The following is a 72,089-nucleotide window of genomic DNA, read 5'->3' on the forward strand; positions in this document are numbered from 1 at the left end:
AATTAAAATAAAAATCTGAATTATTTTCGATATACAAAAAAAAATTTTTGGAAAAAAAATTTTTAAAAAAAATTTTGAAGCAAAATTTTTTTTCCCCAAAATCAATTATTTTGTTAAAACAAGCAGAAAGTTTTTAGAATCATTCAGATCGGACGCTTAGTTTTTTCAAAAACTGCCATTTTTTTGCACATTTAGCTCTCTATCTCCAAAACCGCTGGACCTGCCTTTGCCAAAAACTAATCACCCCTTCTCCCCGTCATTACAAATTGAATGTTTTTGGGATCATTCAAATCGAATGCTCCGATCTCTTAAAAACTCGAATAAACTAAAAAATTCTTATAAAATTAAGTTCGATAAATTATTGCAGTCTAAACTCAATTTTTCAAAACTAGTTTTAAGTAGTACACTATTTATCAAGTGGCTAAAAAATCTTTCTAGAGTCACAATTCCAAATAGATTACTTTACATTTTTGCACTGGGTCCTAACTTTGATATCCCCAATAAATGCCACAATTTAAATTTTATTAAAATTTTAAGCAGATTGGAAGCTGGCCTTCTTAACATCAAAAATCCTGAAGTAAAATCCAACATTTGTTCCTATTTTTGAAAAAAAATTATCTCCTACATCAAGTCCTTCATCTCTAAAAAAATAGTTGATTACAAAAATATTTTAAGAGACATAAAGCTTTGTAAAAACTTTCTAAAAGATAATCCGAATATTTTAGTAACCAGATCAGATAAAAGAAATGTCACAGTAGTTTTCGACAAAACTACCTATTTAGAAAAAATCACTAACCTAGTTAATGACACTAACGTTTACTGTCCTATCAACAGCGACCCTACAGATCAAATCAACCTCACGTTCCACAAATTTAATAATAATTTAGTATCCACCAAACAAATTCCTCAAGACTTGTCGTTGTCGTTAAAAAACCTACATCCCAACAATCTAAAATTATACGATCTCCCCAATAACCATAAAACCAATGTTCCCTTTAGACCTATAGTTGGAGATTTGAATTCTCCCCTAAATAAATTCTACAAATTTCTCAGCAAACCCCTCGCCATAGTTGCTGCTAACTCGCCATTCTCCATTAAAAATTCCTTCGAATTTGTCAATAAAATTCGTAATACACAATTGCCCAACAACCCCCTCATAATAAGCCTAGATAAAGTTTCTCTTTTTACAAATGTCCCACTAGAACTAATTTCAGAGTTAATCACAGACAGATGGGATGAGATTTCTTGTCACACTACCCTTTCTCTCCATTGGTTCCGAGAGTTCATTAAATTCATAGTCGCGAATACCTATTCTGAATTCAATTCACAAATTTTTCGTACACCCATGGGATCGCTATCTCACTGCTCTTGCTGAACTCTCTTTACAACACCTCAGCAGCTTTTCGGCAATAATAATGTAGACATTACATTTTCCTTATTTATGATCATGTATGTATTATATTTTAATATTGTCTTAGCCTATAAGTGAATAGAAATATTTGGCAAATGACAGTCTTCATTTGTTTTTAATGTCAAACTATGCCTTAAATATTATCAAGGTCAAACAATGATATGCTGTTTTTCGTAATTTTTTCTATTTTTTTCTACAATCTAACTATATTTCTTTTAATCAAAAAATCCTAGAAAATTTCTTTAACAATCTTCACAAGGATTTATAAAAATCCGAATAATAGTTTAAGAAGATTAACCAGTCATACATTGTTACAGAAGAATATATATATATATATATATATATATATATATATATATATACTAGCTGACCCGACAGACGTTGTTCTGTACCCACATCTACAATTTTTCAATATTTTATACTAATATTTACTGCTTAGTTAAAAATAATAATTACTGTTTTTTTAATTACTATTTACACCAATATATGAGTGATGTTGGATGGAGCACTGTTTCAAATAAAATGATTGTTCTCAATTCCCACAGTTAACATTTTAATTATTCATTTAACAAATATTAAAAAGTGTTCAATAAAATTGTATATTAAAAATTATACACTGCGATTTATAGAACAAATTTATTTCCAATAGCTCAATTTATTTTATTGCATTTAAGGGTTATATAGTATTTTTAGTCATACCTGTAGATGTGGATGTATAAATGGATGATTTTTTGTTTATTCACGACTAAAACATTGATTTTCCAAATTTATCACACTAAAACTGATCGTCTGCCTTTGTGATTTATAGCCATAGCATATACAAGATACACGTGTTGAAAATTGAAATCTTTTAAAAAGTACAACAAATTCAGAAAGAATTATTATATAGCATTCGCGGCAAAGGTGCAATATCACCTTTTATTTTTCTACCCAAAATAATTGCATCAATAATGTTGCCTATAATTTTTATAATTTCGTACCATATTTTAACTGGCTTTTAGTAATTTTAATATCTAAATTACACTTTTTTCTCCAAAAAATCAATATACATTATTGCTTAAGTTTATATTTGAAGTAAATTAATTTGTCAAATCCTGTTCACATGTGCTCTATTCAACTTACGATCAATAAAATTATTGCTCTGTGAATTTTTTTACTGTGCTCCAATTTACTTGATATTTTGGAAATAATCTTTATCTTGTTCAATGTTTTTAACAATTTGCACTCCGTCACCATCCACAGCAATAATTAGATTATTACTCTTTTAATTCTGATTTTATCAGAACTTGTAATACACTATTTCAAAGGTGATTAAATGAGCTACAACTTTCTCTATCATAAATTTTACAGTAACTTCTCTTATTGTGAAACGGCGAAGGGTTAAAGGGCTCGAAAGAACTCTGGTTGGACAGCCGCGCACTCCTTAATTAATACCTCTATCAATATTTGTGTAATGGAAAAATGATAAACAACAAAAATTAGTCAGAAAAATACCTCGAATTTTCATATATATATATATATATATATATATATATATATATATATATATATATACATTTATACGTATTCTTTCATAGATATTATAATGAGAAAATCGTATGTACTAAAGTTGTGGTATTTTCTAGAATCCATCAAGATCTCTTAAACCAAGTTAATTCTAGATGGAATACGATTATTTTTAAATTTGGTGGAAATGGCACTGCAAAACTATTTGATTTAAATGAAAAAATATTATATGCGTCTTTTATTTGCATGATAGTTTACTCATTTTACACGCAGAAGTACTCATTTTAAAGCTTATTTTGAGCACTATAAAAACCCATTTTCATATCTAGCATAATAATGTTCCTAAAACACTATAAAATAACGATTTATTAAGATTTTAATTGATATAATTCTGTTCATTACATGATTTTCGTTAAAATGTATATTTTTGAAGATATTAGCAAAAAATGATGATGAACGCAAAAAAGAAACAAATATTCAGTAGGCAGTAACTTGAAAAGTATTTGCTTTTTTGAAAAACAATATTAAACATTTTTCTCTTATAATAAGTTCTTTTATCGATACCCAACGTTATTTTGAAAAAAAAAAATTACACCAATGAAAAAAAATGACATCCATCCGAGAAGTGGTAAAGGAGTCTAAATTGTTTTCACTTCTGAAGAGTAAGAGTAAGAGTAAGATGAACCTAGTTCCAAAATTCCAAAATTCTAAACGAATCGAAAAACAGTAAAAAAAGTTCAGACCGAAAGCACTCCATTGAGTAAATATTCCGTACCCAATGACAAACATATGAATTTTTGACACAATGAAACTTCTAAATAATTTTTTTTGTATTGTGACTTAGTATAGTAAGGCAAAACGACTGCAAATTGAATATTTTTGAGCGCAATCACTTATGGCTTGTCTCCTTTGCACGAATTCGTGCGGCGAATCTGTTCGCAAAGTGCGCAAACAAAATTATTGCAAGCAAAAGCAAACCACGCGCACGTTGAGAACACGATTCGCCGTGCGCGTCAGACGCATGCGCACACTGTCAGATGCTTGTTATATTATTTGCATCTTATATTTGTTTAATTTTTGGCACATCTCAGCTGCTTTTCGGCATCAATAATGTAGACATTACATTTTCCTTATTCATAATCATGAATTTATTATATTTTAATATTGCCTTAGCCTATAAGCGAATAGAAATGTTTGGCAAATGACAGTCTTCAATTGTTTTTAATGTCAAACTAAGCTTCAAATATTTTCAAGGGCAAACAATGATAAGCGGTTTTTTGTAATTTTTTCTATTTAATTCTACAATCTAACTATATTTCTATGAATCAAAACATTCTAGAAAATTTCCCGAACAAACTTCAGGAAGATTCATGTAAATCCGAATTATAGTTTAGGAGGATTGATGAAACTTACATTGTTACAGAAGAATTTTATATATAAGATATATATATATATATATATATATATATATATATATGGCGCTAGTGGGCCATTTATTACTAATTAATTATATCTTGAAATGAAACCGCAATTAACTGATGTAGACTCGTTGATAATGTAAGTTTATTGATAACTCAATTTACAATAAATATATAAATTTAGATATGAATTTTTAGTCCGACAATATATCGTTGATCAAAAACCGATACTATTTTTCGATCATAAAAAAACAATAATCTACTATAGCTTCCTAGATGCGAGATTCGCATCAGCGTAGCCCAAAGTATGCTGTGTGTTTAGTCGTCACATTAGCGTCATTCAACTGACATCTGTCATGAAACATAATTCATTCCGCCATATCACTCCCCTTCAAAAGAAAATGAAGTATCCGTAATAAATAAATACATTCATAATTTGAAAGAGACTTTTTTAGTCTTAATCTTTCTTGGAGGATCCATAGTTAACTCCAAGTGATGTGGTTTGCATTCTTGTGATGTGCTTGGTTGACTATTATCTGTTTTAACTGTATATGCTGGTTTCAATCTGTCAACCGATATGTTCTTATTAGTACCATCCATAGAAATTTTGTGCACTTTGTCTGAAATTCTTTCTATGATATTATATGGTCCACTATATGGAGGGTCAAGTGGTTTTCGAATATGATCTGACCTGACAAATACATGAGTGCATGTATCCATGTCCTTGAGTACAAACATATTGGCTTTATTATGATGAGGTGTGGCTGAAGGCTTTATATCGCGCATTATTTTTTTATGACAGTCCACAAATGCTTGTGGATCGGATGACAGTTCTTCAGATGTAAAAAATCGCCTGGTAGTCTTAAAGTGGTTCCATAAACCATCTCAGCAGGAGATGCTTTAAGATCTGCTTTGTATGAAGCACGTAAACCTAGTAAGACTACAGGTAATACTTTGATCCAGGGCTCAGGAGAGCACATTAAAGCTGCTTTTAGGGTTCTATGCCAGCGTTCAACCAGACCATTGGACTGAGGGTGATATGCCGTTGTCCGTATTTTTTTAGCACCTATTGCATCAATTAATGATTTGAATATAGCTGATTCAAACTGGCATCCTTGGTCTTGATATCCAGTTTGAAAATAGGGCTTGAACAATAGTGTCTGAAGAAATGTCCTTTAGAAGAATAGCTTCTGGCCACCTTGTGAATCTGTCAATGATTGTAAGGCAAGAAGGATATCCATTAATATATTAACTAATAATGTCGATTTAATTATGTCGATGTGAATATGGGAAAATCTGTTTTCAGGAATAGGAATATGGATATGAGTGAGGTGGTTATGTTTGTGTATTTTGGATTTTTGGCAAGGAATGCATTGCCCACATGGTGACGCCTTTACCAATCCCAGGCCACACATACCTTCTTCGCAACTCCCTTGAAGTAATCCTGATGCTTGGGTGTGCATTTCCATGTACAATGTCAAAAGCAATTTTGCGAAGACTTTGCGGAAGGTAGGGCTTCACAAAATTATCTTGCGTGTTGCGGATAGCTGTCTAATGTTAATTTTTGTAGATTCAGAGAAGTATTGCCACTTAATAAAGTCTGCATTTCAACGTCCTTGATCTGCTCTTTCAAAATTTCCTCAGCAGTTAACTTTGAAGGCATTTGAATTGATTTAATCCTGGACAAGGCATCAGCAACCATGTTCTGTTCACCCTTCACATAAATGATATCAGTGGAAAACTGTGAAATGTATTCAAGCTGCCGTCGCTGACGATCTGATGCTTTCTCAAATCTCTGTTGAAATGCATGTGTGATTGGCTTGTGGTCTGTCTTGATTACAAAGTGTCTTCCTTTTAGCAGATATTCAAAATACTTTAAAGCCGCAAAGATGGCTAGTAGCTCGCGATCATAAGTTGAATATCGCTGTTCAGTAGATGTGAGCTTTCTGGAATAGAAACCTATAGGGTGACATGCACCATCTTCTTTCTGCTCCAGAGTTGCTCCAATGGCTGTTGTAGATGCGTCAGTTACTAAGCAGATGTTTGTTGAAACAGCTGGGTAGGGGAGTAATGCAGCGTTTGCAAGTGCTTTCTTTATGTCATCAAAAGCCTTAAGAGATTCTGGGTTCCAAAAAATTGGAATTTTGTCATTTTTTACTGAACTTCGTAAGTAATTGCTTAAGGGTGATTGTATATTTGCTGCCTTGGGTATTGACTTACGATAATAATTTGCCATGCCCGAAAATCTTTGGAGTTCAATCACTGTCGAAGGTTTTGGATAATTAACGATTTTCTCAACTCGGTCAGGTGAAGAAGAATATCCTGCTGCACACAGTTTGTAACCGAGGAAGTTTACTTTATCTTTACCAAAGACGCATTTCTTTAAGTTGATTGTAAGTGAATATTCCTGTAGCCTCTTAAAAACCATTTGAAGATGACGACGGTGCTCATTCATACCAGTCGACATTACCAGGATGTCGTCTATATAAATAAAAACAAAATTAAAATCTTGGAAGATGTGATTGATAAACCTCTGGAATGTCTGTGCGGCGTTTTTGAGACCAAATGGCATACGTAGATATTCGAAGAGTCCCCATGGTGTAATAATTGCAGTCTTTTTGGTATCCTCTTCATGCATGGGTACTTGGTGGTAGGCTTTTTCTAGATCTATTGTAGAGCATACCGCTTTCTGATGCAAAGTATTAAACACATCTTGTATTAAGGGTGGAGGATACCTGTCGGGCAGCGTGTTTGCGTTCAGCCTCCTATAATCTCCACACATTCTGAATGTGCCATTCTTTTTGGGAACCATGTGAATAGGGCTTGCCCATGGACTGTTGGAAGGCCTCAAAGTGCCCCTATTCAGGAGATGTTGTATCTTGGACCTGGCTGCAACAGCCTTTTCTCCGAAGATCTTCCTGAATCTGGAACCTAATGGTGAACCTGTTGTGGTTATCCTGTGGGAAAAATGAGACGATTTAATATTGGTAGTTACCTGCGGCTTTGTTATTGCAATGTATTGTGCCAGTAATTCCTTGAAAGGCTCTGCCGGGTTGACAGTGGAGATGTTGAATTGCTGTGCCTTGGGTACCTTTCCATCAGAGGTAAGGCCTGTGGTCGAATCAATCAATCTTCTGCCCTTCAAGTCTATTAATAGATTGTAGTTGCTTAGGAAATCGGCTCCTATAATGGCTGTGGCTACATCGGCAACAACAAACTGCCAGTTAAAGCTTCTGCGTAGTGATAGATCCAGCTCCAAAGTTCTCTTGCCATACGTGGATATTCTGCTAGAGTTTGCTGCAAACAAAACTAGCTCTTCCTTGGCATGACCATTGGCGAATTTATGGGCATCTTGAATGAGGAGCAGTGTTTCAAAGTCTAGGGCTTTAAGTACTGTCGCGTACTTAATATCGTCGCTCAGCATAACTATCATGTTCAGAAACACGCGGACTGCTCGTGTTAAAGATCACTTCGTGATCCAGATCGATCAGAGATCTGTTGAGCGCTGTTTCATCATTGATGAAAGTAGATCGAGTCGACATCTTTGAAAAAATTGGTATAATTTACCTTTGTTAATTTATTTGTAGCTGACACGTGCTTTTCTTTCACCGTCCGACGTCACCAATTATGGATACTAGGGCGTTGTGTATGTCTCTTGCTTAACAATTTCACTTCTCACGTACGGAGTCACCAGTTATGGCGCTAGTGGGACATTTAGTATTAATTAATTATATCTTGAAATGAAACCGCAATTAATTGATGTAGACTCGTTGATAATGTGAGTTTATTGATAACTCAATTTATAAAGGAACTGATATTATATAAATTTTAATATCAATTTTTATCCCGACAATTTATCGATCATTAAAACCGCGAGACATCATTTTTCGATCATGAAAAAACAATAATCTACTATAGCTTGCTAGATGCGATATTCGCATCAACGGAGCCCAAAGTATGCTGTGTGTTTAGTCATCACATTGGCGTCATTCAACTGACATAATTCATTCCGCCATATATATATATATATATATATATATATATATATATATATATATATATATATATTATATATATATATATATATATATATATTGTTTGATTCTGAATTTGATGTTGACATATGTATTAAAAAAGTCTAGTAATCGGGCATGACATCAATAAAAAACATGAATTTCTTTCAAAAATTTATTTTAAATCCATACGTTTCGGCTATAATTTTAGCCTTCATTCAGTGGAAACTAAATATAAACTTGAATACTAAAACAACTGAATTGGAGCAAAAAGAAAAAATAAAAAGAGTAAATAGTACTTACAATTAGTTAATCTTAGTGCTAAATAGAAAGATTTTAATAATCCATGGTATTAAACACTACACTATGTATTATAAACCTTAAACTTGTAATTACACAAGATAGTGTGTTGTTCGTAGACTGGTTGAAGATGTAATGGAGAAAAGACTTTGCAAATCCTTTGTCCGACGGTTTTATTGTTTTGTGCGAAATTTGGAAATACTATCTAAATAAAAAGAGATTTATGTCGCACAGAGTGTTAAGTTGATTCCGTTTATTTATTGTTTCATTGTTATAAATAGTTAAAAAAGATCCTTCTATAATTCTTCGTTCGAATAAATTTTGTTTGAATAGTAGTACAGTCGGGTTAGAAAAGTCCATATTGTATTTTAAAGTGTAAATATGCTCAGCAAACATTGTTTTAAATTGTCTCGGATTTTTTAATTGTTTTTATGTTGCTGTAAACGTTTAATTAGGTTCTGGCTTGTTTCTCCTATGTGAATTAAATTACAATCTTAAAAGGAGTTTTTGTTTTGGTAAAAATAGTACTAGTCGTTGTACTAAAATTGTTTACAAGTCGAAGTCCAGATTTATAAAAAAGTTTTTTCCAAGGAACATACAATTCTTTAATATATGGCAAACATATTACACCAGAATGAGTTTCTGAGTCAGTTAAATCGTTATGTACTGTGGAATTGTCCATTTTAATCAGAAGGGTCTTTCGTCTGTTACTGGTTACGAGGTTTATAAGTTTTAAAGGATAGGAGTTATCTATTAGAATGTTTGTAATTAAATTGATGCTGTTGTCTCAAAATGTTTTGTCCAATAGAAGTATTGCGTGGTCAGTTAGATTTATTATAATACATATTTTCATTTTGAGTGGATGATAAGAAAATAATCAAGGTAGCGTCCAGAGTTAGTTAGTTTTTGGTACCAATTTGTTATTAGTTTGTTATCAGTGGTACGTATAAGTTTTAAGTCTAAGAAATTTATCGAGTTCATTGTCTCCAATTCAACTGTAAATTTTAATTTTTTATTGACGTTATTAAATTGACCAATTATCATAGTGACATGATCACTAGGGATGCAAGTGATAATGTCCTCTACATAACGGTAATAAAAAATATGTTTAGTTATATTATTAAATCAATAATTTTTTTTCAGCCCAGGAATGATATTTTTGAATAGCTTAGAATTTAATGTTGATATATATGTTTAATTTGAGTTGAATAGTCGGGCGTTACATCAATAAAAATAGTATGAGAGTTTTTTAAAAGTTTATTTAAGACACTAGTTATCATGTAATTTTCTTAAAAACCTACAATATACTCTACGAATCATGGATCCACATCGTCATATCAAACCATTAGTCCCTCAAATACAAACACAGACAAGAAACCTTTAATACACTTGATGACCAATCGTTTTATGAATTGATCAGGCGCAACTACGGAGTCTATATACCCTCAAAATTTAAAAGAGATTCTAAATTAAATTCCAAAATCATTGTAATCACTAATAAACATGTCTTCTTATTAAGATGTCGAAAATAATACCAAACTTTTACAAATTCAATGTAACAAAATTCAAACCTATTTCTAATAAGTGACAGTAGAAAAACTTAGCTTAAAATTTCTTTCTTTAACGATAGTAAGTCGCATTAAAAATATACATAACTTCAGGAATACCATCGCAAAAATTACCAATTGGTTGTTTCGTACAGTTGAGTCCGAAATTGTTAACAATTTTCTGCACGTCGAAAATATTAAAAACAATAAGCATTCTATAAACCTAAAACAATTTTACAAAAATAAATTTAACAAATTATTACAAAATAGAACATAGTAAAATAACTTTAGATGAAAACGTCATCAGCAAATGGCTGAGAAACTTCTCATCCCTTGAGATCCAAGATAGACTTTGATACATTTTTGCATTAGGCCCAAATTTTGCCGTTCCCAATTCTCCTAACAATTTTAATTTTATTAAATAACTCTCTAACTTATAAAATGGTTTACGACCAATTAAAGACCCTAAACTGAAATCAAATACCAGAACTCTTTTTTGCAAAAAAAATTTTTCGTATATCAATTCTTTCAATATGAAAAATTCGAATAATACCGATATTCTTAGAGATCTCAAAAGCTGTAAATCATTTTTAAAAAACAATCCTGAAATCATTGTGACCAGAGCAGATGAAGGAAACTTTACAGTTATACTTGACAAAGAGGACTATTTACAAAAAAGTACAGAATCACTTTCGGACACCAGTATCTATACGATCATAAATAACGGCCCAACCGAACACATTAACTGCTCCTGTCATAAACTTGTAGACAAATTAGTTACTAATAAACAAATCACAAAAGATACAGCGACAAACCTAAAAAAATTACAATCATATTTTCCAAGATTATACGGCCTTCCTAAAATACACAAAACAAACCTATCTTATAGACCGATCGTTTCAGACATAAACTCCACACTATACAAATTATACAAGTACATTAGTAACATCAAGACAACAATCACAAAACAGTCCCCATATTACATAAAAAATTAATTCGATTAGCTTTCTAGACTTTAGACTAATACGTACAAATGGTTCCGATAAAAATAACTAACTGGTACCAGAAACCAACAAGCTTCGGACGATACATAAATTACCACTCATACCATCTTCTTAAAATTAAAATAGCAACAATAATAAATTTAGCAGATCACGCCATACTATTATCTGATAAAAATTTCTGGGACACTAACATTGACCTGGTAATAAGCACACTAAAAAATAACTCGTATCCTACAAACATAATTAACTTAGTCATGAATAACAGACGCAAGTACATTTTCTACAAACAAAATGACCTCACCGACCATAAAAACCGTTTAGGCATATGTTGGTGTCATTTGCCTACCGTACGTAAAAGATTTATATTTTTTGTGAAATACACAGTTTTAACAATGTGGCATTTTGCTGGTATGTAATTGCGAAACAACCATTAGTTCAATCTTTACACAAATTTAATCTAAGTTTAAATCTGACCGCCTCAGAAACCTGGTATATCCGATTAATTGCTCTAATTACGAACTTTTTTATATCGGAGAAACTAGCCAAAACCTGAGTAAATGCCTTTATTAACATAAAAATAACTCAAAAAATCCTAAGCATTATAAAACGATGTTAACTGATCATATTAAATTAAACCATAATATAGATTTTTTCAACTCTAGAATTTTACATTTTAAAAAGAACCTAATTAAAAAAAGATTTGTTGAGGCGTTGTTTTTACAATTACAAAACGACAAAGTCATAAACAAACGTTTTGACAATACGGCCCTGAACAAAACTAACACATGGTTCCTTAATAGCGTGTCAAATATTCTTGACAAATACAAGATCCCATCGCTTTTTAAATTTCCCGTAAAATTTGAACACATGCTAAAAACTGCTTTAAGGAAAAATGTGACATTTCTATCTCAAACTTCGAACAGTAAATACATAGTTTCGACAACTTGTTAAGTTATCATGTTTATCAGTGTTTTTTACCATTTGTGATGTTAAACTAGTTGGTATTGGTATTTAGCTTTGAGGCAAGTTACATGAACTTCCCCATATGTGTAAATAATCGACTTAATCATTAAGAAGTAAATTAGTTTATGAGTGATTAAAAGTATTAACTTCCCGAAGGAGAAGTTTATGTTTTCATCAAAAAATCCGATTCGCTAATTTTATGTTTTCTCGGCGTTTCAAGCCATTCTGAATCGAAAGAGGCCAAATTTGGAAAAAGTATGTGTGTGTGTGTGTGCGTGTGCACGCACAGATTTTTTGCCGTAAATCGACGTTTTCTCAAAAACTGCTGGACCGATTTCAAAAATTTAAAAACCATTCGATATATCTCAATAAGGACTAGCGTTAATCAATTTTACGCGACATCAGCCAAGCCGTTTCTTTGAAAATAGCAGAAAAGTGACACTCATAAAATTATTTTATTTAAATGAAAAAAGTAACAGATCCTTGACAGTACTCATTTTGAAGCTTATTTTGAGCACTATAAAACCCCATGTATGAATATATAAAATGTAACACATCGCCGCTAGACGGCTTCTAATACAACAATTAACTTTCAAACAAAATAAAAAACGACAATGCTTTCTCATGTTTATCTTAACATTGTTTCTAGGACACGTAAAACCCCGATTTATTAAAATTTTAATTGTTATAATTTTGTTCATTACATGATTTTCGCTAAAATGTACATTTTTGGAAATATTTGCATAATCGATAAAAAACGCAAAATAAAACTAGTTGGTTTGGTATTTAGCCTTGAGGCAAGTTACATGAACTTCCCGATATGTGTAAATAATCGACTTAATCAATAAAAAATAAATTAATTCCGAGTGGATTTATTACACATCATTGCAAACGAACGAACGAACACGTTAACTCGGAGTATTTTCTAAAAGCAAATTTTCAAAAATCAATAATTTTAATTAATCAATAATTATAATTGAACCAATTTCCGTAGGACTTTAGTGGTTTACTATGTTCAAGACCAAGTACACTATCGTTATATCAACTAAATCATCTAATTTTATTTTTAACAAACGTCAAAAAAACTACTCATATTCCCAAACTTTGATGAATTTTTAAAATTAAACTACTTGTCGTAAGGCCGTAATTATTCAGTAAGTTCTATAAGACCATGATATATATCGCCAAAAAAAGTTCCCAAGTTTTTAATTAGTCAATATCATTCCCAACTAATATCTTTCGAACAGTTTTTGATTTTTTAAAATCGGTTCAGTAGTATGAGCTTAAATGTGGACGAAAGGTTTAACACTTTTTTCCAAATTACAAAGAAACGGCTCGGCTGATTGTCACGCAAAACTGAGAAACGATAATCGGTCCAGCCGTTTTTCGAGAAAACGTCGATTTACGGCAAAAAATCTGTTCACATACACGCACACACACACACACATACTTTTTCCAAATTTGGTTTCATTCGATTCAGAATGGCTTGAAACGTCGAGAAAACATAAAATTAGCAATTCGGATTTTTTGATGAAAACATATACTTCTCCTTCGGGAAGTTAACAAGTTTTCAGTAGCCAGTAACTTGAAAAGTATTTGCTTTTTGAAAAATTATTATGAAACATTTTCCTCTTATAATTAGTTCTTTTAGCGATATCCGACGTTATTTTGAAAAAGATACAATTACAATTACACCATTGAAAAGGAATGTCATTCCGCCGGGAAATAACAAAGGAATCTAAATAATTTTCGATTTTGAGCTTAAGAGTAAGATGAACTTAATTCCAAAATTTCATACAAATTGGAAAACAGTAAAAAAATTCAGACCCAAACGGCTCCACTGACTTGAGTAAATATTCCGTATCCAATGCCAAACATAAATTTTTGACACAATTAAACTTGAAAATATTTTTTTGAATAAGTAATTTTTTTGTATTGTGATATAGTAATGTAAATCAAAACACGACTACATTACTTAAAAAAATAATAATCTGTCAAATTGAATCACTGACAGTCTACAATCGTCACACGCATGCGCAGACTGCATCACTTGTCAGGCGCATGTTGACTCTATGTTATATTATTTAAATTTTCGGCTGCTTTTTAGCAATAATAATGTTGACATTATATTTTTTTAATCATAAGTATATTATATTTCAATAATGTCTTAGCTCATAAATAAATTAAAATATTTGGCAAATGACAGCCTTTATTTGTTTTCAATGCCAAACAACGCCTTAAATGTTTTCAATGTTAAGGGGGTCTTCCTATGTGACGGCCTGTTTTTTAGGGATATTTTAGGATTTTTTTTCTACGACGAGTAAATATTTAGAGCTTCAAGTTTTTTATCATTTATTAACACATATTTGGACAGTATAAATATAAAATTTCAGCTAAAAATATTCAGTCAAACTAGAGTTACAGCGCTCTGAACACCACCGCCTCGAAAAAAAGAACTCCCACTTCCTCCACGATTCCGGCTGATCGGCTTATCCGAAAAAAAAAATTAACGGCGTTTTAATTTGTAGGCTTAAAAGAACGGAATGACCTATAATCAAATGAATATAAAAAAAATGGATTTTTGATAGACATTTGAGATAAAAGTTGCAAATTAGGCGTTTTTTTTTTGTTTTTTGCTATAAAAAAATCGAAGTTTTGAAAATTTTCGATTGATAATAGTTCATTCCATGCGTTTAAATATATTAAGTGTGCCCTGTAAATTTCAAGTAATTCGATCAGTAATAATAGTTCATTCCATGCGTTTATATATATTAAGTGTGCCCTGTAAATTTCAAGTAATTCGGTCCAGCCGTTCCTGAGTCTAAATAATTCCCTTAACAATCTTCAGAAAGATTTATCACAATCCGAATAATCATTTAGGAATATTATCTTTTCCTACACCATTGCAGAAGAATTTTATATATAAGATATAAATATATATATATATATATATATATATATATATATATATATAAATGTAGCTCTCTATAAAATGATCCGCTAAAACTCGAAAACGGCTAAACCAATTTGGCCAGTTTTAGTCTTGAAAAATTCGTGCTAATCAGTAGGACGTCGGAAAGGTAAGATATTATTTCAAAATCGCATAAAACTTTACATTTTTAATTTGTAATTTTTGTAGAAGCGTAATTTAAATAAAACAATGGACGCTGGCTAATACGTCAAATGTCAAACGTTTTTGATAGATAATGTTCAATTACGTTTAATAGGATGTTTTACGTAAATATTATTTAATTACGATTAAATTGTAGTAACTAGTTTTGTTTGTGGTTTTATTTTGAAATGATATGAGGTGTTGTGGGGTGTTGATTGGATTGGGTTGGGTTCCCAATGTAGATTGATCCACTCTCCAATGGGGTGCTAGATCCGTCCAACCTTTTCCTGGTGTCGTGGGCAGAGCTTATAGTTATAATAAAATAACAACACTGGTATGAGTCTCCTCAGAACCGTGAGCACTTTATATTGGTATAGGCTGAAAGATGTCTTTACGCAAAGTAGAATACAAACACTGAATCTAATTTGGACTATAACTTTATTTAATCTTTAATAACTTCACATCACAAACTAGCATAGATTCGTGCTAAGACATACTCTAAGTTACAATATGAAATCTTACTCTATTTATTGCTAAGAGTACGTGAGAATATCCCGAAAGTGGCGCGTTCTGGAAAACTTCTCTGCCCTTGCAATGCTCTTGGACTTTGAATGTATAGTGTAGAGCACGTATAATTCATGTTATTACATAACACGCCACCCCTAAAGGATATTCTTGGTCCTCCAATTAAAAATTACAAAATTTTTGATGTTCTTCCCCTCTTAAAAAAATTTATGGTCCTCGATAAATACTAAAAAAAATATCATAATACAGTAGCAAAATATAATAATAATGACATATTTTTGATTTTTCTATTAATATATCAAACTTAACAAAATAATATTGATGAAACAGTTTGCCATTGTCTTCTTACTGATATAATTTGAAACTAAAATTCGATAATAGCAATGGCTTTAATTAAACTTAATTTATTAATCTGATATTGCTATTTCTGATAATAATTGCTTTGAGGGGAAGGAAAGGAAATTAAAACAATAGTAAGACATTTCTTATGCTAATAATTATAATTCTAATAAAATACAATAATAATGTTTTACTTAAGCTAATTTTATCAAGTAGAATCACTTGTTTAATGCCATTTATAAAATTTGATATTGATAATAATATTGGAAACTATTGTCCAACAAAAAAAAAATAAAAAAATAATAAAAAAATAATAAGATTTTGTAATATTTGTAGTGTGTAAATTATACTTCTAATTTTGCTATAACATTCTGCTGCACATGTGATTTTCAAAGTTCAACAACATTATTTTGTAAGTGTGATATACAATAGCATAATTATTCAGATATTTAATTTCAAAAATGAGTTTTGATTATACAGCAAAATGTTACAACAGAAATTAGTTACAATTATTCTATTGCTCTAAATATTGATGGAAAATGCACTATTGAAAACGTCGATCAAACGCTCAAATTTCGCAACTTGTGGGAATCCATATTTTGGCTTTGTGGACGTATGTAGGACATAAGCGCGAAAAACATTATGCAAGCGATGAGAAATGCTACAATTCCGCCAATCAGATATGCGTTCACGGATTGTGTCGGCGTTTGCGTAATTACCTGTCCCATTTCGGACTGCATTTCCATTATGTTTTTCGAATATTGTTTTAAAATGTTGTCGTCTATAATACTTTTAAAGAATTTTAGATGTTATGTAATAACATCATGGTAAATCTGCATCCAACCGCTGCCACAATTTTTACACAAAAACGTTATTAAACAGGCCGCAAGTGATACTTGAAACTCAAAACATCAACATTTTTTAAATGTTAATATGAAAATGCATTTTCTGGCGTTGTAGCACTCTTTTTTGGCAAATCATATTTTTCTCACACACGGCGCTTCGAAATATCCGAAAAGAAAAGTTTGTGTGTATGTGTGTGTGTGTGTTCACAGATTTTTTGCCGTAAATCGACGTTTTCTCAAAAACAGCTAGATCGATTTCAAAAATTTAAAAGCCATTCGATGTATCTCAATCAGTACTAGCGTTAATCCATTTTACGCGACGATCAACCAAGCCGTTTCTTTGTAAATAGCAAAAAAGTGAAAATTTTTTTGTTCACGTTTTAGCCCGCAATTCTGAATCGATTTTGAAAACTTAAAAACCGTTCAAAAGATATTGTTTGGGAAAGATACTGACTAGTTTTTGGTAAAGATCGGCCGGGCCGTTTTCTTGTGATAAAGTGTTGAAAAAAATTTCCGAAGATTTTTATTATTATTTTTTTGACGGTAGATACCATAGGCTTTTAGATCATACTAAAATATGACGACAACTCGTTTAGCTTTAAAAATTTGTCAAAATTTGCAAAAATTAGTATTGCTTTTTTGGCACTTGCCAAATTATACCTTTCATCGACGTTTTCATCGACAGTTGATGTATCTCAATGACGACTATCGATTGTCAGTTTTGTGCGACGATCGGCCGAGTCGTTTCTTTCAAATTTTCGACCACAATTAAGCTCATACTACCGAATCAATTTTCACAAATCGAAAACTGTTTGAAAGATATTAGTTGGGAATGATACTGATTAGTTTTAGGTGAAAATCTACCGAGACGTTTTCTTGTAAATAACTGTTGAAAAAAAAATTAAGCCGTTTTCTATGGAACTTTTTTTAGCAATATATATCATGGTCTTAAAGAACTTACTGAAATATTACGTCCTTACGACAAGTAGTTTAATTTTAAAAAATCGTCAAAGTTTGAGAAAACGAGTAGTTTTTTTGACGTTTGTTAAAATTAAAATTAGACGATTTACTTGGTGTAACGATAGAATACTTGGTCTTAATGAACATACTAAACCATTAAAGTCCTACGGAAACTTGTTTAATTATAAAAATTATTGATTTGTGAGAATTTGGTTTTAAAAAATACTCTGAATAAATTAATTTATTTTTTTGATTAAGTCGATTATTTTAACATATCATGTTAACATGTAACTTAAGCTGTAACCTTGAGGAAGTTCATGTAACTTGCCTCAAGGCAAAATAGCAATGCCAACTAGTTTAGAATACATTTTACATTGTTGTTTTTTTGTACATATTTGTCTACCCGTGGGTACTTTATATAACATATATGATTTAAATATATATAATGAATATTGATTACAATGTGTATACAATATGCTTGTATGTGTGTACTAAAAAAAACTTTTTCTAAAAAAAATACATCTTTTCAATGTATTAATAATTATATTTTTTGTTAACTACCCTTAAGAGAGAAGAGTCACAAACAACATGCTCCTTATTTAGCCGCTATGGTTCGATCAATATATAGTTCGGCATGGCGTGTTTGGCATACCAAACTACGTCCCTAGTAAACTGCCCGAGGCCCGCAATATTGGCATTAGGGTGATCCCCACATTTTTAATAAAAAATTTTGGTGAGCTTTTTTATATGGTCGAGTATTGTCGGTACGTCAGTCTGTTCATGTATGTATTTTGTAGAGTAGTAATGCCTATACCGGGGGTTTCTTTATTTGTTAAGTACTAGTCGTAGTGTCTTATTTTTTGTAAAAACTTATTTTGTAATGTCTGTAGCCTCCGTAAGTTGGTCTTAGTCTTTGCTTTCCATGCTGGAGCGGCGTATGTCAGTAACGGTCTTATAAGTGCTAAGCAGAGTGTCCGCTTGTTCTTCAAGCTTAGCGGGCTGTTGTGGTTCAAAAGAGGTCTCGGTTGATTAAACATCCCGTAAGCCTGTCCAATTTTCGTATTAATATGTTTTGTGACTCTGAGTCTATTGTTTAAATGTTATGTTTTGTAGTCCGTCCGGTCCTGGTGCTTTCCTCTTCGGTAATTTTTTAACTATTGTTTTTATTTCGGAAAATGTGGCAGGGTCTATTCGTAAGTCTTTGTCCTTGTGGAAGTCTTGGATTGTCTCGTGTACGTATTGTTCCAGGTCTGCGTTTGACATATTGGCATTTTGTTTATGTATGTTCTCAAAGTCTTTTGCCAATATTTCCGCCTTGTATGTTGGTGTCGTTGCGTAATTGTTGTCAGTTAATTTGAGTGGAGGTATGGATGTTGGTTTCCGCGTCAGTTTTTTTGCGGTTTGCCATACTTTGTGTGCTTCAGTATTTATGTTCTCAAGTCTTTTGGTCCAAGTGTTGTTTTGGTGGTCACGTATTTCATTGGAAATAATTTTTGTCATTCTGTTCACATGTTCCTTGAGTAGTCTGTCACCGGTACGTTGCCACAGTTTCTTCGTATGATTTTTAAGTTTTATTTTCAATAAAATGTGTTCTCACAAGTCGTTGGCTGGTGTTGTTCTTGAGTCTGGTGTCGGTATAGCCTGTTGTAGAGCGTCTGTGATTGTCAGTGTAAGGTGTGTTAAAGCCTCCTCAATGTCAGTGTTGGTATCGATTGGCATTGTGTGTCGTGTGTTATCTGTGATAATGTCAATGAAAAATGGCCAGTTAGCTCTGGAGTAATCTAGAAATTTGCGTTCGGGAGTCTGGTCGACGTCTAGTCTGTCTGAAATGGTCATGAAGTGAAGTGTTCTTGTGATGGGTTCGGATGTTACGTTAAGATTTGTTGTCAATGTCAAATCGATCGTGCTGTGATGGTGTGCCTGTACGGTGGCGTATCTGGTTAGCGTGTCAGAATAGTGTAGTTGTGCGCCTGTGGTGTTCAAGATGTATGTTGTGCATTAAAGTCTCCTGCCATAACAACAAATCTGTTCGAGTCCGGTAGTCTTTGTAAGTCCGTATGTACCAGTCCTGTTATTTTTTGACCTCTCTTTTGACCGTCCAATGTCAGGTTTGGCACTTGCTCATGTCTGATGCTAGACTTGATCAAAATCGCAGTGCCGCCCCATCCGAGAGCCTCCGTTTGTCTGTGGTTTCTGTATACATTGTAATTGTTGATATAGAGTCTGTCCGTAGATTTTAAGTCTTGTTAATCAGTACTATGTCCAAGTCATAATTTGTTATTGTCTGTCTCAGTTTGTCCACGTTGTTTTTAATTCCGATAGAGTTAAAGTGCATTATGTGTAAGTCGCGCGTTTGATTTATGGAGATGCTGTTAAAAAGTTGAGTATTGTTATACATTTCTCGTTATATGTCATGTTGGTGTTTAGTGACTTTGTCAGTTTGTAAAGCTCACTGAAAATTTGTTTTACCTAAGGATCAGCAAACAGCATCCTGATCTCACCCATATCAGCAAAAAGTCCCTATCAATATTATAATTACTTTTTGACCTCTCTTTTGACCGCCCGCTGTCAGGTTTGGCACTTGCTCATGTCTGATGCTAGACTTGATCAAAATCGCAGTGCCGCCCCATCCGAGTGCGTCCGTTTGTCTGTCGTTTCTGTATACATTGTAATTGTTGATATAGAGTGTGTCCGTAGATTTTAAGTCTTGTTAATCAGTACTATGTCCAAGTCATAATTTGTTATTGTCTGTCTCAGTTTGTCCATGTTGTTTTTAATTCCGATAGAGTTAAAGTGCATTATGTGTAAGTCACGCGTTTGATTTATGGAGATGTTGTTAAAAAGTTGAGTATTGTTGTATATTTCTCGTTATATGTCATGTTGGTGTTTAGTGACTTTGTCAGTTTGTAAAGCTCACTGAAAATTTGTTTTACCTAAGGATCAGCAAACAGCATCCTGATCTCACCCATATCAGCAAAAAGTCCCTATGGTGTATTAAAATCAGGATCGGGCAGGCTGGTGGTAGGCCGGTAGCGATAGTGCAGGCCGAATCGATGATAATAATGGTGCATGCTCAACCGGTGAAGGTGAGGACTAACTCAGATTTTGGAATGATGACGATGGAACAGGGAGTTGAGAATACACTGGTTTGGAATTTGAGCCAAGGCTGGTGGGATTTAAAGCTGTCGAAAAGCTCCTCGTCAGCGGCACTGGTATTGGTGCTGGCCTATACGCTTGTCTTTTCTTGAGAGTAATTTTTTTCTTGTAGTTAATAAAAGCGCTGCATTTGGAGTAATTTGTCGAGTGTTCGCTTTTGCAAATGACACACATTGGTGCCTCATGTGGTTGTTTCTAGTGTACTTTAGGTCGCAGGTGTAAGAGGTATGGCCAAAATTGAGGCATTTGTGGCTCTGCAACGCTCTGTTCTGCGGTCTATAAGCAACTCCTGGGTTACAATGTGTCCACCAATGTTTGTTATCGACCTTATCCCCGACATATTCTGGTCTTTATCGAGGAGAACAGTGTATACAGGCAACTTATGTTGACCACCATCTGAGGTTTTCCTCATTATCTGCAATACTTGCCTGGCTTTTATCCTTTTCGACAGAAGATCTTCATGGACCTCTGACTCTCTAATCGATGGATGAAGACCGGTTATGGTTATTTTCTTTGGTATTTCTTCTTTGATCGTGTAGGTATAAAATTGATAGTTGCAGTCCCTTAGCAATTCTTTGATTTTCTCGTGTTTCTTAGCGGAGTCAGTGAAGATTTCGTGTGGATAATTGTTGAGGTATTGGTATTTAAAACTAATTTTAAATGTTTCTCGTAGATATTTAATTGTTTTTAAATCGATTTCACCTTTGATGATAATCTTCGGGATTGTTGCCTCTTTCTTGGTGGTGTTCTTGGGTGACACGGTTTGGACGCCTGAGGTAGATGGCCACGGCTTAATAGTGGGTTTTCCAGGTTCCTTGTTCCTTTTAGTATGTGTAATTCTCACTCTCCCTATCGGTATCTATGCCTGTACGGTTGGAGAGCGCATCATATTTTTTAGTGCAGTACTCGTCTGCACATCCACCTTTTGATATCTTGCTGACATCTTGAATTTTTTCCCAGACCCCTGCCCGAGGATTGTTCTGCTCCCTGAAAGATTTTGCGCTCTCATTGATTATAAAGTTTATTAAAATGATATATAAAAATACTATATAATTTTGAAAAAAAAACACTCTCTGATGGGTGCTTACTACCTTTCCATTATCAACCCCAACCCGGGATTTTGGAAGAGAAGTATGCAAAAAGGCACTTTTACCTTTGAAATTTAGAATACCGAACAAGATATATGTTACCATGTAAGTATTAAGTCCGGTGCTTTTACAAAAGCATGATTTAAAATCGATTCCGGACTTAATACTTATTTCACAAAAATCTAATGACCTGGTCGGAGATGTTTAATTTTCTGATTCATTTATATTGTTTGTTATTAATAATTGGTGCATTACTAAGTAACGATATCTCTCAAGAAAATATATAAATAAAAATGAACAGGATCCCGTTAAAAAATAGCTTTTGAAAAGTACAAGAGATGTTTCAAGATCAATCAAGCTCGACTGAGACAGAAAAAAACCTGCGTATTTTCAAACCTGTGTAAATGTTCGAAAATCTTATCTATTCATTAATAATTGTACTTAATTAACTTCCCGTAGGGTAAGTTATTGTAATGGGCCGAAAATCGGAATTGAAAATTTTCACATTTCTCGACGTTTTGAAGGTTTCTGAACATTTTGGCATACTTAAAAAAAATGGATGTGTGTGTGTGTATGTATGTATGTATGGATACAAATTTTCGCCCACGTTTTCGGGCGTACGGATCAACCGATTTGAATGGTTTAAAAAACATTCGATTCCTATTGATAAGGAAATGTGCTGATTAGTTTTTGGCAAAGGCAGGTCCAGCAGTTACGGAGATGAGGAGCAAAGAGTGCAGAAAATAGAAATCGAGTTTTTGAGAGAACGGAGCATCCGATTTGAATGATCTAAAAAACATTCAATTAGTAATGATTGGGAGAAGGGGTTATTAGTTTTTCGCAAAGGCAGGCCCAGCCATTTCGGAGATACAGAGCTAAATGTACAAAAAATGGCAGTTATTGAGAGAACTAAGCGTCCGATTCAATTGATTCAAAAAACTTTCTGCTTGTCTTAACAAAATAATTGATTTTGGAAAAAAAAATTTCGTTTTATTTTGTTTTTTTTTTTAATTTTTTGTATATCGAAAATAATTCAGATTTTATTTTTAATTCTGACTATAGTTCTAATAAACTTTAAAGAAATAATTTCAACTCTGCAATTCAGTTTATATAATTCTTATAAATAGTGGACAATGTTACAATATTTATAATAATCTATTTGAAAACATTCAATATTCCTCAAACATTTCGTTACGGTACGGAAAGTTCCAGCAATTTGCCTTAAGGCACGATGCCACCCACCCCACTAGTTTAAATTATGTAGAGCAAAGTGGAGTCATGCTGCATCACCAGATGAAATCTGGCAGATCTAGCTCCTAGAAGAATGATGGTTTATGAGTTTGCACAATCCAAGTTATAGTGAAATGGTTTCTCATGGCTTTTACTACGAGACCAGTTCTAGAGCGAATTCATTGTATCAGATTTACTTTCTAATCCTGTATCTGAAAAACACTCTGATCCTGCACCAGAACGTTCTCCTGGTCCAATCCCTAGGCAATATTAGAATATGATCCTGGAAATATTAGAATATGATGATATGTGACTGCAGCGTTAGACTAAAATATGAACTACAGGAAGTTATCAGTGTGCGCTTTCCCTGTGTTTTTATATGTTTGTGAAAGCAAAAAATTATTAAAGAAATGTTATAAACAATTATAAACAGGTTACAATAAAAAAGTGAAACTTGAATAGTTATTGACATTTTAAAATTTAATTCAACACACTTAAAACATACGTAAGTACAATGATAAAATAAATAAAGAAATGCAGTAAACATTTAAAAGAATTAGTTGTTTAAAACTTGTGTCAAAATAGTTCTTAAAAACAAAATTATAATAAAGATAAAAATATTTTCTCAATAGAATAAGTAAATAATAATTTAAATCACTCGTTTTTTTTTTTGGTTTAACTAAAAACTTGGACATTATTATAAAGACAGGAGCCCATCACCATAACCAATCAAATAAAATTCCAGCCAGAAACAATGACCAAGAGGAAAAAATTCATTAACTTTTTGGAGCGATTTACATGACGTTGTTGTTGATGCTTCGATAAAGGACTGTAATTTTTATTAATCGACGAAATGCAAAATCCCCACGATGATTGTTTTAGAAAATGAAACTTCTCTTATATTCACCTTAATTTTATTCTATATACTATTTTACAAAACACCTCCTTATTCTTTGCCTGTTTATGCTAGACTGAATATTAGACTAGAATATAATAGGATCGTCCATGTTTACGGGATTAACAAACCTTTTCCTGACTGTTGTATGTAATAATATTTTACAATGTTACAGCGACGGTCACACCAGATGTTCTGGTTTAAAAATTATCCATTCTCCGCCGCCTTAATTATTCACTTATAGTTAAGATCAGTATGTATATAAATATGTAATTTTACAATGAAATTATGTACTAATTAAAATTACAAAGTAATTGTGAAATTATGTGAATGTTTTGATCACAACAGTTTATATAAAAAAAAGGATTATTGACAAATACCAATATGAATTTTATAGTAGAACATAATTCTTAATACTAATTTTAAAATAATTGTACTGTGTAAATAATGAAAGTACAGTAATATATTTATTTTATGAGAAAAAAAAAATTCTATTCTACATCTCCTACTGGTAAAGGGCACAATTTAACAATTGGCCTCATAAATATACCATTTTTTGTTTTTACTGTAGCTACTCTCACATTTTTATCTTTGCCGATTGCAGTGTCTATAACGCGACCCAGTAACCAGCTTAGTGGAGGTAAATTATCTTCCTTTAAAAGAACTATGTCGTCTACTTTTAAATTTTTTGATGAAGTTTTCCATTTGTAACGACTCTGAAGCTGGCCGAGATACTCTATGGGCCAACGTTTCCAAAATTTATCTTTTAATTGATTAAGTTGTTGCCAAAGTGATAATCTACTTAACGTTACGTCGATTAAGCTGGGTTCCGGAAATGCGGTAAGCGCACCTATCAAAAAATGTCCGGGACTTAAAAACGTGGGTTCATTTCTGTCATCAAAAATACTTGTAATTGGCCTTGAATTAACTATTGCTTCTATTTGGGTTAAAACCGTGGAAAATTCTTTGTAAGTTAGACAAGTTTCTCCCACTACTCTTCGCAAATGATGCTTAATTAATTTTGCCGCGCTTTCCCACAAACCACCAAAGTGTGGTGCGTGGGGTGGATTAAATTTCCACTCATTAATCACCTCTTTTCTACTATGCTCATTTTTAAACAAATTATACAGTTTATGTAACTCATGCCTAGCGCCTAATTGTCAGAAAAAATTTTACTGCTTTTGCCTCTGCGCGAGATAAAACGTTTCAAAGTAGCTATAAATGCGTCGGTTGTCAAACTGGTAACTAGTTCCAGATGTATGGCTTTTGTACTAAAACAAATAAAAAGTGCTATGTAGCCCTTTATTTGCGGTGCTTTTCGTAGCCGACTTGTACGCAAATTGATTGGGCCTGCATAGTCTACTCCGGTATTTAAAAAAGGACAGGCTATGGATACTTGTTCAATTGGTAGATTTCCCATTATCTGCTGAGAACTAGTAGAATTAAAACGAAAGCAGCGTACACAATTTTTGATTATACGTTTTATTGCCATTCTACCTTTGATTGGCCAAAACTGCAGTCTAACATTAGCTGGAACGGTCTGTGGACCGTTTTAAAATTAAATTTGTTAAATGATTATCTGCTGGTAATAACAATGGAAACTTTTGTTCATATTCTATGTTTGTCATTTGTATTCGACCCCCAACGCGTGATAGACCCTTCTCATCTAAAAATGGATTTAAACCTAAAATCTGTTTATCTATTTTTGTACTAGCAGATCCGCTATTCAAATATTTGAGAATGTTTTCAAAATTTTGTTTTTGAACGATTTTAACAATATGGTGTAATGATTCTTGTAATTCGGTTACTGTCAGCGGTCCGACAGTCTTATTCTTGCAGATTTTAATAAACCTAATGCAATAAGCCATTACGCGTTGGAGTTTATTAAAACAAGAAAATCGTAAGAACATGTCGTCCATCCTCTGTGCACAAGTATTTATTTTTCTTTGAACTGTTTGTTCGGGAACTTCAAAATTGATATTATCCGTTACTTTAAAAATTGACGGCCAGGAGTCAGTTTCAAATTTAACCCATGCTGGACCATACCACCACAAGTCCATGTTTATTAACTTATGACCGCGCGAAATGAAATCGGCCGGATTGTCCGTTGTCGGTACATGTCGCCATATTATATTATTAAGAGTTTGTATTTCCGCTACTCTGTTTCCTACAAACTGTTTTAATTTTTCTGGCCGCGTGATGATCCAACACAAGGTAATACTTGAATCACTCCAAAAATAATTATTATCTACTTTGAAATTTAAAGACTTAACGGTATTTTTGTATAATCTTGTTAACAATAGTGCAGCGCAGAGTTCAAGCCGAGGTAGGGTTTCGATTTAAGCGGAGCCACTCTAGATTTTGAGCATAATAAGCGTACTGTAGGCTCCCTATTATTATAATTAGTTTTAATGTATAAACAAGCTCCGTAAGCTTTCATGGAGGCATCGCAAAAACCATGAATTTCAATCCGATCAATTTTGTCTAATTCAAATAACGGACGCGGAATGATTATATTTTGCATGTGTATTATATTATTTTCAAAATCGAGCCAACGGTTCATAATAGTGCTATCAACAACTTCATCCCAATCGGTTTTTAGCTGCCATATATCTTGCATTATTAAGTTAGCTAAAACTACACTAGGCGAAATAAGGCCGAGAGGGTCGAAAATTTTGGCAATAGATGATAAAATGGCGCGCTTTGTTATTTGTGATGATGGAATTAAAGCATTTGAAAAGATTTGAAATACATCTTTCTTGGGGTCCCACAGTAAACCCAAAGCCTTAATTATATTTTTATTATCGGTTAAATTGAACGCATTTGTTTCGCGATTTTGTGAAGAAACGGAATCAATAATGCTACTGTTTTTAGCAGCCCATTTATGCAATTGAAAATTGCCACAATTAAAAAGTTGTATTAGTTCCTCCTTTAACTTTATTGCCCCTTCTAATGAATTTGCACCCGAAATAATATCATCCACGTATCAATCGTGTTGGACAGCGATGGCGCACAAGCAGTTCCATAAGTAACTGTAGATAAATTAAAACATTTAATTTTGTCATGAAAGAGAAAAAAGTGGATGGATTTTACAAACTCACTCAATAGTAATATTAATACATCAAAGCTATGGAATATAGTTAAAATTTTTAACAACAAAAATAATAGAAACTCATCTAAGCATCCCGTCTGTAGCTCATTCTTCGAAGACATGCTAAAAATGTTCGTTCCAGACTTTGTCTCCAATGAAATCAATCTGAATTTTGCAAATAATCGCGAAAAAGGTCCCGTTGACTTAAACTCTCCCATCAGACTTTACGAATTAGATAATATATTGAAAAATAAAAAAGACAGCGTGCCAGGTATGGATAATATCTCTTACATTATGCTAAAGAAGAGCCCCATAGCATTAAAATGTTTAATCATAGAAGTATTTAATTCAATTCTTTCTACATGCTGGATTCCAGAGGATTGGAAAAAAATTATAATTATTCCCATCTTGAAATCGAATTAAGATCCATTGTCGATAGAATCCTACCGACCTATCTCTTTATTATCATGCTTGAACAAGACATTTGAAGCCATCGTCAAGAATAGACTGGAGTGGTATTTAGAAAATAAGTCTCTTTTCAATCATAACCAATTTGGCTTTAGAAGAGGTCAAGGCACAAATGGCCTCTTAAGTACCTTATCCAATGACATTCATATATCCAATTCAAATAATAGATACCTGCTACTGTTAGCGACGGACATACACAAGGCTTACGATAATGTTGATCATAGCATTTTACTTAACTGACTTAAGAAGTTGAATATTTCCCATAATATTATAAAAGTGATAATTCTTTTACTAACGAATAGGTTGCTATATGTAAAATACAAAAATAAATTAATAGGTCCCAGAGTAGCTCTAACAGGCTTACCACAAGGATCGATTTTGAGTCCATTATTATTTAATATTTACATGTCGGATTTTTCTGCAGGAACCCAAGACGATGTTAGGAAACTACAGTATGCTGATGATTTATTTTTGTATATTTCTTGCAACTCGCTTGAGGAATGCATTCACAAAATGAAGCGGTCGATCACAGGTGTCTCAGAATGGATGAGGTCCAACCACTTAAACCTTTCCTTGATCAAAACAAAGGGGATCCTGTTCACTAGGCACAGAAAATTCCTTTACCCTCAAGAAATCAATATGGGAAATTGGAACTGTAAGATATACGATAGTCTGAAAATTTTAGGGGTTATCTTTGATAAAAAGATGACCTTCCGGGCGCACGTAGAAGAGGTGGTCAAAAAATGTGAAGTAGGTAAGAACATCATTAGAAGATTGGTTGGAACTGACTGGGGAGCCCACCCAAGTTCATGTTTGGCTATCTACAAATCCATAATTAGATCTCATATTGATTACGGATACATCATTTACGGAGGAATCTCAACTAATATACAAGGAATGTTAGATAAGGCTCAACTCTCGGCTTTAAGATTGTGTTTGGGAACTATAAGGTCAACTCCTCGCATTGCCGTTTTAGCGGAAGCCGGGGAAACTCCATTGAATATTAGGAAACAAATATTAACCAATAGATTTTTAATTAAAAAATTCAACTCGGATTCAGCTCGAATCCCGAAGCAATTGGAAGATCTAGCTGTTCTGCATTTTAGAGCGAACTATTGGAGAAACAGACCTACACCTCCGTTAATAACTGGTTTTTATAATTTGAAACCTTTAGAAGATCTAATAATTACAAATGACAAACTTCCGTATCATAGTCATTCTTGGAAATACTCATTTCCCAAGAAATATATAGGGTTGAATGATTTCAATTATACGACAGGTTATTCTAACAAAAATATAATAAACTGGGAGTTTGACAATTGGTTAGATACGGAATGGAAAGATTTTACGGTTATCTACACTGACGGTTCCAAGTTAGAAAACAAAGTTGGATGTGCTGTGTATGTGCCTAATAGAGTTAAACATTTACAATTCAATTTGCCGGGTTTTGCCTCAGTCTTTTCGGCAGAACTTACAGGTATTAATGCTGCCTTAGACTTCGTTATACAAGAAAAGACTTCAAAAACCATAATCCTAACTGACAGTAAATCTGCACTTCTGGCTCTAAACCATCCTAAACAAAATTGCAATTTTTTAATATTTGACACTATCCACAAAATAGAAAGTATCTTAGCAAATAAATATGAGTTCAAATTAATATGGATAAAAGGGCATTCCAACATTCGTGGAAACGAATATGTGGATGGACTTGCAAAAGAAGCCTGTTTATCAGTTTTTCCTTCAAGAAAGGCTCCTGCGACTGATCTTAAAAGCTGGGTAAGGAAACAAGGATTAAGGTTATGGCAAAATGAATATGATATGGAAGACAGAAAAGGAACCTTATTTAAATGTTGCAAACCAAAAGTGTCTTTCAGTACATGGTTTGCCAAATCCAGGTTTAATTAGAAACGAAATAACCATCATCAATCGTATTAGATCTGCACACACATTTTGCAAATCTCATCTTTTTAGAATAGGTATGGCAAAAGATCCCTTCTGTTCGTGCGGTTTGGAAATACACAATCTTGACCACATCTTCTGGAAGTGCAAACTCTATGCTAGTCAAAGAACATCCCTACTACAAGAACTGTATAAATATAATTTCATTTTTCCTATTAACACCACAATAGCCTTTTCCTCTAATGATGAAAATATATATAAAATTTTTGTTAATTTTTTACAAAAATGTAACATTAAATTATAGTTATTAAGTATTAGTTATTAAGGTTTTATGAATTAAATCACAATCTTATGTTGTAAACAATTTGTAAAATATGTATATTTCTCTGAAAGTTATAAATTTGTAAAATATCATTTTGTAATAAGAGGCTAAATGACCACACGGTCAAATGCCATTAATAAAATAAAAAAAAAAAAAAAATTGTCATGAACATTTTCACGCCATAAAATTTGTTGCAAATTTTGATGTTCTTCCTTGACGCGAATTTGCCGAAACATTTTTACAATATCCGCGGTCATTACATAATTATACGATCTAAAGCCCGGTGCACACGACGCCAGTTTTCATGCTGGACAGTTTTTGTTTGGTTGTTACTCTAGCAACGACATGATAAGTCATAATTTACGATCTTGCGCGACATAATTTGCGATCTGGCCTGCTAGATTTCACGTATTCACAACGGCGGTATACTCATCATAATTTCTATGTAAAAACGTTGCCTTAGCAACTTCGGAATTTGATTTCATAACAACTTATGTCCTCGCAAATTCCTGCCGTATTTTAGGAATAGAGCATGTCCTATTCGCCGAGAGATGAACTATCTCGTGACCGATACCTTCAGTGTCCAATAGGACAGCTGTATTTTGTCACGTAAATATCAATGCGTACTTGATTCATGTACTTCGATTTTGAAAGCGTTTAGTTTTTATTTTGTAAATAGATATTTGTGTATACATAGCGGCGTGAATAAATGATTAGTTTAGGAAAGGCAGTTCAATAATTTTAAAATATTCAAATTTCCGAAAAAATTTAAATATGTATTTTTTATTCAAATTTTCGTAATTTTATCTGAAATATCAAAAAATTTCAAAATTTCCAAAAAATTAAAAAAAAAATCAAATCGTTTTATTTCAAAAATTTCGAAATTTGCAAAAATACTCAAAATTAAAAAAAATAGTGGGGTGTATGGCATCGTGCCTTAAGGCAAATTGCTGGAACTTCCCGTACACTAACGAAATGATCGAGGAATATTAAATGTTTTAAAATAGATTTTTATAAATATTGTAACATTGTCTAATATTTATAAGAATTATATAAACTGAATTGGAAAGTTGAAATTATTTGTGTAAAGAATATTAGAACAGAATTAAAATAAAAATCTGAATTATTTTCGATATACAAAAAAAAATTTTTTTTCGAAAAAAAAAATTTTTGAAAAAAAAATTTTAAACAATTTTTTTCTCCAAAATCAATTATTTCGTTAAAACAAGCAGAAAGTTCTTTAAATCATTTAAATCGGACGCTTAGTTCTCTCAAAAACTGCCATCTTTTGCACATTTAGCTCTATATCTTCGAAATGACTGGGCCTGCCTTTGCCAAAAACTAATTACCACTTCTCCCAATCATTACTAGTTGAATGTTTTTAGATCATTCAAATCGGATGCTCCGTTCTCTCAAAAACTCAATTTATATTTTTGCACTCATTGCTCTTCATCTCTGTAATTGCTGGACCTGCCTTTGCCAAAAACTAATCAGCACATCTCAAAATTTTTGAAGAAAAAAACCAAATATCTTTTATGTTATTGTCGATCTCCAACGGCACAAAAAAGGCCCTTCACTGCTGCAGTGATATCGGCCTTCTACGTGGATCAAATCCAAAAAAAAAAAATTTGTTAAACTAGATAATATTGTCTGCAAAATGAACTACGATAAAACAGAAATCAAAAATTGATTAAATGGCGGCGTTTTTAAAAAAAAGTTTTTGGACTGTCAAAATTCGATTTTTGATCCTATCAAAAAATCGATAGTTTATTTTACGGAGAACTATATATAAAACATGTACAAATAAAATTGATAGTGATCGGATCATTTGTTTTTGAGGAATCGCTGCAGCAAATTCGAAAAATGCTGTTTCGAGAAAAACGCGTTTAAAGATAAAATGATCGTTATACTATATACTATGTATATACTCTTCAAATGGCTGTGACTCAAAAACTATTTAAGATATTGATTTGAAATTATGGTATGTTATTTTTAAAGGTATAACCTATCAAAATATGAAAAAATTGAAAATTCGACTTTTTGAAAATTTCACACTAGTTGTGCCCCTTAAACTGAAGCATTTTATTATCTTTTAATTATTATTGTTTCACCTAATTCTAATCAGATGCGATACATACATGTTTTTGTTTACTATTCATACAATTCCCTGTTTGTACACTTATAAGCATTAGTGTATTTTAGACCTATAAAATATAAATTGTGAAATTCACAGTATATATTTATAATAATATATTTGAAAATTCACGAAATTAATATTAATAATAAAATAAGTGAAAATCTGGCGCAAAATTCTTGCTCGCTAGAAATCCTGTTACGATAGAAATCATGTTACAAGGAATACTAGCGTCGTGCGCACCGGGCTTAAATCGCAGTTAGACAGTAAAAATATCCTGTTGTAATTTTTGTCCTGTATAAAGAACGTCATTCAAAGAAATGCCTGTTGATGTTTTCGCAGACGCGTCAAAGACAACTCGGATTTTGTCACACCCATTTTTAAAAACCGCGTGGTGGGGCAGGTAATATGCAAATGAATTTTGTGAGATATTTTGTGCGAAATTAGGAACTTCATAAGCATGCCCTAATTTAATATATTCATTAATAAAATCGCAATATTGTCGTTTCAAATTCTCATTTTTGTTTAGGCGAGTTTCTAAATGTAAAAATCTACGCTTTGCTTGTTGCAATGATTTGCCTATAGCTGTTGAAGCATTTGGTTTTAATGGTAAAGCTTCGGTGTATCGACCATTTATATTTCTAGTTACGTTATTTACAAAATTCTCTTCGCATAACCTATCGTCTAAGTTTGGAATTTCTTCGTGATTAATCTCTTCTATCTCCCAAAATCTCGAAACTGCTTTATTTAATGTAAGATTATTTACAATAAACGTTCTTTTATAATTTGGCAAGTTCCCATTGTTCGGATAGGCTAATCCGCAAACAAACCACCCAAACACTGAATTTTGTAAAACCGGCAAATTATGTCCTAACGATATGCTTTCGCCCCTTAAGATTTCAAAGAATGAACCGACCCCGATTAACGTATCGATATCGCCAGGTATATAAAACTGCGGGTCCGAGAGAGTAACATCTACAGGTAAATTTAGCTGGGACGAATTTATGTAATTCGAAGGTACTTTGTTTGTAATTTTTTCTAATATGGCGAACGATAACTCTTTTGAAAAACTAGAAGACTCGTTTGAAATCGATACGCGTGCAATTGAATCGCCATTTATATTGATGCCATTAACTCCAGTCAGCTGTACGGAGCTTGGAACGGTATTTATACCTAGAGAATTCACTAACTTTTGGGTAATAATATTTATTTCTGAACCCGTATCTAGAATGCACCGTACACGAATTTTTTCCCCCGAAATATGTTTGACAAATAAGCAAATAGTCGGTAATAGAGCGCACGTGTTATTTAAATTAGCATTCAAAACTTGTGATGCAGGTAATACCGCAGCAGACGGCCCGGGAGATTGCGGGTTATTTGCTTTAGTTTGCAGACTCTGTTCTAAATGTAATAAAGAATTATGAGGTTTATGACACATTTTACATTTATATTTTGATTTACATGATTGGATTGTATGTCCGTCACCTAAACATTTTAAACACATTTTATTTTCGCGAATAAAAACTAATCTTTCTGAAACTGGTTTTTCAATAAATTTGTTACATGTAGAAAGATGATGTGCATTTGTACAGAGTTTGCAAACTATTGCTTGAATATTTGAAACCGAAACCAAAGCTTTTCGTTTGAAATTAGTTTTGTCCGGGTCTATGTCTAACTTACGAGAAAGCTCCAACGCCAAACAACTATTTTCCAAAAACTTAAAAAGTTCCGATACAGTCGGCAATTCCTTTTGTGATGCAAAGGTATTAAATTTTATTTTGGTATCTGTACCTATCTAATTTATTTAATAATAAAAAGGCCATTAAAAAGTCCCAATTTTCAACTTTTATGCCCAACGCTTTGAGAGAATTTAGATTTTGCTGTGCAATATTCAAAAAAGATTTTAAAATTTCGTATGTACCTTTCGAACACGATGGAATATCCATAATTTTTTGTAAATGTGAATAGGCAATTATACACGTGTTTTCAAATTTTGCAGATAACAAAGCCCATGCCTCAGAGTAATTATTGTCAGTGAGGGCTATATTATTAATTATAGCGGCAGCTTCTCCCGACACATGACATTTCAAATAGTATAGTTTTTCGACATCCGATAAATTGATATTATTGTGGATTGTGGATGTAAATAAGTATCTAAAACTAATCCACTTATTATATTTACCATCAAAAGTTGGAATTTGAATATTCGGTAATTTTATGGCTGAATTAACACAATTTTTACTATTATTTTGTGTACTATTTGAATTGTCTATGTGATGCGTGAATTTAATGGTTAGCTTTAGGTAAAGATTATCTATTAAAACATCTTCATCCTGCTCGTCAAGCGAGTCGTGGATGGCTGCCCTAACCTTTTCGTACTCCGCGAATCTATTGTCAAACATGCTTTTAATACCTTTTATCATTTCTGAAGAATGTTGATCTCAATTATCTTTATTTAACCTTTCAAGATAAGATTTGAAGCTTTGTTGTCTTCTTAAAAGTTTTTTAAGTTCTGCCATTTTAATTGTTTTTAGAACTCAAGATAACTTAATTTAATTTTCTCATGGGGAAGCGCAAACCGATACAAAATTTTGCGTATAATAGGCGTTATGCAATATCAGCGGTTATATCAGAATTTAAATCTATAATTAATTGATTATTTAACAATTCTAATTTGATAATATTAAAATTGGAGTCTAGCATATCAATAACATAAGTTGTGGTGTAAATAAATTAACAAATATATAAACCAATCATTAGTAATGTTTATAATAACTAATATAATAAAATATTTCATAACAATTAATAACCTAAGGATTTACGAAATTGGCCCAAAATCTTAGAGCAAGATTCAATTTCGATCAATAATATGTCCAGGTTTAATGAAATAAAATTATGGCTTATCTGGTGTAGTGTTGATTTGACGGAAAACGTGGCGGTATCTTCGAGTGGATCCAAAATACTCGTACTGGAGAGATCACGTTCCTGGTGAATGCCTCAAAATAGTAGGCTGGTCGCTTCCGGCGTCGCTATCGTATCAGTATTGGATTACGGCGGTGCTTCGAATCAGTAATGGATTCGAGCAAATGCAGCAAAAGCGTCCCTTAATTTCACCGTAAATTACACGTCTTTACAACAACGATAACTTTGTCAATGCTTAACTGACTGCACACAACAATTTTAATATTATTAGGTGTATTTGTAAGATAAGTTTTGAATACTTTTACGGTTTCACTTTCACAATCACTTTTAATTTAAACTCAGTTATTTAGATACATTTATTAGTCAGTAGTAATAAGCTTTTGTCTTGATAACTGGTCTGTCCAAAGCTTGAATGCGTGGTTCAAAACGTTGATTAAAATCAACTTTAAAAATCTGGTTCGAAGATGACCAAATGGAGCGATTTACATGACGCCGTTGTTGATGCTTCGATAGTGGACTGTAATTTTTATTAATCGACGAAATGCAAAATCCCCACGATGATTGTTTTAGAAAATGAAACTTCTCTTATATTCACCTTAATTTTATTCTATATACTATTTTACAAAACACCTTTTTATTCTTTGCCTGTTTATGCTAGACTGAATATTCATTTTAATTTCAGGCCCGACGGAATACATTTTATTGACATATTTTATAACCTAATTATATGAGCCGTCGAGCCTGGGCAGGATCGTCCATGTTTACGAGATTAACAAACCTTTTCCTGACCGTTGTATGTAATAATATTTTACAATGTTACAGCGACGGTCACACCAGATGTTCTGGTTTAAAAATTATCCACTTTTTGAAACTTGTTAATGGAAGGAAATAGTGTTGGAAAGTCATGATTTTTTTGAGTCTGATGATGAAGTCTGATTTTTTACATCCAATAAAGAGAAAAGCGGAAATATTTCTTCTTTTTTCACATACAGCGTCATCTCTGATATTTAGCATGTACTACAAACCAATATTTTAAGTAGATGGCGCCGGTAGATACATAGTTTGACAGATACTCTTTGTTCTCTGCTCAGTTAATTTCAAGTGACAAACCGACATTGTGTTTACTGTGAAATTGCGAAAAAAGTAAAAAATAAGTTATTCGTTACCTAACATTTCAATTAGAAACCATCAAATCAATCACGTGTCTTGTGCAATTTTTTATTCAATTTCAACAGCAGGCATTTGTTTTTAAGGAGGTACACCACTGTATCAGCCAAAAAAACGTATGTTTTTGCCTTTTTTCGGGCGGAAGAAAAAGTAATAAAATCATGTTATTAAAGATAGTTATTTATTGTACTTTAAAGTAACAAAATAAAATATAATTGTAAAAAAAAATAAAAACGACGGTAAACGACAATTACATGTTTAGATGCTAATATTAATCTCCAAAACTATTATTGTTTATAAAATATTCCTTAGGTTATCGTTGAAATTATTCCCAGCAATATCAGCCGCAATATAGTCAACCCTTATATGTGTTGACTCTGTACTGAACATATATTGTTTGAAAATGCCTTTACAGTATATTTATGCAATATAAATGTTTAATAACATATATCAGTATACTCAAGATAATACAATTTACAATTTTGTTTTATAATGTTTTTTGTTAATGTATTTGAGCGGTGTCAATTCGGAGCAGCCCAAAGCGCATGGATAAAAGCTCATAATTACAAGTAAACAAAAAAAATTTTAGGTATAAAATATTTTTCCTCAGATTCTAAAGGGTTCGAAGTTATTTTAAACTTATTTTTTTTTTTTTTGTTCGAAAAATCTACAGTGATTGTAACCCCTTAAGATGGTAAGTTAAACTGTGTAAATTATGTGGATTGTGCATTAGAAAATGAGTCCGAAATAGTTAACGATTTTCTGCACTTCGAAAATATTAAAAACAATAAGCATTCCATAAACCTATAACAATCTTAAAAAAATAAATTTAACAAATTATTACAATATAAAATTGAATAGTAAAATAACTTTAGATGAAAACGTCATCAGCAATTGGCTAAAAAACTTTTCATCCATTGAGATCCCAGATAGACTTCGATACATTTTCGCACTAGGCCTAAATTTTGCCGTTCTCAATTTTCCTAACAATTTTAATTTAAGAAAAATGATTTAAGAATCACTTTCGGACACCAGTACCTGAATGACCATAAATAACGGCCCAGCCAAACACATTAGCTGCTCCTGTCATAAACTTGTAGACAAATTAGTTACTAATAAACAAATCACAAAAGCTACAAACCTAAAAAATTTACAACCATATTTTCCAAGATTATACGGCCTTCTTAAAATACACAAAACAAACCTACCTTATAAACTGATCCTTTCAGACATAAATTCCTCGCTATACAAAATATACAAGTACATTAGTAACATCAAGATAACAATCACAAAACAGTCCCCATATTACATAAAAAATGAATTCGATTAGCTTTCTAGACTAATATGTACAAATGACCACCGTTTAATTACTAACTGGTACCAGAAACCGACTAGCTCCGGACGATACATAAATTACCACTCATACCACCTTCTTAAAGTGAAAATAGCAACAATAATAAATTTAACAGACCACGCCATACTATTATCTGATAAAAATTTCTGGGACACCAACATTGACCTGATAATAAGAACACTAAAAAATAACTCGTATCCTACAAACATAATTAACTCAGTCATAAATAACAGACGCAAGTACATTTTCAACAAACAAAATGACCTCACTGACCATAAAAGCCATTTAGACTTGGAGTCATACATAGGTGTCATTTGCGAAAGAATCCTAAGCAATATAAAACGATGTTAACTGATCATATTAAATTAAACCATAATATAGATTTTTTCAACCCTAAAATTTTACATTTTAAAGAGAGCCTAATTAAAAGAAGATTTGTTGAGGGGTTGTTTTTACTATTACATAACGACAAAGTCATAAACAAACGTTTTGACAATACGGCCCTGAACGAGATTAACACATGGTTCCTTAATAGCGTGTCAAAATTTCTGGGCAAATACAAGATCCCATCGCTTTTTGAGTTTTTTAAGAAAAAATGTGACATTCTATCTCAAACTCCAAACAGTAAATACATAGTTTCGACAACTTGTTAAGTTATCATGTTTATCAGTGTGTTTTACCATTTGTGATGTTAAACTAGTTGGTATAGGTATTTAGCCTTGAGGCAAGTTACATGAACTTCCCGATATGTGTAAATAATCGACTTAATCAATAAGAAATAAATTAATTTATGAGTAATTAAAAGTATTTTGAGTGGACTTATTATACATAATTAAAAACGAAGCAACATATTAACACGTAGTATTTTCTAAAATCTAATATTCAAAAATCAATATTTTTTATAATTGAACCAGTAGGACTTTAATGATTTAGTATGTTCATTAAGACCAAGTACTCTATCGTTATACCAAGTAAATCTAATTTTAATTTTAGCTAACGTCAAAAAAACTACTCATTTTCTCAAACTATGATAAATTTTTAAAATTAAACTACTTGTCGTAAGGCCGTAATATTACAGTAAGTTCTATAAGTCCATGATATATATCGCTAAAAAAAGTTCCATAAAAATCGGCTAAAAAATTTTTTTCCACAGTTAATTACAAGAAAACGGCTCGGTAGATTTTCACCTAAAACTAATCAGCATCATTCCCAACCAATATCTTTCGAACAGTTTTTAAAATCGATTTGGTAATATGAGCTTAAACGTGGACAAAAAGTTTAACACATTTTTTTTAAATTATAAAGAAGCGGCTTGGCAGATCGTCGCACTGACAAACGATAATCCTCATCAAGATACATAAAATGGCTTTTATATTTCTGAAATCGGTTCAGGCGTTTCTGAGAAAACGTCGATGAAAGGTACCGGAAAACGATACCAATTTTTGCAAACTTTGACGAATTTTTAAAGTTAAACCAATTGTCGTAGGGCCGAAATATTTTAGTATGATCTAGAAGACTATGGTATCTACCGTCAAAAAAATAATAATAATAATCGTAGAAAAAATTTTTTCAACACTTTATTACAAGAAAACGGCCCGGCCAATATCTTTCGAACGGTTTTTGAATTTTCATAATCGATTCAGAATTGCGGGCTAAAACATATATGTTTTACGAAAAATGTTTCACTTTTCTGCTATTTATAAAGAAATGTCTTGGCCGATCGTCGCACTGACAAACGATAGTCCTCATCGAGATATATCAAATTGCTTTTAAATTTTTGAAATCGATCCAGACATCTCTGAGAAAACGGCGATTTACGGCAAAAAATTTGTTGATGTACACGCACACACACACACATACATTTTCCAAATTTTGTCTCATTCGATTTAGAATGCTAGCCAAAACGTATGGATTTTAAATAAACTTTCAAAAAACTCTCATACTATTTTTATTGGTGTATCGCCCGACTTTTTAACTCAGTTTAAATATATATATATATATATATATATATATATATATATATATATATATATATATATATATATATATATATACCCAGTAAACCACAAAAGTATCTATTAGTAAATCACAAAACACAGACGTATCTATTTCCGCCTCAAAAACGTAACGGCCTGTTTTGTTACGCGAAAAGGTAACGGTTTCGTTTTTGTAACGTTTCCAAATTGCGCGAAAACGGAACGGTTTCGTTTTTGTTACGTTTCTAAATTACTAAATTAACGTGTAGGTGTCTTTGATGTAACTTAAAAATTTAATAGAATTTGCTGTAAATATAAAAACCATTTTTTATATTAATTTTATTTCATATTTTAATTAAGAATTTACAAAATTTACATAACATATACTTAAAATTACAAAACTACAGAATATAAATTTGGATTTTAAAAATTTGATTAATCTAAAACAATAAATAACAATTCTAACAAATTTCTATTTAACAGGATGGAATTAACTGTTTTATTTTGATTATAAAATTTTAACCATTGAAAATAAGTCTTGTGTAAAATTCTTGGCAACCTTTGTTTATCAAATTGAAACCATTTCACTGCTTTCTGTTTGTAAATGTATCTAAAACAGAACCAAACAGGTTAGAAACAATTTCTACAAATTGTTTATTGATAATATTGATTTAAATTTTTTGTAACATTACCTCTAAAAATATTCATTATTTTCAAGTTATTGACAGCTAGGTAGTCCTTTCAACAATACCAAAAACATATTAATTCTTCATCGAATTACACTTTAGACAATAAAGAAGATTTTAGTCTCTGAATTTTTAAATATATTTTTGCTGAAGTAAAAACAATAGAAGGTTATGATTCGGAAATATTGTGATTATTAATATAAATTGTAACAATACTTCTAATTACCTCTATTTACTTTCATTATTTATTAGGAACAAAGTGCAGCTAATTCCTTTATGAATGTATTGCTCAAATATTGTCTTAATTGTTTCTTGTCAGTTCAGCCGAATTTCATCCACCGACTTTTAAATCATATTTTTGCTAAAACTAAATCATAAAAAATTAATACTAAATCATCTAATCATCTCTAACTATCATAATGGGGTATACCAATTCCATGACACATGACACAAGTGTCATCATTTAATGCTGTAAAAAATTTTATTCTTCTTCAAATCATTTTTTCGTGATGATGGTGGATTATTATTTTATATTCTAACTTTGCATTCATATTCTTTATTTGAGCAAATATCTTTATTATGTTCTGAGTCATTATATTTCTTCAGTTGAAAACCATTGTATTAGTTTTTGTTCCTGTTTAGCCGAACTATATTATTGTTACTGAAGGGGCTACAAATATTAAATTTGTATTTGTATATCTCATTTTTACTAACCTTTTGACTCAACATTGCAATAATCATTGAGGTTATGATTTTTTTGTAGAATTTAATTATTATTTGATAAACATACATTTGATGAAAACATCTACAAATAACAAAATACGCGAATAGAATTTCCATTAAGGTCCAACTATATACTGAAAAAAAAAATCATTATTATAATAATATATAAATTAAAATAATTTACACATGTTTTATATTTATACTTACCTTGATCGATTCCATTTTAAACATTTTAACTGCACACTGCATAACTAATACGTTCTACATTAATCATATAAAACATTAATCATATAAATAATGATTAAATAAATGCTTCAAAAGAATGAAATAATTTGCTTGTCAAAAGATTTTCAATATGAAGCGTCCATTAGAGTCATAAGTCATAGCAGAAAAGTAAAATATATAGAGTCACGAATAACTTTCAATTGTGACTTCGTGCATAGAGTCTCGCATATATAAAAGAGTAGAACACGTAACCTATCTTTTTGACAGTTTTGTGAAACAGCTGTACCACACCGTCCATTTTGTATGTTAAACTTACAAAACAGTGTAACTGAACGGTTACGTTATGAAGAAAACCATGCATTAACGTTTAAAGGTTATAATTAAACGTAACATTTACGTTTTATTAACGTAACCATAGAATACATAACAACGTTTCTTCTGTGCTACGTTACTTTAACTTTATGTGACGTTTGTGGTTTACTGGGAACTGTTAAATTATTAACATCTAGTAATATTGATAAATAATAACATAAATTTAAATAAATAAAAGTGCAAAGGATAGAATTTATATGAAAATAATATCCGTAATATGATTTGATATAAAATATAAGCAAAAAGCAAATAATAATAAAAATAAAATTAATAAATAACATAAATAAAATTTCTGAATAAGAAAATAATACTAGAAAAATAATAAAATACAACAAAATCACAATTATAGAAATAGTAAGATAATAATAATAATATTATTAATAATAATAATAATAATAATAATAATAATAATAATAATGTTAGCGTTTACAAATTTATGAGATCATTGGGAAATTTTCGTTTTAGCCTTGTTGAGCGCGCTTCTGAGAATACTTTGTGTGCCAAGTAATTTGGGTGTTCGTCAATTCTTCTTTTGTAGTTGTTTGTTTTTTGTTGGATTTCTTCATTTACTGCCCTCATGTTGCTGTTGCTGGTGTTGCTGACAATATTAGAATATGATGCTATGTGATTTTTTGCTTTCCCTGTGTTTTTATATCTTTGTGAAAGCAAAAAATTATTAAACAAATGTTATAAATAATTATAAACAAGTTACAATAAAAGAGTGAAACTTGGATGGTTATTGGCATTTTAAAATTTAATTCAACACACTTAAAAAACAGTTAAGTACAATGATAAGATAAATAAAAAAAATGCAGTGAACATTTATAAGATTTAGTTGCTTAAAACTTGTGTCAAAATAGTTCTTAAAAACAAAATTATAATAAAGATAAAAATATTTTTTCAATAGAATAAGTAAATAACTAGTTGGTATTGGTATTTTGCCTTGAGGCAAGTTACATAAACTTCCCGATATGTATAAATAATCGATTTAATCAATAAAAATAAATTAATTTATGAGTGATTAAAAGTATTCCGAGTGGATTCATTAAACATAATTGAAAACGAACGATCAGTAAATAACAAGAAAACGGCTCGATATATTTTCAACTAAAACTAATCAGTATCATTCCCAAATGATATCTTTCGAACAGTTTTTTATTTTTGAAAATTGATTCGGTAGTATGAGCTTAAATGTGGACGAAAAGTTTAACATGGCTCGGCCGATCGCCGCTGAAAAAATAATCCACATCAAAATACATCGATTGGCTTTTAAATTTTTGAAATCGGTTTAGGCGTGTTTGAGCAAACGTCGATGAAAGTTATAAATTGGACAAACGCCAAAAAAATGACACTTCGGAAACATTGACGATTTTTTAAAATTAAACGACTTGTCGTAGGACTGTAATATTTTTGTATGATCTATAGGACTATGGTATCTACCGTCAAAAAAAAAAAATCATGAAAATCGTCAAAAAAAAATTTTATAACTCCTTATTAGAAGAAAACGGCCCGGCCGATCTTCACCAAAAACTAATCAGGTCGATTCCCAAGCAATATGTTTCGAACAGTTTTCGAATTTTCAAAATCGATTCAGAATTGCGGGCTAAAACGTGGACGAAAAATTTTCACTTTTCTGCGATTTACAAAGAAACGGCTCGGCCGATCGTCGCGCAAATTTTAAAAACGCTAGTCCTCATCGAGATACATCGAACGGCTTTTAAATTTTTGAAATCGGTCCAGCCGTTTTTGAGAAAACGTCGATTTACGGCAAAAATCTGTTCACACACACACACATACTTTTTCCAAATTTGGTCTCATTCGATTCAAAATGGCTTGAAAACATAAAATTAGCAATTCGGATTTTTTTATGAAAACATAAACTTCTCCTTCGGGAAGTTAATAAGATAATAAATAAGCCACCATAGCTGTTGTGTAGTGGGTTGTAGAAATACCAGCAGAAAAAGTGACTGCAAATTCTATACATTTTCTACAGCTAAATGGAAAGAATATCAACGGGAAAAGTGGATCGCTACGGTCAGAAGAATAAAGTAAGTATCATAGCCTTATTGTTATAAAAATACAATTCAGAGTATTATGAATAGTTGTAAAATTGTTATGTTTAGCAAAAAGAAAAATTATAAGTCAATAAATTGTTATATTATCAAAATTTAATGCTTACTAGAAAAAATGGTTTTGCAAACAATGTAATTAATACAAGGCTGAAATGTATATTTGTATATTGTATATTGATTATGTATAACTATTATCTATATATTAATTACATTTTATTATATAATAATTGCAATTTTATGAGTAAAAGAAAAATAAAAGTTATCACATAGCGCTAAAATGTTTATTTAATACAATAGCGCTAACAGTTTAATTAATACAATGCTGAAATATTGCAAAATATATATTTGTAGTGTTGATGGATCACCGTGCGTTCCCAAGCCCTATGATCGAATTTGCAGTGCACATTTCATTGGAGGAAAAAATCGGACGAGGTATTGAGTTCTAGATTCGTTCCGGCAATCTTTCCAGCAATTTATAAAACTCAAAAAGTTAATGAATCTACGATTATAAACAGGTAAAACTTATTTGGTAAACTATGTCAATGTTAATGATTTAACTACAATAATTTAATATTTTTAGATACAAGGGTTTAATTACCCGTAAATAATTATATAATATAAGAAATGAATTATCTAAAGGTGCATTACGTCTACAGATGTAGCATATGGTGTAGCATGGACTGATGTTTGTCGAATAATTCGAGATTTTATTTAAAAACTTCCAAAGATTCGTCGATGTTCCTCGACTTCTCTCACATGTCCAGCATCAACAAGTTTTTTACCTTTGGTCATTGTTTCCGGCTGGAACTTTATTTGATGGGTAATGGACTCAAATCCTGTCTTTATAATAATGTCCATGTCTTAAGTTTGACCAAAATAATAAAAAAAACTAGTGAACAAAAATATTATTTACTTATTCTATTGAGAAAATATTTTTATCATTATTATAATTTATTTATTAGGACTATTCCGAGATTTTGACATAATTTTTAAGCAACATAACCTTATAAATTTATTTTCTTTATTTATTTATTTATTTATTTTCATTGTGACATTCTATCTCAAACTCCAAACAGTAAATACATAGTTTCGACAACTTGTTAAGTTATCATGTTTATCAGTGTGTTTTACCATTTGTGATGTTAAACTAGTTGGTATAGGTATTTAGCCTTGAGGCAAGTTACATGAACTTCCCGATATGTGTAAATAATCGACTTAATCAATAAGAAATAAATTAATTTATGAGTAATTAAAAGTATTTTGAGTGGACTTATTATACATAATTAAAAACGAAGCAACATATTAACACGTAGTATTTTCTAAAATCTAATATTCAAAAATCAATATTTTTTATAATTGAACCAGTAGGACTTTAATGATTTAGTATGTTCATTAAGACCAAGTACTCTATCGTTATACCAAGTAAATCTAATTTTAATTTTAGCTAACGTCAAAAAAACTACTCATTTTCTCAAACTATGATAAATTTTTAAAATTAAACTACTTGTCGTAAGGCCGTAATATTACAGTAAGTTCTATAAGTCCATGATATATATCGCTAAAAAAAGTTCCATAAAAATCGGCTAAAAAATTTTTTTCCACAGTTAATTACAAGAAAACGGCTCGGTAGATTTTCACCTAAAACTAATCAGCATCATTCCCAACCAATATCTTTCGAACAGTTTTTAAAATCGATTTGGTAATATGAGCTTAAACGTGGACAAAAAGTTTAACACATTTTTTTTAAATTATAAAGAAGCGGCTTGGCAGATCGTCGCACTGACAAACGATAATCCTCATCAAGATACATAAAATGGCTTTTAAATTTCTGAAATCGGTTCAGGCGTTTCTGAGAAAACGTCGATGAAAGGTACCGGAAAACGATACCAATTTTTGCAAACTTTGACGAATTTTTAAAGTTAAACCAATTGTCGTAGGGCCGAAATATTTTAGTATGATCTAGAAGACTATGGTATCTACCGTCAAAAAAATAATAATAATAATCGTAGAAAAAATTTTTTCAACACTTTATTACAAGAAAACGGCCCGGCCAATATCTTTCAAACGGTTTTTGAATTTTCATAATCGATTCAGAATTGCGGGCTAAAACATATATGTTTTACGAAAAATGTTTCACTTTTCTGCTATTTATAAAGAAATGTCTTGGCCGATCGTCGCACTGACAAACGATAGTCCTCATCGAGATATATCAAATTGCTTTTAAATTTTTGAAATCGATCCAGACATCTCTGAGAAAACGGCGATTTACGGCAAAAAATTTGTTGATGTACACGCACACACACACACATACATTTTCAAAATTTTGTCTCATTCGATTTAGAATGCTAGCCAAAACGTATGGATTTTAAATAAACTTTCAAAAAACTCTCATACTATTTTTATTGGTGTATCGCCCGACTTTTTAACTCAGTTTAAATATATATATATATATATATATATATATATAATATATATATATATATATATATAATATATATATATATATATATATATATATATATATATACCCAGTAAACCACAAAAGTATCTATTAGTAAATCACAAAACACAGACGTATCTATTTCCGCCTCAAAAACGTAACGGCCTGTTTTGTTACGCGAAAAGGTAACGGTTTCGTTTTTGTAACGTTTCCAAATTGCGCGAAAACGGAACGGTTTCGTTTTTGTTACGTTTCTAAATTACTAAATTAACGTGTAGGTGTCTTTGATGTAACTTAAAAATTTAATAGAATTTGCTGTAAATATAAAAACCATTTTTTATATTAATTTTATTTCATATTTTAATTAAGAATTTACAAAATTTACATAACATATACTTAAAATTACAAAACTACAGAATATAAATTTGGATTTTAAAAATTTGATTAATCTAAAACAATAAATAACAATTCTAACAAATTTCTATTTAACAGGATGGAATTAACTGTTTTATTTTGATTATAAAATTTTAACCATTGAAAATAAGTCTTGTGTAAAATTCTTGGCAACCTTTGTTTATCAAATTGAAACCATTTCACTGCTTTCTGTTTGTAAATGTATCTAAAACAGAACCAAACAGGTTAGAAACAATTTCTACAAATTGTTTATTGATAATATTGATTTAAATTTTTTGTAACATTACCTCTAAAAATATTCATTATTTTCAAGTTATTGACAGCTAGGTAGTCCTTTCAACAATACCAAAAACATATTAATTCTTCATCGAATTACACTTTAGACAATAAAGAAGATTTTAGTCTCTGAATTTTTAAATATATTTTTGCTGAAGTAAAAACAATAGAAGGTTATGATTCGGAAATATTGTGATTATTAATATAAATTGTAACAATACTTCTAATTACCTCTATTTACTTTCATTATTTATTAGGAACAAAGTGCAGCTAATTCCTTTATGAATGTATTGCTCAAATATTGTCTTAATTGTTTCTTGTCAGTTCAGCCGAATTTCATCCACCGACTTTTAAATCATATTTTTGCTAAAACTAAATCATAAAAAATTAATACTAAATCATCTAATCATCTCTAACTATCATAATGGGGTATACCAATTCCATGACACATGACACAAGTGTCATCATTTAATGCTGTAAAAAATTTTATTCTTCTTCAAATCATTTTTTCGTGATGATGGTGGATTATTATTTTATATTCTAACTTTGCATTCATATTCTTTATTTGAGCAAATATCTTTATTATGTTCTGAGTCATTATATTTCTTCAGTTGAAAACCATTGTATTAGTTTTTGTTCCTGTTTAGCCGAACTATATTATTGTTACTGAAGGGGCTACAAATATTAAATTTGTATTTGTATATCTCATTTTTACTAACCTTTTGACTCAACATTGCAATAATCATTGAGGTTATGATTTTTTTGTAGAATTTAATTATTATTTGATAAACATACATTTGATGAAAACATCTACAAATAACAAAATACGCGAATAGAATTTCCATTAAGGTCCAACTATATACTGAAAAAAAAAATCATTATTATAATAATATATAAATTAAAATAATTTACACATGTTTTATATTTATACTTACCTTGATCGATTCCATTTTAAACATTTTAACTGCACACTGCATAACTAATACGTTCTACATTAATCATATAAAACATTAATCATATAAATAATGATTAAATAAATGCTTCAAAAGAATGAAATAATTTGCTTGTCAAAAGATTTTCAATATGAAGCGTCCATTAGAGTCATAAGTCATAGCAGAAAAGTAAAATATATAGAGTCACGAATAACTTTCAATTGTGACTTCGTGCATAGAGTCTCGCATATATAAAAGAGTAGAACACGTAACCTATCTTTTTGACAGTTTTGTGAAACAGCTGTACCACACCGTCCATTTTGTATGTTAAACTTACAAAACAGTGTAACTGAACGGTTACGTTATGAAGAAAACCATGCATTAACGTTTAAAGGTTATAATTAAACGTAACATTTACGTTTTATTAACGTAACCATAGAATACATAACAACGTTTCTTCTGTGCTACGTTACTTTAACTTTATGTGACGTTTGTTTTACTGGGAACTGTTAATTATTAATAGTAATATTGATAAATAATAACATAAATTTAAATAAATAAAAGTGCAAAGGATAGAATTTATATGAAAATAACGACTTGTCGTAGGACTGTAATATTTTTGTATGATCTATAGACTATGGTATCTACCGTCAAAAAAAAAAATCATGAAAATCGTCAAAAAAAAATTTTATAACTCCTTATTAGAAGAAAACGGCCCGGCCGATCTTCACCAAAAAACTAATCAGGTCGATTCCCAAGCAATATGTTTCGAACAGTTTTCGAATTTTCAAAATCGATTCAGAATTGCGGGCTAAAACGTGGACGAAAAATTTTCACTTTTCTGCGATTTACAAAGAAACGGCTCGGCCGATCGTCGCGCAAATTTTAAAAACGCTAGTCCTCATCGAGATACATCGAACGGCTTTTAAATTTTTGAAATCGGTCCAGCCGTTTTTGAGAAAACGTCGATTTACGGCAAAAATCTGTTCACACACACACACATACTTTTCCAAATTTGGTCTCATTCGATTCAAAATGGCTTGAAAACATAAAATTAGCAATTCGGATTTTTTTATGAAAACATAAACTTCTCCTTCGGGAAGTTAATAAGATAATAAATAAGCCACCATAGCTGTTGTGTAGTGGGTTGTAGAAATACCAGCAGAAAAAAGTGACTGCAAATTCTATACATTTTCTACAGCTAAATGGAAAGAATATCAACGGGAAAAGTGGATCGCTACGGTCAGAAGAATAAAGTAAGTATCATAGCCTTAAACAAATGTTATAAATAATTATAAACAAGTTACAATAAAAGAGTGAAACTGGATGGTTATTGGCATTTAAAATTTAATTCAACACACTTAAAAAACAGTTAAGTACAATGATAAGATAAATAAAAAAAATGCAGTGAACATTTATAAGATTTAGTTGCTTAAAACTTGTGTCAAAATAGTTCTTAAAAACAAAATTATAATAAAGATAAAAATATTTTTTCAATAGAATAAGTAAATAACTAGTTGGTATATTGGTATTTTGCCTTGAGGCAATGTTACATAAACTTCCCGATATCTATAAATAAGTTTTTTATTTCAATAAAAATAAATTAATTTATGAGTGTAAAAGTAGAGTGGATTCATTAAACATAATTACGAACGATCAGTAAATAACGAAAACGGTTTATTTTCAACTAAAACTAATCAGTATCATTCCCGCTCGAACAAATTTTTGAAAATATTCGGTAGTATGAGCTTAAATGTGGACAAAAGTTTACATGGCTCGGCCGATCGCCGCTGAAAAAATAATCCACATCAAAATACATCGATTGGCTTTTAAATTTTTGAAATCGGTTTAGGCGTGTTTGAGCAAACGTCGATGAAAGTTATAAATTGGACAAACGCCAAAAAAATGACACTTCGGAAACATTGACGATTTTTTAAAATTAAACGACTTGTCGTAGGACTGTAATATTTTTGTATGATCTATAGGACTATGGTATCTACCGTCAAAAAAAAAAAAATCATGAAAATCGTCAAAAAAAAATTTTATAACTCCTTATTAGAAGAAAACGGCCCGGCCGATCTTCACCAAAAACTAATCAGGTCGATTCCCAAGCAATATGTTTCGAACAGTTTTCGAATTTTCAAAATCGATTCAGAATTGCGGGCTAAAACGTGGACGAAAAATTTTCACTTTTCTGCGATTTACAAAGAAACGGCTCGGCCGATCGTCGCGCAAATTTTAAAAACGCTAGTCCTCATCGAGATACATCGAACGGCTTTTAAATTTTTGAAATCGGTCCAGCCGTTTTTGAGAAAACGTCGATTTACGGCAAAAATCTGTTCACACACACACACATACTTTTTCCAAATTTGGTCTCATTCGATTCAAAATGGCTTGAAAACATAAAATAGCAATTCGGATTTTTTTATGAAAACATAAACTTCTCCTTCGGGAAGTTAATAAGATAATAAATAAGCCACCATAGCTGTTGTGTAGTGGGTTGTAGAAATACCAGCAGAAAAAGTGACTGCAAATTCTATACATTTTCTACAGCTAAATGGAAAGAATATCAACGGGAAAAGTGGATCGCTACGGTCAGAAGAATAAAGTAAGTATCATAGCCTTATTGTTATAAAAATACAATTCAGAGTATTATGAATAGTTGTAAAATTGTTATGTTTAGCAAAAAGAAAAATTATAAGTCAATAAATTGTTATATTATCAAAATTTAATGCTTACTAGAAAAAATGGTTTTGCAAACAATGTAATTAATACAAGGCTGAAATGTATATTTGTATATTGTATATTGATTATGTATAACTATTATCTATATATTAATTACATTTTATTATATAATAATTGCAATTTTATGAGTAAAAGAAAAATAAAAGTTATCACATAGCGCTAAAATGTTTATTTAATACAATAGCGCTAACAGTTTAATTAATACAATGCTGAAATATTGCAAAATATATATTTGTAGTGTTGATGGATCACCGTGCGTTCCCAAGCCCTATGATCGAATTTGCAGTGCACATTTCATTGGAGGAAAAAATCGGACGAGGTATTGAGTCCTAGATTCGTTCCGGCAATCTTTCCAGCAATTTATAAAACTCAAAAAGTTAATGAATCTACGATTATAAACAGGTAAAACTTATTTGGTAAACTATATCAATGTTTAAATTATTGTATAACTACAATAATTTAATATTTTTAGATACAAGGGTTTAATTACCCGTAAATAATTATATAATATAAGAAATGAATTATCTAAAGGTGCATTACGTCTACAGATGTAGCATATGGTGTAGCATGGACTGATGTTTGTCGAATAATTCGAGATTTTATTAAAAAACTTCCAAAGATTCGTCGATGTTCCTCGACTTCTCTCACATGTCCAGCATCAACAAGTTTTTTACCTTTGGTCATTGTTTCCGGCTGGAACTTTATTTGATGGGTAATGGACTCAAATCCTGTCTTTATAATAATGTCCATGTCTTAAGTTTGACCAAAATAATAAAAAAAACTAGTGAACAAAAATATTATTTACTTATTCTATTGAGAAAATATTTTTATCATTATTATAATTTATTTATTAGGACTATTCCGAGATTTTGACATAATTTTTAAGCAACATAACCTTATAAATTTATTTTCTTTATTTATTTATTTATTTATTTTATCATACTTACCTGTGTTTTAAGTACGTTCAAGTAAATTTAAAATTTACATTACCTATTCAACTTTTTCTTTCTTGTTTTAACTTATTAATAATACTTCTTCATTAACTTTTTTCTTTAAAAACATCTAAAAACACACGTAAAGCACGCACCATTTCCTTATCTATGACACGCACTGACAGCCCCAACTAGTTCACACGTGATACACATTTATTCTGGCGCTGCAGTCACGCTCGGAGCCAATACTTGTTTATCTATGGTTCCTGCATTCGATCGCCGTACAAATGTGCGAAAAATCTAAGTTTGTATACGCGAGTTGTTGCTAAATAATTCTGTTGTAGTGAATATTTAATATATAAATTTAGTATGGTCATGTGCCAAGTTGTTTCAACTAATGAATATTAAATTGCTCGTCTTTCTTGCAAATGATGGTTACGCATGTATGGTGATGCATTTATTTATATAATGAAAATGTGTAATAATAATATGATAAAAAGAATCTAAAAGAATTATAGATGCATGGGGAGTTATCTCCGAACAAATGTATAATACACTGCTTTGTAAAGGATTACAATATGCAGCGATAATAAGATGTCGCAACTAGTTTCAAAATATGGAAAACGTCAAAATTACAAAAGTTTGCTCGCCATTTTTTATCAAAGTTTGTGGTTCGCATGTTGTTTCTGTAATTAATTGTATTCAAGTAAACATTTAAATGAAATTTAATATGACAAAGTGTAACGCACCAACTTGTGGTTACTTCAGAAATAATATAAAAATTCACTTTTTTGCGGCTTTATGAAGTGAACAAATTAGAAACGTTCAAGTGTACTTTACAGAATAGTTAGTCTGCAACTACAGTGGAAAGAGTAATAATATGAGTAATAATCACTCTTCTTTTATCTATGGTAATAATAATTCTAAATATTTTAATACCATTTGCTATTACGACTTGATTTTATATTACAACATGTTATGTTTATTAGATGTTCTTGGGGATTCAAATTGCTGCAGAATGTAGTGACTATGAGCATCATAGGAGTACTTGTTTTCTTGTAATGAAGTGTTGAAAAAAAAATTTCCGACGATTTTTATTATTATTTTTTTGACTGTAGATACCATAGTCTTCTAGATCGTACTAAAATATTTCGGCCCTACGATAACTCGTTCAGCTTTAAAAATTCGTCAAAGCTTGCAAATTTTTTTTTTAATTTCAAGAATTATTACAACTGTTAAATAATTAACATCTAGCAATATTGATAGATAATAATATAAATTTAAATAAATAAAAGTGCAAAGGATAGAATTTACATGAAAATAATATCCGTAATATGATGATTTAATATAAAATAGAAGCAAAAATTAGCATCGCTTTTTTGGCACTTGTCAAAATTAGACCTTTCATCGACAGTTTCTCAAAAACGCTTCAACCGATTTCAAAAATTTAAAAACCATTTGATGTATCTCAATAAGGACTATCGCTTGTCAGTTTTGTATAATGATCGGCCGAGTCGTTTGTTTGAAATTTGGAAAAAAGTGTTAAATTTTTTGTCCACAATTAAGCTCTTACTACCGAATCGATTTTCACAAATCAAAAACTGTTTGAAAGGTATTAGTTGGGAATGATACTGATTAGTTGGGAATGATACTGATTACTGATCGCTGCCATCAAAAGATTTAATCATACCCCTAGCTTCAGCAAATGACATACGAGCCATGTTTTGAATATTTGTATTAAGATGAATAGAAGAAAAAGAATTAAAATTTTGGGACAACTGAGGAATATGCGAAATAGTTTTAGGTGAAAATCTACCGAGCCGTTTTCTTGTAATTAACTGTTGAAAAAAAAATTTAAGCTGTTGTTTATGGAACTTTTTTTAGCAATATATATCATGGTCTTAAAGAACTTACTGAGATATTACGACCTTACGACAAGTAGTTTAATTTTAAAGATTAGTTAAAAATTGAGAAAACGAGTAGTTTTTTTGACGTTTATTAAAATTTAAATTAGACGATTCACTTGGTGTAACGATAGAGTACTTGGTCCTAATGAACATACTAAACCATTAAAGTCCTACGGAAACTTGTTTAATTATAAAAATTATTGATTTGTGAAAATTTGGTTTTAGAAAATACTCCGAGTTCACGTGTTCGTTCGTTTTCAAATATCACTCATAAATTAATTTATTTTTTTGATTAAGTCGATTATTTTAACATATCGGGAAGTTCATGTAACTTGCCTCAAGGCAAAATACCAATACCAACTAGTTAATATATTATTATTAGTCATTAAGAAATTAATATTAGTCAGTCCCTGTAAATTCTTCATACTTGTGAAAGCTCTTACAATATTTCTGTGTAGTTGTTATATATTTTTGATCATTAAGTAATTCATATTGATTGTTCCTTTTAGGTTTATCATTTTATTGTAAATGCTCCTACACAATTTCTGTGTAGTTGTTATATATTGTTGATTATTAAGTAATCCATATTGATAGTTTCTTTTAAATCTATCATTTTATTGTAAATGCTCTACACAATCTCTTCGTAGTTTTTTTATATTGTTGAAGTAATTCATATTGATCATTCTTTGTAAATTTGTCATTCCATTGTGAATACTTTTTTTAGTTACTTATAATTGTAAAATTTTAATACTTATTATTATGTATAATAATTATTACATTTATAAAAATTTTAATTGTTATGTAAAAATATTTGTGATATATTTGGAAATATATTTTGTACTTTGTATGTTTTTTTCTCCAATTTTTCCAATATAAGAAATTATTTAGGTTTTCTTATTTTGAATTACGTATACGAACCATATCTAGGAATAATACCAGTGCTACTACCAATAAGTGCTGCTTCCTTCAGATCGCTGAAAAAATTAAAATTGAGGTAATGCCAATGGCCTTAGATAGCGATATATTTATGCTTACTTATCTATGCCTAGATGTTCGCATTTTAAGTGCAAAGTGCTAATAAAGTGGCAACTCCCGTTATATTTGTGACGCACATTTTGCTAATATATATGAGAAGTCAAATACTTTTCAATCTATTCAAGAAAGCGTCCTAAATTTCATGCTCTTCAGAACCTAAATATGCCGGGTTTGTACTATAATATATGAATGTATAATAATTATTATTATTTTAGAACTTGGTGTATCAATATCAATTTGTAAAAATGATGTAGAGGCAATAACAGATTGTCGAAGGACAGTAATCTTGCCTCAGGTAATTAAATACAAGTTGCTTATATATTTATTTTGAATAAGGCAGTTGTATCTTTAAATCAAGTACCTGTCTTTTTCGTAATAATTTATATAATAATATGCTTCTTGTTTTAGCTTCTTCAAGTTTTATAGAAGTGGGTGGATCAGGCAAATCTCCTTTACGGTAATCATGAAAGAGTTCTCCTCTCACACAGTCATGACTAAAAGATCATCCCGATGTAGGATCAGGCGATAATTCTGATAGAGGATAAACAAAACAATCCATTAAAAACCACAACAGTGTGCAAATCCAGTAAAAAGGCCAAGTAATTTCAATTCTAAATACCGTTTGCAAAAAAAAATCAGAAAATTCACAGGGAAGGACAAAATTTTTGCTTTGAATCTGTACAAAAAGTCACAAAAAGGCATAAAGTGCATAAAACTTTATTTTGTTAATTGAAAACACCTAGTTTTAGAGTTTTTTATCTTTTATGGAAGTTTTGGTGTTAATGTTTTTATCATAATCATAAAATGGGTGAATGTAATGTTAAGAAACACTCATACACAGAAACTATTCAAAGATTTTGCCAAATGCAACTTTATTAATGATTGATTAGACATCAAAAGAACTGTTAAATGCAGAGATAACAAAGAAGAATGTCTCGTAAATGAACTTTAATTCTGGGAATTTAGTTTTCTCTCAATTTTAATATCAATATATATAAATTATATTTTTAATATTATTTTGTTTGCGAAGTATTTGTTTTTTATAATTATGAGTTCTTTTTATTCTTAAGTTTTTGCATTACTTGTCATTCCTTCTAAATTTGTCATTCTTGCTAAATTTGTCATTACATCATCAATACTCCTGCGCTTTTCTCTTCTTAGTTTTTAAGTTTTTAATATATTTTTAGTCATTAAGAAATTAATATTAATAAGTTATTTCTCTTTAATTTGTAATACTTTAAAAACATGTCAGTAATAAACTTTAATTATTATTAGTCAGTTATTTCTGTTTAGTTTATAATTCTTCAAAAATATGTCTGTGATATATTTGAAAATATATTTTGTATTTCGTACGTTTTGTCCTTATTTTCAATATATTTTTTTCAGATTTTTTGTCTGTATTGATTATATGTACAAATGTATAAGTAACACCAGGGGTTAATTTACAAAATGTACATGTGCTACTGTCTTTAATCAAAACTGCGCATTTCAATCAAGATAACGTCAAATCGCCAGACATAGCAATCTATTTATACTTGTCTATCTATGGATCATATAATGTTTTAACGTTGGTGCCGCGATATTGCTAAATGTGCGCGTTTATGGCGGATTTTCAACTGTCGAATAACTTGACTAAGTATCGTGTCAAACATGTATTAACATTGCCAACTGACCATAATCGAAACCCACTGAAGTTTGCAAATGAATGAAATATTCTTGTTAAGTTGACTAATGATAGGAGAGATAATCACTGTACGTCAATCATTTTGACTCGCTTATTTTTTGCACTAGCAGCTTCCAAGTAATTGTTATTGTAATACGTCTTGTAGTAGAATCGTATATAAATAATACCGAGATGAATGAGGAATACGATGCTGTAGTGTTGGGCACAGGCCTGAAAGAATGTATTTTAAGTGGCATGCTGTCTGTGTCCGGTAAAAAAGTGTTGCATATCGATCGCAATAAGTATTACGGCGGAGAATCGGCATCTATAACACCCTTAGATCAGTTATTTACACGTTTTGGTGTACCAGCCCCTGATGAAAGCTATGGTAGGGCACGCGACTGGAATGTTGATCTTATTCCTAAATTTCTTATGGCGAATGGTTTGCTTGTCAAACTTTTGATACACACTGGAGTGACGAGATATTTAGAATTCAAGTCGATCGAAGGAAGCTATGTATACAAAGGAGGAAAAATTTCAAAAGTTCCAGTGGATCAAAAAGAAGCCTTAGCATCAGACTTAATGGGCATGTTTGAAAAAAGACGATTTCGCAATTTTTTGATTTATGTTCAAGATCTGCAAGAAGATGATCCAAAGACATGGAAAGATTTTGATCCAGTAAATTCTAACATGCAAGCTTTGTATGACAAATTTGGATTGGACAAAAATACACAAGATTTTACTGGGCATGCTCTTGCTCTGCACAGAGATGATGATTACCTTATGTTTCCTGCTATAAACACAATCCGTAGAATTAAATTGTATTCAGATTCATTAGCACGCTATGGAAAATCACCTTACTTGTATCCTATGTATGGGTTAGGAGAGCTTCCACAAGGATTTGCTAGACTTTCTGCTATTTATGGGGGGACATACATGCTTGACAAACCAATTGATGGGTTAGTTTATGGTGAAGGTGGTAGAGTTATTGGTGTACGATCTGGAGAAGAAGTTGCGAAATGTGGACAAGTATATTGTGATCCTACCTATGTACTTGAAAAAGTAACTAAAAAGGGTAAAGTGATACGTTGCATATGTCTGATGGATCACCCTGCTCCAAACACTCGTGATGCACTTTCTACTCAAATAATCATTCCACAAAAACAAGTCAACAGAGGTTCTGACATTTATGTATCTGTTATTAGTTTCACCCATCAAGTTTCGGCTAAAGGATGGTTTATAGCAATGGTATCTACAACAGTAGAAACAGATAATCCAGAAGCAGAAATTAAACCAGGGCTTGACCTTCTTGGCCCCATTAAACAAAAATTTGTATCTATTTCTGATTATTACATACCCGTGGACAAAGGAGAACAAAGTCAAGTTTTTATATCAGAGTCTTATGATGCTACAACACATTTTGAGACCACTTGCTTAGATGTGTTAGACATATTCAAACGAGGAACTGGGGAAGAGTTTGATATTTCAAAAATCAAATTAGAATTAGGAGATGAAGAACAATAAATATTCAACATGGTGGGTGAAGATGATTGTTTTATTATCTGGAAATACCCGTTAATAAATGAATATTAGTGTACTTTCCTACTTGATCTTTTGAGCATTTTCTATTTTATAACAATGTAACTATTATATATATATATATATATATATATATATATATATATATATATATTAGGGTGGTCCTTAAAATGGTCATTTTCGAATTTCCTTACTCCCAGGGGCTCAAATGGTTCCAAATAGATAAAAAACAAATCTCCGAAAGTTATAGCTCTTAATATTACATTTAGACAGAGCACAATTCAAAGTTTTGTATGGAAATAGCATGGAAAAATTTTCAAAAATTTTAAAAATGTTTTTTAGATGTAATTTAGCGAACAAATGAATGAATAAAACTCATACCTAAAACATTTTTTTTTTAATTTTCAAAAAATTTTCCATGCTCTTTCCATACGAAGTTTGATTGAATTGCGCTCTATCTAAACATTAATATTAAGAGCTAAAACTTTCAGAGAATTGTTTTTTATCAATTTGGAACCATTTGAGCCCCTGGGAGCAAGGAAATTCGAAAATGACCATTTTAAGGACCACCCTAATATATAATATATAAATAAATATATATATATATATATATATATATATATATATATATATATGGATGTATGTATGTATTAATTCTACATTTTTTATAATGTCAGAACTAAGTTTAAATTCATGGTTGTTGATGCTCTAATGTTTTATATTATTGGCTTTTCTCGGTGATAGAATTTATATGTGCATATACATATAGCCATGTTTCCTAATAAATTTTGTAATTAATTTCTGTACACTTTTTTAAACAACAAAATACATTTATTTCAGTGTTATTGCATCTTTAAATTTAATATATTTATGTGCATATATGTAACACACACAAATATGTATGAGGCATTTATAATTATATATGCCTCATACAAGTATATGCATTTATATATGTGTATAACACAAAGTATAATATTTAAGATATTATTTTAAAATTATTGCATTTTAACATTTCAAACTGTATTCAGACCGGTATTCAAAGATATATATATATATATATATATATATATACATATACATATATACATATACATATATATATACATATATATATATATATATATATATATATATATATATATATATAATCCTCAATATATATATATATATATATATATATATATATATATATTTTAGTTAGTACAACATCGTTACACAATGGTTAAATCCAGGAATTCAGTAATTGAAATACTCTATCAATTTAACTAAAACATGTATGTGTAGTTGCATAATTAAAGATGATAGATTTATGTATAAAATTAATATTACATTCATTTTTATCGTATTTGTGTTTAAGCTGCTGATTATGCATATTTCATAATTCCAATTGGCAAATTTATATATTTTGTAAGGTGGTTTATAAATTTTTTCTTATTCTTATGACACATAACTAGATGTACTTACTTTGCATAGAAGTAAATTTTGCTGTTTATTCCGAAGCCGGAAAATGATGAAATTTTTTTTGAAAAATAAAATGTATATATTGGCGGAATTGGAACATGCAAAACCGAGCGTTAAATTTGGGTATCGCACGATACTATTCTTCAAAAAAAAATTTTTAATTTTAAATTAATTCTATAACAATGTGAAGTTTTATCAAATAGCCATTTGACTAAAGATGTAATTTTTGTAGATTGTTATTTGAATGAATTGACAAAAAACTTGGTTGAAAATTTTGTTTACTTGAATTTTTGTTCTCTTGTTTACAAAATTTCACAGTTTTGAAATTCAACCAAAATCAAAAATTTTTGAAATAACTCTTAGGACTAGAATCGCGATTTGGTCCGATGTTATTTTATGATTCCTATGTATGTATGTATACATTTGTGTGATATGTATATGAACATACATATCACACACACACACACACACACATATATATATATATATATATATATATATATTATTATAGAATTTTAACTTTAATTTAACGAATATTAAATGTTAAATATGAACCATACAACACTCAGATTTTTAGCACACACTTTATTTGCCTCATCGTCAGTGTAATTTCAAAACAATTAATTATATACTAACACATTCTTTAATATTCTATTTAAATTACATTTAATTTTTGAAAATAATTGTAAGTTATAATTGATGTTTTTTGTATTTTCAAAAATTAAATGTAATTTAAATAAAATATTAAAGAATGTGTTAGTATATAATAACTGTTTTGAAATTACATCAAAGATGTGGCATACTATGGTCTCGAAAAGTCTGCAAATACTGTATATATATATATATATATATATATATATATATATATAATGATACCCTGCATAACGTACGCCTCGCACAATGGACGATGCGCATAACGAACTTTTTTTCTCGGTCTCGAACGTTCCACACAACGAACTTTGCTTAACACAACGTACTAAATCGTTGTCATTTGTAGTCAAAAATCATATCTTGCTCAAATTAATTCAAAAAGTGGATCTTGGAAATTTTTGCCCTGCTGTGAAAATATACTTGTTGGCAAAAAACTATCGACAGTTTCTATCAAAATTCAGAAGCTAAAAGGGCGCACAAGGAAGCAGTACGACTCTGATAATAACTTAATATTTCGTAAATCAGTAATATTTTTTTAAATGTCTTAATTATATGTAAAATATATCTTATTTTCTATTGACATTTCAACTCACTATAGAACGAATTAATTTTATTTTCAGGTATTTGTATGGAAAAACGCGTTTCGCATTGCGAACTTTTCTCACGACTTGCTCCCAGAACGAATACAGTACATAATGCGGGGTATATATATATATATATATATATATATATATATATATATATATATATATATATATATATACATATACATACATATATAAACATATAACCTTAGATTTTTTTGTTGTACGTTGAATAAAATTCTATATAAAAATAATATATATATATATATATACATATATATATATATACATATATATATATATATATATATATATATATATATATATAAATATATATATATATTGATTGTTTCTTTTCCGAACAGTAAATCCAATAATAAAAAACAATTTGTTTTTTGAAGATGTTTAATACGACGTTTCGGAACTAGGTACGTTCCATCATCAGGTTTATTCTGTCAAATACAATGTTTTTTAAAAAAATATTGATTAACATTAATTAACGATGGTCAATACAGATTAATTAGAAAAAAAATTTTTTATAAAGGAATGGATTATGTACCGGGGTAAAGAGTAATAAGACTTAACTAAAAAAGGTTTTATATAAAATTGAGAAGCAAAAATTATTTACCTGTAATAATTTATATATCCATATCACTAATATTTTTTTGTTAAAAACACTCGATTTTTTTGGAAGATATTTTTAAATGTTACGACTACACAAGACTTAAACACACTGATATGGATTTCTGTCTGCCAGATGTAAAGGACAATGCACGGAATTCTTGGAAAAAATGATTTTTTATGGCTCTTGTTTGGTAATTTACGAAAAAAAAGGAAATATTGCTTTAGTAAATGTTGAGAAATATTATGTATATATATACATATATATATATATATATATATATATATATATATATACATGCACATGTATATGCACACCTACATAGTCATACATACATATGCACATATCTATATATTAATGTATCCACAATTATATACATGAACATATGTGCAAGTGCATGTGTATAGTGTACACACAAAAACATACATACAAGCACATATATGGATGTACATATATTATAACATATATACATGTATATATATACATATTCAAAAATTATTTAGTGCAGTAAACGGAGAGGAAAAAAGGGTATAACCACTGAATTTTTTTACTGTGCTCCGAATTTCATGAAATTCCGGAATCAGGTTCATCTCACCCTCAAATTCAAAAGTGACAACAATTCGGGTTGCGCCATCAACCCCCGGGGGGATGACCCCCCTTCTCAACTGTGCAATCACACCTCTTCAAAATAACATCGGAAATCGATAGAAGAGCTAATTATAAGAAAAAAATGTTTTGCACTCAGAAAACTTGTAGCAGCACTCATTTTAAAGCTTATGTTGAGCACTATAAAATCCCAATTTCACCGAAATGCATAAGATGTAGGACCTCGATTTTTATTGACGTTATTTTGTTCATTACATGAGTTTCGTTAAAATGAATGGTTTGGGAGATATTTGCAAAAAGACGAAGAGAAGCGCCAAAGATATATGAATCTTTGGTGGCCAGTAACTTGAAGAGTATTGGTTTTTTTGAAAAGCTATAGAAGACATTTTTTTCTTATAATTAGCTCTTCTATAGATTTCCGATGTTATTTTGAAGAGGTGTGATTGCACAGTTGAGAAGGGGGGTCATCCCCCCGGGGGGTGATGGCGCAACCCGAATTGTTGTCACTTTTGAATTTGAGGGTGAGATGAACCTGATTCCGGAATTTCATGAAATTCGGAGCACAGTAAAAAAATTCAGAGGTTATACCCTTTTTTCCTCTCCGTTTACTGCACTAAATAATTTTTGAATATGTATATATATACATGTATATATGTTATAATATATGTACATCCATATATGTGCTTATATGTATGTTTTTGTGTGTACACTATACACATGCACTTGCATATATGTTCATGTATATAATTGTGGATACATTAATATATAGATATGTGCATATGTATGTATGACTATGTAGGTGTGCATATACATGTGCATGTATATATATATATATATATATATATATATATGTATATATATACATAATATTTCTCAACATTTACTAAAGCAATATTTCCTTTTTTTTTCGTAAATTACCAAACAAGAGCCATAAAAAATCATTTTTGCCAAGAATTCCGTGCATTGTCCTTTACATCTGGCAGACAGAAATCCATATCAGTGTGTTTAAGTCTTGTGTAGTCGTAACATCTAAAAATATCTTCCAAAAAAATCGAGTGTTTTTAACAAAAAAATATTAGTGATATGGATATATAAATTATTACAGGTAAATAATTTTTGCTTCTCAATTTTATATAAAACCTTTTTTAGTTAAGTCTTATTACTCTTTACCCCGGTACATAATCCATTCCTTTATAAAAATTTTTTTTCTAATTAATCTGTATTAACCATCGTTAATTAATGTTAATCAATATTTTTTTAAAAAACATTGTATTTGACAGAATAAACCTGATGATGGAACGTACCTAGTTCCGAAACGTCGTATTAAACATCTTCAAAAAACAAATTGTTTTTTATTATTGGATTTACTGTTCGGAAAAGAAACAATCAATATTTGAAAAAATCCAGGACTTTCTATTGAATATATATATATATATATATATATATATATATATATATATATATATATATATATATAGTGCAGTAAACGGGGCGTTTTAGGTCTGAATTTTTTTACTGTGCTCCGAATTTCATGAAATTTTGGAATTAGGTTTATCTTACCCTCAAGTTCAGAAGTGAAAACAATTCGGGTTGCGCCATCACCCCCCGGGCGTATGACACCCCTTCTCAATTGTGTAATTACATTTTTTTGAAAAACTATAAAAAACATTTTTTTCTTATAATTAGTTCTTCTATCGATTTCCGACGTTATTTTAGAAAAATGTAATTACACAATTAAGACGGGGTGTCATCCCCCGGGGGGGTGATGGCGCAAATTTTGAAATTGAGGGTAAGATAAACCTAATTCCAAAATTTCATGAAATTCGGAGCACAGTAAAAAAATTCAGAGGTTATACCCTTTTTCCTCTCCGTTTACTGCACTAATATATTTATATATACATATATATATATATATATATATATATATATATATATATATATATTAGGGCGGGTCGATTTGTATGGGTAAAAAAAAGTCGCATAGGTACATATGATTTTCGTATACTAGGGATCAAAATAAGATACTTTGCCGAAAAAACCATAACTCTAAAATGAAATCTGATGTCCCGTGCATCCACCCTGATATTGGATCAAATTTTTAAAAATCCTGTTTTGGTTTATTTTACGATTTTTTTTTTGTAGAAAAGTTTTTCGCGTGTATATGAATTAATATATAAAAAAAAAACATTTCTTGCTGAGTAAAATATCAAAAACGATGATTTTTTGCAATATTTATATGGGAGACTTAATATCTAAGGGGAGGTCCTAAGGGATGAACCATAGGCATGGGTGGATTGACCTTCCAAAGTTAGTTGGAGTTTGTTATACATTTGGACGCGATTGGGGCACTCTAAATGGGCTAAAACGGAATTTTTCAAAAGTCAATCTCTACCATTGAGTCAATGCACGGGACATCAGAATTCATTTTAGAGGTATCGTTTCTTCAGGAAAGTATCTTATTTTGATCCCTAGTATCCGAAAATCATATGTGCCCAAGCGACTTTTAAATCGACCCGCCCTAATATATATATATATATATATATATATATATATATATATATATATATATATATATATATGATTTAGTAGTTATTTTTGATGTTGAGTTATATGAGTAAGTTCTTGTGGGGCGATACATCATTTGGGTGAAAGGGGACAAAATTTGATAAAAAGACTCAAACAACACGACAATAATTCAAAAAACCCTAACCAAAACCAAACTATGATAATAGACCATATCAAAAATTTCAAACACTCTTTCAATTTTTATAATGCCTGTATTCTCTACCGCGAACGGAACACCATTCAAATCTTTATGCAGAATGTTGTTTAATTGCTATAAACGAAATAAATGATACCTCCTTACTCTGCGATAACTAGCAAGAAATACTAAATAATGTTTCTAAATTTTTAAATTTTAAACGACTAAAATCTTTTTAACTAACATGTGCGGGTTTAGAAGCGCCTCGGGAAGTGCAAAGTACACAAGTCGTGGCAGAAATTACTTAACTTTACTCACATTTTTGTCAAATAAAATTATCATTTTTCTTTTTACATTTCATACACAAAAATGATAAAAAATTCATGGTGTTAAAAGTTAGTGCTAATTTCTAGTGTTGTGTACACATCTTTAGATGTAATCTACCAACATTAATGTAAGTTTACTTTTAGTTTGTATGTATTCTCCATTTTCATAAATATTGTGTTTGTCTGCATATACACGGGGATGTATATGTATAAATGCATGTATATACGTGTGTTTATATACATATGTGTACGTATATGTGTATTGGCCTAGATTAGTATGGGTATATGTATGTTTATACATGTACATGTACAACCTTGTGAATATGTATGTACGTGCATATGCATATATGTACACGTGTACGTTGAGTACATATATAGATATGTATATACCTTTGTGTACATATGCATATATGTATTCATGTGAATGTGTAGGCATATATATGCATTTATGTATATGTATATATATATATATATATATATATATATATTCTTTTTTCTTTTTTATCTATTAAATATCTAGTTTCTATCTTTATATTCTAGTTTTTACCTTTAAGTGTTGCTGTTCTGTTAATTTTTCTCTTATATTTATAGTTTCTATACCAATCAACAAATCTTATAATTACCTAGTTATTTTAATTTATACACTGTTTTTAAATCCACTGATGATGACATTAAATTGAATGCCGAAACGTTTGGAATTAAGGATTAATTTATAAATCTTTGCTTCTTATTCTTTGATGTATCGCCCCACAAGAACTTACCCATATATATATATATATATATATATATATATATATATATATATATATATCTTCTATATATATAAAAATAAGTCGGGTTTTTCTTCCTGACGAAATAACTCCAGAACGCACGAACCGATTTCGACAATTTTGCATTCGTTGGAAAGGTCTCGGGTTCCGCAAGGTTTATAGCTAAGAAAATTTGTGGTGCATGGCATCGTGCCCTAATGCAAATTACTGGAACTTCACGAACCGTAATTAAAAATTCGAGTAATAAAAATAATCAATAATTGTTTTAAATAATTGCCAATAGATTATCTTCTTCTTCTATATATATAAAAATAAGTCAGGTTTTCCTTCCTGACGAAATAACTCTAGAACGCACAAACCGATTTCGACAATTTTGCATTCGTTGAAAAGGTCTCGGGCTCCGCAAGGTTTATAGCTAAGAAAATTAATGGTGCATGGCATCGTGCCCTAATGCAAATTGCTGGAACTTCACGCACCGTAATTAAAACTCCGAGTAATAAAAATAATCAATAATTGCAAATAGATTATCTTCTATATATATAAAAATAAGTCGGAATTCCTTACTGATCAAACTTTTTCTTTTCAAATATAAAACAAACAAAAAATTTCTTCATCTTTCTCACGAAACCATCTGGTGGCGAAACGGAGTTCGTCGGGTTTGCTAGTATATATATATATATATATATATATATATATATATACACCTAAGTCTGTTTTTACACGGTCTTTTTGTACACGGTTTTGATATAACACGGTTTGAAAATTGAATATTTTTAATTTTTTTACACGATTTTATTCCATTTAGCACGATTTGAAATTTTATGTACTTAAATTTTCTTTGTCAAATTTAATTTTTGCGAAGTATGTTCATATCACAAAAAAGTATTTATGAAAGAAAAAAGTCTGAAACCATCGATAGTATCGATAGTTTGCGAACACTAGCTTAAAGATTTAAGTGAATTCTTTACCCTTTAGCGCATTTAGGGGAATACCCTGAAAATTCTTGTTTTTCACTAATTTTAATAGGTTTTAGAGATTACGAACAAATCACCCATTTTTGTATAAGATCCATGTCTTTTTTTACACGTTTTTTTTTTACACGACTTCTTCCGGAACAAAACTCCGTGTAAAAACAGACTTAGGTGTATATATATATATATATATATATATATATATATATATATATATATAAAGCGAGAGGTTTTTCTTCAGATGGTGAAATAATATAATAAAATTGTTTCATTGGGCATCCATCCAGTAATTAAAAAAAACAGTTTTAATGAAAAATGTTTTTATTTAAAGAACATACGTTTCGGGTCTTGATTTGACCCATCTTCAGTGCATACAAATAAACTTTGAAAAACAACACAAAAACACAAAATTGCACGAAAAAATAAATAAATATTAAAAGAATTTTATGTTTTTTAATTACTGGATGGATGCCCAATGAGACAATTATATATATATATATATATATATATATATATATATATATAAGTATAATAATCGGCCATCGCATCAATAAAAAACATAAAATTCTTTTAAGAATATATTTTCATCCATACGTTTCGGTCACAATCCTAGCTTTCATTTAGTAGAAACTAAAAATAAAATTCAACTAGTGGTTTATGGCATCGTGCCTCAAGGCAAATTGCTGGAACTTTTCGTACTGTAATAAAATATTCGAATAATATTAAATGTTTTCAAATATATTATTATAAATACTGTAACTTTCATTATTAACTTCCCGAAGGAGAAGTTTATGTTTTCATAAAAAAATCCGATTCTTTAATTTTATGTTTTCTCGACGTTTCAAGCCATTCTGAATCGAATGAGACCAAATTTGGAAAAAGTATGTGTGTGTGTGAGTGTGTGTGTGCGTGTGCACCAACAGATTTTTTGCCGTAAATCGCCGTTTTCTCAAAAAACGGCTGGACCGATTTCAAAAATTTAAAAGCCATTCGAAGTATCTCGATGAGGACTATTGTTTGTCAGTTTTGTGCGACGATTGGCCAAGCCGTTTCTTCGTAAATAGCAGAGAAGTGAAAAGTTTTTCGTCAACGTTTTAGCCCGCAGTTCTGAATCGATTTTGAAAATTCAAAAATCGTTCGAAAGATATTGGTTGGGAATCGACCTGATTAGTTTTTGGTAGAGATCGGCCGGGCCGTTTTCTTGTAATAAAGTTTTTAAAAAAAAATTTCGACGATTTTTATGATTATTTTTTTGACGGTAGATACCATAGTCTTCTATATCATACTAAAATATTACGGCCTCACGACAACTGGTTCAGCTTTAAAAATTCGTCAAAGTTTGCAAAAACTAGCATCGTTTTTTTGGCATTTGTCAAAATTAAACCTTTATTCGACGTTTTCTCAAAAACGCCTGAGCCGATTTTAGAAATTTAAAAGCTATTTGATGTATTTCGGTGAGGACTATCGTTTGTCAGTTTTGTGAGACGATCCGCTAAGCCGTTTCTTTGCAATTTGAAAAAAAGTGTTAAACTTTTCGTCCACATTTGAGCTCATCCTACCGAACCGATTTTAAAAAATCAAAAACTGTTCGAAAGATATTAGTTGGGAATGGTACTGATTAATTTTAGGTGAAAATCTACCGAGCCGTTTTCTTGTAATTAACTGTTGAAAAAAAATTTAAGCCGAATTTCATGGAACTTTTTTTGGCGATATACATCATGGTCGTATAGAACTTACTGTAATATTACGGCCTTACGACAAGTAGTTTAATTTTAAAAATTCGTCAAACTTTGCTAAAATTATTATCGTTTTTTTTTTAAAGTAGAATTGATGAAGAATATTATTTACACATTTTTTATTGGTTAAGTCGATTATTTACACATATCGGGAAGTTCATGTAACTTGCCTCAAGGCTAAATACCAAACCAACTAGTTCGTATTTTATACACAGAATATAAAAGCTTATAAATTGGACGACGATGTTCCTTATAAGTTTACATGAAAAGTATATAGACAAAACTTAATGATCCCCTTCAAAGGGGAGTTAGAATGAAGAATCTTGTTTCATAATTCTAAGAATTATATAAACTGAATTGCAAAGTTAAATTTTTTTTTCAGCTAGAATTAAAATTAAAATCCCAATTATTTTCGACATTCAAAAAAATATATTTTTTGTAAACTAAAAAAATTAAAAAAAAAAAAATTAATCATTCAAATCGTGTGTTTCGTTCTCTCAAAGACTGCTAATTTTACACATTTAGCTCCGTATCTTCGAAACGGCTGGACCTGTCTTTGGACTAATCACCACCACACCCAAGCATTACGAGTTAAATGTTTGTTAATCATTCCAATCGGATGCTCGGTTCCTGCAAAAACCGTGTTTCCATTTTCTTTTATCTTTGCTTCTTATCTTCGAAACGGCTGGACCAACCTTTCCCAAAAACTAACCAGCACTAATCGCCATTAGTTGAATCGGTACTTTCGAATACGTCTACGAAACATTGTATCCACATATACATACACACACGCACATACATTCATTTTTTTGAGGTATGCCAAAATTTTCAGAAACATCTGAAACGTGAAGATATGCAAAACTTTTTGTTTTCGATTTTTGGTCAATTGCTGTAACTTATCTTAGGGAAAGTTAGAAAGCAAAACAATTGAATTGGAAAAAAATATAAAGAATAAAAAGTACTTACAATTAGGCAATCTTAGTGTTAAAACAAAAAAATTAATAATCTATTGTATCAGGATATAGCAATGCACTACGATTATGTAATATAAACATTAAAATAGTAATTAAATAATATTTCACAAAATACTAACTTAACCTTTTAAGGAAAAGCACCGCATATATCGATTTACGCCAATCATTGTCCTTGATGCGTCCCCTCCCATTCCTATCAATACGCCTATTGAAATAATTCAGTCGAGTTTGGTTGCTCGGTATGGGCGTGTTTCTCGCTTCACAATGATGCATTTCATAACTTTTAGTCAAATTAGTTTTCAAATCTTTTAGTTATTCATATTTTTTTCTAAAAAAATGTTTTTACCTAATATGTTAAGTTAATTTTTAAAATAAATTTTTGTTGAGTGTTTTTGTCCTGTGGTGTGTATAATGTTTCTCTATGCTATAATTAATCTATATTGGTGTTATATTAGTTAATAAAATTTTCAAATTGTTGTAGTTGCTGAATGATGACACGCATCTTGTGTCGAAACGTATAAATAAAAGTTTTTATACTTTATACCTTTTTTATTTCGACGAATGGGCTGCTAGTTACTTTGAAATATGTTTCAACGTCGAAAAAACTATCAAGATATATATATATATATATATATATATATATATATATATTTAACACTTTAACATTCCCCGCTCTGGCAATCTGACATCGGGCAGCGCGATGTCCATTTTCAATTGAAAATATAGATCAAAAATATGTTTTCAATTGAAAATAAGCCCATCTCGGGCACTGCGGTGTGAAATGGCAATGGGAAATCTCTCACACTATTCTTCCCTGAATCGAGTTGGAGTTTTAACTCAGCTCACGGACCTGCCATAGGACAGTACACCCATTATATATATATATATATATATATATATATACATATTATATATATTATATATAAATATATATATATATATATATATATATATATATATTATATATATATATATATATTTTGTAGAGTTTCGAACAAGAATCCAAAAGTAATAAAAAAACAAGAAAAATTTTTAATAAACAATTTCTTTATTCATTTATTTATTTACTGTCGACGTTTCGGAACTAGGTACGTTCCATCTTCAGGACATCTGTCAAGAAACATGATCTTGATGAGATTTAAGCAAACAATATGTTTAGGAAAAGAAAATAGATTTTTATTAAATAATAAATTAATTGCAAAAAATAATAATGTACAGAAATATGATAATAATTTTTTTGCAGTTAATTTATTATCTGCACTCTCTGCTCCGTATCTCCTAATTTGCTGGACCTGCCTTTGCCAAAAACTAATCAGCACATCTCCCTATCAATAGGAATCGAATGTTTTTTGAACCATTCAAATCGGTTGATCCGTGCGCCCGAAAACGTGGACGAAAAATTGTATACATACATACATACACACTCACACACACACACATCCTTTTTTCTGAGGTATGGCAAAATGTTCAGAAACCTTCAAAACGTCAAGAAATGTAAAAAATTTCAATTTCGATTTTCGGCCCATTACAATAACTTCCCTACGGGAAGTTAATAAAGTAACAAAATAAAATAAAACACAATTAAAATTATATTGGTACGCCAGTTTAAATTTATTTTATATAAAATTTGACAATTATAACGATATAATTATATATCTTCTTCTTTTTCAGAATTCGAAATATTTTGATTACTTTATTTTATTTTTTAAAATTCTATATATACATATTTTTTTATTTTTAGAACAAAATATTGATGTTATAATTGTCAAATTTTATATAAAATAATTTTAAACTGGTTTGGTAGTATAATTTTAATTCTGTTTTAATTTATTTTGTTACTTTATTTTGTTACTCTTTTTGTATTTTAGCTGAATGATGAGCTAGTATAATAGCTCGAAAAGTATTAAGAAGATTTATATATATATATATATATATATATATATATATATATGTTTAATTTGAGTTTAATATTCGGGCGTAACATCAATAAAAATAGTATGAGTTTTTTTTTTTTAATTTATTTATTTAAAATCCATACGTTTCGGCTAGCATCTTAGCCATCATTCAGTGGTAATCAAGTTAACTATAAAAATTGAAACTTAATAAATTATATGAAAGGAAATTTCATGGAAAAACAATAATAATAATAATAGTAATAAAACACTTACAATTTTGTATCCTAATATAGCATATGAAACCATTATTAATCCATGGTATGAGTATGTGCACATTGATAAGATATATATTTTTTAACACAAACATCACAAATGGTAAAACACACTAATAATCATGATAACTTAACAAGTTGTCGAAACTATGTATTTACTCTTCGGAGTTTAGGATAGAAATGTCACATTTTTCTCAAATTGAGAGTAGTTTCGACAACTTGTTAAGTTATCATGATTATTAGTGTGTTTTACCTTTTGTGATGTTTGTGTTAAAAAATATATATCTTATCAATGTGCACATACTCATACCATGGATTAATAATGGTTTCATATGCTATATTAGGATACAAAATTGTAAGTGTTTTATTACTATTATTATTATTATTGTTTTTCCATGAAATTTCCTTTCATATAATTTATTAAGTTTCAATTTTTATAGTTAACTTGATTACCACTGAATGATGGCTAAGATGCTAGCCGAAACGTATAGATTTTAAATAAATAAATTTAAAAAAAAAACTCATACTATTTTTATTGATGTTACGCCCGAATATTAAACTCAAATTAAACATATATATCAACATCAAATTCAAGACTATTCAAATATATATATATATATATATATATATATATATATTATATATATATATAGTTAATATAATATAAATTTTAGCTGCTTTTACTATATATAATTTAATTTGTAAATGGTTTAAAGGTCATTATTCTAACCTGAAACTATGTATATTAGTAATGTTTGATACTTGTTTATGTATGGCTTGATATTATTAAATACGTATTTAATGTACATTATGTGATATGTTTTTTTTCATTATATGAAATTTCTGCAGAGTAAAAGTAAACACTGAAAGTTAAGAATGCATGTTTGCTCTGTGCTATAGTTTCCAGCCAAATA

At 30.4% G+C, this 72,089-nt stretch overlaps 3 protein-coding genes and 2 long non-coding RNA genes across 5 annotated transcripts; 2 read left to right on the forward strand and 3 right to left on the reverse strand.

Annotated features, from left to right (window-relative positions):
- Positions 1-28,576: 28,576 nt before the first annotated feature.
- LOC113371457 lies at positions 28,577-29,776 on the forward strand. The gene has a single exon (XM_026612082.1). The coding sequence runs from the start codon at positions 28,577-28,579 to the stop codon at positions 29,774-29,776; it is 1,200 nt and encodes a 399-aa protein (XP_026467867.1).
- Positions 29,777-32,485: 2,709 nt separating this feature from the next.
- LOC113371459 lies at positions 32,486-33,664 on the reverse strand. Its single transcript, XM_026612083.1, has one exon. It carries the CDS (start codon positions 33,662-33,664, stop codon positions 32,486-32,488), a length of 1,179 nt encoding a protein of 392 aa, XP_026467868.1.
- A 6,899-nt stretch (positions 33,665-40,563) lies between these two features.
- LOC113370731 lies at positions 40,564-41,303 on the reverse strand. Its single transcript, XR_003366611.1, has 3 exons — positions 41,262-41,303; positions 40,762-41,188; positions 40,564-40,698 (listed from the first exon to the last, which is right to left on the reverse strand). It is a non-coding gene; the product is annotated as an uncharacterized LOC113370731 (long non-coding RNA).
- Positions 41,304-47,090: 5,787 nt separating this feature from the next.
- LOC113370730 lies at positions 47,091-47,830 on the reverse strand. The gene is made up of 3 exons (XR_003366610.1): positions 47,789-47,830; positions 47,289-47,715; positions 47,091-47,225 (listed from the first exon to the last, which is right to left on the reverse strand). It is a non-coding gene; the product is annotated as an uncharacterized LOC113370730 (long non-coding RNA).
- An 8,287-nt stretch (positions 47,831-56,117) lies between these two features.
- Positions 56,118-57,678, forward strand: LOC113370541 (rab GDP dissociation inhibitor beta). The gene has a single exon (XM_026611219.1). The coding sequence runs from the start codon at positions 56,260-56,262 to the stop codon at positions 57,589-57,591; it is 1,332 nt and encodes a 443-aa protein (XP_026467004.1). The 5' UTR covers positions 56,118-56,259; the 3' UTR covers positions 57,592-57,678.
- Positions 57,679-72,089: the final 14,411 nt, after the last annotated feature.

Source organism: Ctenocephalides felis, unplaced genomic scaffold, assembly GCF_003426905.1.
Source record: "Ctenocephalides felis isolate EL2017-DRISC unplaced genomic scaffold, ASM342690v1 CF-g0.4_SCAFFOLD_01492, whole genome shotgun sequence".
In the NCBI taxonomy this organism is placed as follows: domain Eukaryota; kingdom Metazoa; phylum Arthropoda; class Insecta; order Siphonaptera; family Pulicidae; genus Ctenocephalides; species Ctenocephalides felis.

Coding starts and splice junctions, on each gene's coding strand:
- LOC113371459 (XM_026612083.1), bottom strand. CDS start 33,664: ATGTGTCATAAACCTCATAATTCTTTATTACATTTAGAACAGAGTCTG.
- LOC113371457 (XM_026612082.1), top strand. CDS start 28,577: ATGACCTTCCGGGCGCACGTAGAAGAGGTGGTCAAAAAATGTGAAGTA.
- LOC113370541 (XM_026611219.1), top strand. CDS start 56,260: ATGAATGAGGAATACGATGCTGTAGTGTTGGGCACAGGCCTGAAAGAA.